We start from the raw sequence: 60,822 nt of genomic DNA on the forward strand, positions 1-60,822 counted from the left end.
TAGGCCGGGCGCGGTGGCTCATGCTTGTAATCCCAGCACTTTGAGAGGCCGAGGCGGGCAGATCACGAGGTCAGGAGATCGAGACCACGGTGAAACCCCGTCTCTACTAAAAATACAAAAAATTAGCCGGGCGTGGTGGCGGGCGCCTGTAGTCCCAGCTACTCGGAGAGGCTGAGGCAGGAGAATGGCGTGAACCCGGGAGGCGGAGCTTGCAGTGAGCCGAGATTGCGCCACTGCACTCCAGCCTGGGCGACAGAGCGAGACTCCGTCTCAAAAAAAAAAAAAAAAAAAAGAATGTAAATGTATAACACCAAGGGTGAGCCCTAATGTAGACTATGGACTTTGGGTGATAATGTGTCAATGCAGGTTCATCAGTTCTAACAGTACCATAATGGTGTGGAATGTTCATACCAGAGGAGGCCATGCACACATGGGGGCAGGGAGTATATGAGAATTAGCTCTACTTTGTGTTCAATTTTTCTGTGAACCTACAATTGCTTTAAAAATTAAAGTTGGGGCCGGGCGTGGTGGCTCACGCCTATAATCTCAGCATTTTGGGAGGCCAAGGTGGGCGAATCACCTGAGGTCAGGAGTTCAAGACCAGCCTGGCCAACATGGTGAAAACCCATCTCTATTAAAAATACAAAATTAGCTGGGTTTGGTGGTGCACACCTGTAATTCCAGCTACTTGGGTGGCTGAGGCAGGAGAATCACTTGATCCTGGAGGCAGAGGATGCAGTGAGCCAAGATCGCGCCATTGCACTCCAGCCTGGGCAAAAGAGGGAAACTCTGTCTCAAAAAAAAAAAAAAAATTAAAGTCAACACGGCGCAGCAGTCTATAATTCCAGCACTTTGGGTGGGATTTCTTGAGACCAAGAGTTCAAGACCAGCCAGGCAACAAGGTAAGACCTCATCTCTATAAGAAATAAAAAAATTAGCCAGGCGGGTTGGCTCGCACCTGTAGTCCCAGCTGCTCGGGAGGTGGAAACTGCGATGTGCTGTGGTCATGCCACTGCATTCCAGCCTGGGCTAGACAGTGAGACCTTGTCTCTAAATAAATAAGAAGGAATGCTTCTAATATTTATATTTTTAAAAAGATAAAAGTATACTTAAGAAGAAAAAATAAAATGGCTATTTAAGAAAAAGGTATTGGCTAGTTCCTATGATCCTGGGTTATCAGAATTTAACATCCACATTCGTGTCACTAAAGTCCCCACTGCTAAATCTGATTGGCTTTAAAAAAATAAAAAGTAAAAAAAAGATGTAAGTTCATACTGACCTTCCTAGTTCTGGCCTTAATCTCTATCTAAAAGAATACTGGCCAATATTTGCACATTATGAGTCTATTGCTCCATAAATAATTTTGATATAATATCATATAACCCAGAAGAATGGGGGACATTCTTTAAACAAAAGAATTTGTTACAAGTATCCAGTTTTGTAAGCACACCTTTCTATTTAGTATGGTTATCTGTTGTCATATCTACATCTCGGATAGGAAAAACAGCCAAACCAGAACTGAGCAGTTCTGTTTAACTGTAAGCTACTTTGCATATTGTTATTAAATGATCACCTATAAATCAGGTTAAGTCCAACTCAGCCCAAAATACAGCATCCTGACAACAAAACGCAGGTAAGAGACTATTCTCCAGAGTGGCCCATGGGGAAGAATAAGAACACGATTTTTAAGAAAATCCCTAGGTACAGTTGATAAATACTGAATTTTGTCAGCTATCGGATTATTCCATTATCTTAAACTACCAATTATTACCCATATAATGGAAGATCCAGGTTTTGCTGGCAATTAAATCATCTAGAAGAGCAAAAGGAGTTTTGATTTGGAAGTCGGGACACTAGGTTCTCCCCTGCTCTGCTACTAGCTTTGTAACCTTAGCAACATATCACAACCTATGAGGAAGTTTTAAGTTTCCTTCCAGCTCTAACATTCCATAATTCAATTATATCGGCAGTTGTAGCTTTTTATTTTTTACATGCTACATATCTCTGAAATTTGAAGCTTTTATGCTCAGCAGACATCCAGAATCTCTTACAATTTTATCATTAAGACCTCATCATTTATTTCCCAGAATCGCTCTAAGGCAGAATCTGAGATTTTCCCAACATAGGTGTGTTTGATAGCTGTGTCTGTTTCTGGAACCATGGAGCCCCAGCACTACCAATCTGTGTTGCTTTCTTTTAAAAACTTATACTCAATTCCTACAAACACATCCAGACCCCACTAGGCTTTCCATCTTGATTCTCCTTGTTGCTGCATTTTATTTCATTTTCTTACTCTGCTGCCTTAAATTTTCTTCTTTGAATAAAAGGTGATCATATTTAAATACTAGTACATTGATTGGTGAACTTACTGGAAATGCTCAACAGAAAAAATTTCTCATCAGTGTGCCTCCAGAGGCACCATGCTCTTTTTTCAAGAATTACGAAAAGTATTGCTAAAACCTAGAAAGTCTTAATTACTTGTGGCATATACAAATTACTCAGATTTCATCTGAATCAAGATTTAGGATATTGTTTAAATGGTCTTTTAGGGTAAAACCATCACCAAAAGAATGATTTTTGTATACTTAGGTTTGATGACATCTGCTTTACTTTTTGGTAGGCTGTTAATTCCCGCTTGTTAACTAAAGGCAACACTATGTCTCCGCTGTTGTCAGAAATGCAGTAATACAGACTCCACACCCATTTGCCACCATTTTGCAGCTTCTGCCATACCCGTTCTTTCTCTCTTACCCTCTAGAATTCCTGGCTTGGGAATTTCCTAACTTGTTTCTCTCAGTAACTTTTTCTTTTTGACAGAATCCTGGCTAGTTTTTAGTTTCCCAGAGATTTTTGTTTTGTTAGTTATCTTAGGTCATTTGGTCAGTAATTTGGAATCTTTAGTTTCCTGTTCCTCGGTTTCGATTTTTAATTGGACCTATCCCACTTATCTCATCCCCCCACCCCGTCCCTTTTAAGAAGAGCTTTTCCTGGCATTGACTTCTTTTCCAGCCTCTTTCACCATGACTTACTATAACCCTTTAACCCTGGCCACTCCTCCCTCCCGACACCCCTGCCCCTGCTGCCATTGCTGTTTCTCTAGTCCCCGACCTTCATACTTGAATTCTGGTCTTAGGGGCTGCTCCTCCCACTACACAGTGCAGCCTGCTGAGTTTTTGCTGTATTCAGGTAGAGAAACAAGTGCCAATATTATCTAATCTTGCCCTAAACATTAGGATTGGGGTGTGTGTGTGTGTGTGTGTGTGTGTGTGTGTGTGTGTGTGTGTGTGTATGTAGTATGCCAAGCACAGATAATAACCCCTCACTCCTAAAGATGCTGAAAAATCAACCTGCTGAGAAATTAACACCGTGTTTCCTTCTTTGATGGAGGCCCACAATTAGACTTCAAGCTGCTTTTCCTTCTCCACTTTAGGTATGTTCCTCATCTCTCAACACGTGTGTTTAGGATAGATCAGTGTTGTGACTCTACAGTGTTAAGGAAAACATAAACCAGTTTTCTATAAGGTGCAGTTTAGAAAGGAACGCTACATAAGGATTCATTCATCTCTAAAGAAAGGAAAGAGGCAAATGTTGGGTGCATTATAGGCACAGTCACCCCTCTATACCTGGGGGGGTCGGGTTTAGGACTCCCCTCAAATACCAAAATCCACAGAGGTCCAACTCCCTTATAGAAAATAATGTAGCACTTGCATGGAACCTACACACACCCTCTCAAATACTTTCAGTCATCTCTGGATTACTTATAATACCTAATACAATGCACATTCTATACAAATAGTTGTTACACTGTATTGTTTAGAGGATAATGACAAGAAAAAATGTCAGTACTTATTTAGTATCCATGCTGCCATCCCTTTTTTCCCCCTGAATATTTTCCACCCATAGTTGGTTGAATACACAGATGAGGAGCTCACCAATATGGAGGGTCAACTGTATTTTTTTCACTTTGTCCTCACAACCACCCTGCAGAATAGTTAGTAGCTCATTTGGACATGGGGAAAGTGAAAGCTCAGAGAGGTTAAGGCACTTTCCTAAGGACACACAGCTAGGAAGGGGTAAGGCCATATTGATACCTGAGGGTGTTATGACTGAGAGAAAAAGCTCTTTCCCCCCCGCCTCCAAGTTAACCAGTTACACTGCAGTGCCTCTGTAAAATCTGTTATTGCTATATGACTACAGTCAAAGGCAAAAAGTAACAGTAGTTTAAAACAGGAGAAGGATACAGACCTATTCACAAAGAAGAAATGCGTTGGTGTGGAACCTCTTGGGTTATACTGCTTCATCCTTGAGTTCAACAGAAACACACACACACAAAAACCAAAAAAACTTAATTATAGGCTGGGTGAAGTGGCTCATGCCTGTCATCCCAGTGCTGTGGGAGGATCTTTTGAAGCTAGGAGGTTTAAAATCAGCCTGGGCATCAAGGCAAGACCCCATCTCTACAAAAAAAAAAAGAAAAAGAAAAGGCCAGGCATGGTGGTACACACCTGCAGTCCTAGCTACTCAGAAGGCTGAGGCAGGAGGATCACTTGAACCCAGCAGTTTGAGGCTGCAGTAAGCCATGATCACATTACTGCACTCCAGCCTGGGTGACAGAACAAGACACTACCTCTAAAAATAAAAATATAAAATAAATAAAAAATTTTAAAAACCTAAACATAGCTACACTTTACTCAATATATTTACAGTTCTACATATGTAAAAACTTGTATATTGACTATGTTTTAAATGTGTAGGGGAAGTTTCTTACCTAAAGGAGTCCCATAGTGAACATTTAAGAGCAAATGATTCCTTTTTTATTTGTATTTTCAGTTTTGCCTCTAGCACATCAGGTATTATTTAAGAAGGCTATGCCTCTGAGGTTGCATGATCATTAACTAATTCATAATTTCCCTTGCATATATTTGAATATTTTGGTGTTTCAGCCTTTCCCACACTATTTTTATTTGCACATGTCTTCACGATCACCATTATATCTTTGTTCCACCTGTACTATTATTTACTCACTCTTTGTCTTTAAATCAAATCACGCGTCTTACTCAAGTAGATTTAGTTTTAAGACAAACCTTATGGCCGGGCGCAGTGGCTCACACCTGTAATCCCAGCACTTTCGGAGGCCAAGGCGGGTGGATCATGAGGTCAGGAGTTTGAGACCAGCCTGGACAACATAATGAAACCCCATCTCTACTAAAAATACAAAAAATTAGCTGGGCATGGTGGCGGGCACCTGTAATCCCAGCTACTTGGGAGGCTGAGGCAGGAGAATCACTTGAACCCGGGGGGCAGAGATTACAGTGAGCCAAGATCGTGCCGCTGCACTCCAGCCCAGGCAACAATGCGAGACTCTGTCTCAAAAAAAAAAAAGGAACTTTATGTCGCTACCATAAATGTGAAATTACTAGAACTCACAATAAACAGAAGTTAGTAAAGACACTGAATTCTAACTAGATGCTATTGCTTGTTGAAGGCTTTGATCTTAGGAGGATTAGAAAGCATTCTAGGCCAGGTGCGGTGGCTCCCTGTGTATAATCCCAGCACTTGGGGAGGCTGAGGCAGGTGGGTTGCTTGAGCTCAGGAGTTTGAGACCAGCCTGGGCAACATGGCAAGACCCTGTCTCTACAAAAACATACAAAACTTAGCCAGGCGTGGTGATGCCCGCCTATGGTCCCAGCTACTCAGGTGGCTGAGACAGGAGGATTGCTTGAACCTGGGAGGTTAAGGCTCTAGTGAGCCATGATCACACCACTGCACTCCAGCCTGGGCGACAGAGCTAGACCCTGTCACAAAGGAAAAAAAAAAAAGAATTCTAGTGGTGCGGTGTGGAAGACACATTCTCAGCAGACTAAGGTTGTATCTTTATAACCACAAGGATTGACAAAGAACGGAAGGAGAATAACTTTCTCATAAGGCGATTCAATGTTATTTAGTGCTGTTTCTGTGTACCACCAAAAATCCTCTTACTACACACAGAATATTATAACACCATCTCATTGTCCACATGAGCTCAGAAATTGGTCATCAAAGCAGAAAAGTCTTTAAAACATTGATCTCCGGGCGGGCATGGTGGCTCACGCCTGTAATCCCAGCACTTTGGGAGGCCGAGACAGGCGGATCATGAGGTCAAGAGATCGAGACCATCCTGGCCAACATGGTGAAACCCCATCTCTACTAAAAATACAAAAATTAGCTGGGTGCAGTGGCAGACGCCTGTAATCCCAGCTACTCGGGAGGCTGAGGCAGGAGAATTGCTTGAACCCAGGAGGCGGAAGTTGCAGTGAGCCAAGATCGCGCCACTGCACTCCAGCCTGGGCGACAGAGCAAGACTCCATCTCTAAAAAGAAAATAAAATAAAATATTGATCTCCAAGAAAGTAGATCATATCTGCTCTCTATCTGACCACATTGATAAACTTGGTTATGTTTGCAGGTTAAAGAGGAAATGATGGACAACAGAGGCAACTCTAGTCTACCTGACAAACTTCCTATCTTCCCTGATTCTGCCCGCTTGCCACTGACCAGGTCTTTCTATCTGGAGCCCATGGTCACTTTCCACATGCACCCGGAGGCCCCGGTGCCATCCCCTTACTCTGAGGAGCTGCCCCTGCTGCCTTTTCCCAGTGACTCCCTTATCCTGGGAAATTACAGTGAACCCTGCCCCTTCTCTTTCCCGATGCCTTATCCAAATTACAAAAGGTGCGAGTACTCCTACGGGCCTGCCTTCATCCGGAAAAGGAATGAGCGAGAAAGGCAGCGAGTGAAATGTGTCAATGAAGGCTACGCCCAGCTCCGCCATCATCTGCCAGAGGAGTATTTGGAGAAGCGACTCAGCAAAGTGGAAACCCTCAGAGCTGCGATCAAGTACATTAACTACCTGCAGTCTCTTCTGTATCCTGATAAAGCTGAGACCAAGAATAACCCTGGAAAAGTTTCCTCCATGATAGCAACCACCAGCCACCATACTGATCCTATGTTCAGAATTGTTTGAGTCGCTGTTTCCAAATAGATATGAATAGTATCACAAAATGGGGTCTCTTACAGCATCATTCAATAGCTTTTCCTAAATGTAATTTCCATGTGGGCAGGAAATAGCTCAAATGCTAACCTATGCTGGGTATTACTCGCCTGGGTTTCAATTGTACTAAACATGATCTCATGTAGGTTGAGGAGCTGCTCTGCTTCTTTCATGAACTCTAGGGGAGCAGGGGGCCCCAGAGTCTCCGCATGTCTCACCCTGCCCTTCTCACATGCTTGGCCAGAGGCCTGGTGGCGGGTGCCTATAGTCTCAGCTACTCGGGAGGCTGAGGCAGGAGAATGGCGTGAATCCGGGAGGCAGAGCTTGCAGTGAGCTGAGATTGCGCCACTGCACTCCAGCCTGGGCGACAGAGCGAGACCAGACCTGTATCTGCAGTATAACTCTGCTACCTCTTCTCTGTGTCTCGGTTCTTCTCCACAAAATGAGAATAACAACAGCAATTCCCATGTGTTTATGATGATGATTAACAGAGCTTGACATGTAATAAGTATTCATCATGATTAAAAACTTTTTTTTGAGATGGAGTCTCGCTCTGTTGCCCAGGCTGGAGTGTAGTGATGCAATCTCGGCTCACTGCAACCTCCGCCTCCTGGGTTCAAGCAATTCTCTGCCTCAGCCTCTCGAGTAGCTGGGATTACAGGCACCCACCACCACACCCAGCTAATTTTTTTTGTATTTTTAGTAGAGACGGGATTTCACTATGTTGGCCAGGCTGGTCTTGAACTCCTGACCTCATGATCCACCCGCCTTGGCCTCCCAAAGTGGTGGGATTACAGGCATGAGACGCCACTCCCAGCCAAAAGCATTTTTTTTAGGGATGGGGTCTTGCTATGTTGCCCAGGCTGGTCTCGAACTCCTAGCCTCAACCAATCCTCCCACCCCTGCCTTCTAAAGTGTTGGGATTACAGGTGTGAGCCACTGTGCCTGGCCATCATTACTGATTATTATTATCATTATCTTGTTTTGTCCATAGCATCACCATTCTCTAGGTTCTCTAAGCTAGAAAACTTGGAGCTGCCAGGCCTTTCCTTCATACCTGGGAAGGACAGTCCCTGCCCCGTATCTTGGGGTCTGCCTTCAAAATGTGTCTATTTCTGCTTCCATGGCCAGCTTCAGCTCTTCCTTCTCCTTTAACTCCCAGGCCCCATCTGTCCCAAGGCCCAGTCAATGACCTATATCACATACTGTCTATCACACTTCTCTCCACTGCTATGCCTCTATGAAGTCTTCTCCAACTTCCTATCCCAGCCGTTACTTGTTCCTTTATTTTGTATAAATATTTCTCTTGTGGTTGCTATCCTGCTATCTTTAGACACTTTACAAACCTATCTCTGTCTTCTTCAGTAGACTGCAAGCTCCTTGAAGATAATTCATCCAGGCTTATTCATCTTCTATTCCTAGTACCCAGCAAAGAGCCTCAAATCAGGAAGGTGTCGGTGAATATCTGTTGTCACTGTTTTCTTATTGCAATCCCGTCACCTGTGTCTGGGTTATTGGTAGCAGTCTCCTGTCTGGCCTCTTGGGCTGCATTCTTAACAGGCTCCACCTCACACTCTCTGAAAGTATTTCATGTCACTTCATCGCTTAAGCTGCCTGATGACTTCCTTCTGAATGCCACCTTGTTTAAATTTATCAGCTTAGTTTTCAAAGCTCCCTACTGCAAAACAAAGCAGAAACATAAGAAGCCGTGTTTTCTCATTTCTCCTTGCCAGCAACATTTCACAAAGCCCCTGACTCTCACCGCGGGCAGCTCTTTCGCTCTTCGGAAAGAAGCTTTGAAGACACGACAGGACAGAGTACACGCCCCTCTCCCTCCTGCACCCCATTGTCTCCTGCCTGAGTCGCTACATTCCTTAAAAGATAAATGACCCGAGTTTTGGCCTTTTCCTATATGTAAGATAACATCTGATGGGGTTAGCGATGATGCCTCTGTAATCTGTAACCAGAATTACTCTCACACCCAAACCCTGATGTGAGTCTGCTTTAATGTGACTCCTAAGCAAGTTCAGTGTGATTTTGCACATGCTGAACCCATTTCCCCCAAACAGAAAATCACAGTCTTGCAAATGTATCCTTCTCTCTTCTCTCTTACTTCCTACCTAAACTGGAATATTCTCCTTTTCCCCTCCTCCACTGGAATCCCACTGTCTCATTCAAGAATCCTTCTTTCACTGCCAGAGACTTCATGGGTACTTTTTAATTTATTTCTTATTTTTTGAGACGGAGTCTCTCTCTGTCACCCAGGCTGGAGTGCAGTGGCGTGATCTTGGCTCACTGCAACCTCTGACTCCCTGGTTCAAGTGATTCTTCTGCCTCAGCCTCCCGAGTAACTGGGATTACAGGCGTGTGCCACCATGCCCAGCTAATTTTTTGTATTTTTAGTAGAGACAGGATTTCACTGTGCTAGCCAGGAGGGTCTCGATCTCCTGACCTCGTGATCTACCTGCCTTGGCCTCCCAAAGTGCTGGGATTACAGGCATGAGCCACCGCTCCCGGCCATGGGTCTCTCTTAGACTCTCTGTATGCCAAATAACTCGGCCTTGGTATATGGTCCTGGGCAGCAGTCATTTTCCTGACTATGAAGTGATGCTCCGGGAGGGCAGTCATCAGTTAAGAGGCTTTTGGTTGCAAGTAAGAAACAGCCCAATCCAGAGTGGCATAATCAATAAGGGGAACTATTGGCTCACACAGCTGAGGCCTAGAGTAGCAGCACTGCCTACAGGCAGGACTCAGTACTGTCACCGAGAACCTATTTTCAGCTGGGCGTGGGGGTGCATGTCTGTAGTCTGAGCTCCTCGGAAGACTGAGGCAAAAGGATCCCTTGAGCCCAGGAGTTTGAGGCCAGCCTGGGCAACCCTGTCTCAAAACAAACAAACCAACCCTCTATTTCCTGAGGTCTATCCTCTCTCTGAGAATAGCTTCAGTGTTCCCAAAAGGCTGTCAGAGGCTCTCAGAACTATCAGCTTTCTTGTTCAGGCATAGGAAGAAAGAGAAAGCCTATGTCCCAGGATTCCCAACCAAAGTCTCCAGATTCCTGCTGATTGGAGAGGTTCAGGAACACGCCCCTGCCTAACCAACCCCTGGGGCCAGACAGGGATGCAAGGGGTGACTGACACCCACTCTACCCCTGGAGGTGGGTACCCCAGCCTCCCTATCCACATGGATCTGCCAACTGAAACAGGACCTGGTAGAAGCAGGGTATGAATGTGGGGGAGACACCTCCAAACGTGCCTGCATACCAGGCACATAACCAGTGCACAGTGACTGTCAGAGGCCTCCAAATACGAGCGCCTCCCACGAGCAGAATCTGGACTTCTGTTCCTTTGTTGCCAGTGTCCACGCCTCTCACTCCAAATGGTCACAACACCTCTGCTCCTCAACAGAGTCCCGCCTGTTATAGACAAACAGGCCCACACCTTTGGTTATTTTGGTTTAGACTAGGGACAAATTCTATCCTAGAGTCCCCAGGCCGTCAGTGGCTCCCCCATCCCTGCCGCTAGTGTGTACAGGCAGGAGGCCCTCAGTTTCTGCGGAGGTGGCTCCTCCCTCACAGAAGTCTCCTGGGATCCGTGAGGGCTTCCCACCACCACTGACTCTTCCAGTAGTGGGGCACCCTGAGCTTTGGAGAACTGAGGCTACACTGGCCTTTTTCCCTTCTTCTTCCTCCTCTTCTCTCCAAAGGGAAACCTGGAGAACACCCCCTCCCCCATCACTTCCTGCCCCACCCCTACCTCCCAAGGCCTCCTGTCCCCCTCTCCGCATGCTCAGTGTACTCACTGGCCACAGAGGAAAGCGTCCCCAGGCTGCACGCATGGTAACCGGCCTGGCAACCAGGAGTCGGTTGGGCTGAGGCCCTGAGCCCCAACTGTCAGAAGGGGCCTGAGGCTGAAGTGGAGGCTGGGAGTTTGGGGCCGTGGGTAAGTCCTTTTGGGGTCAGACCTGTGGACTTGGGCGGGGCGGACCCTCATGGGGCTCTGGTGGGCTGCAGCAGTGCGGCTTGATCTTGGGCCCTGGTGGCAGCTGTCTCCTCTGAACGGGGGTTAGAAAGGTGATGGACGGCCCTGAGATCTCAGCTTGCCTGGGGCCAGAACTAGCCTTGTAGGTGGCCGGGGAGGAGGAAGGAGGAAAAATACTAACATAAGTTGAGCTGCTGAATACGCCAGGTGCTTTCCATGTATTCTATCCTGAGTGTAACTGGAGGGGAGAGGTTAAGTGAGCACACAGCCAGCAGGCTGTAGGGGAGGATTTAAAGCTGGGCTGCTCCAAACTCACAGCACTTGCTCTTCCAGTCCCTTCCCTGTTTCCTAAGTGGAGGTTCCCAAGGCAGGTGACTCAAAGAGGAAACTGTGAGAGTTTGTGGGAGCAGGTGGGGCCGTGCATGGACTCAACTGTCCCCAGAGGCAGCTAACTGCAGAGCTCAGCTCTGCCTCGCCCAGGCAGCCACCACTGGCTTCAAGCTGCAGCTCAGGTAATGGTGGTGCCTGTTCTCAGGTGGATCCTCTGAAGGCCATGGACTCCTCCACGGGGCCCAGGATGCCTTTGCTCAAATACTGCAGCGTGGCCACAAGCCTGAAGGCCCCTGGCTGGGACGGTGCTGCTCCACCCTGGGACCTCTCCTTCACCTACCCCTTTGCCCTCCAAGCGCCCTGGCTCACCGGGCACAAGCCCCTTGCAAGGTACCTGTCTCTGCCCCTCTGGGGGAAGTGGGTGCCCTTTTCTTTTTCCTTCGTTCTTGGCTGTTGGTGGTAGACCTTGGTGGACAGACTTGCTTCCTGAGAAGGCGGAAAGGGGTCTTCATTGTTTGGCCTATGATTGGTGTATCTGTGTGGGGTCTGTCACTCCAGCCTACACTGTGCTCCCAGAGTCCTCCAGGGTTGATCTGGCTTTAGCAGAGTTGCAGATGCTGCAGTTGGCATGAGTGAGAGAAGGCAGTCAGGGATAGCCAGTTACTAGTTTATAGCTCATTTTGCCATCAACGCTGAGACTTGGCTGGGCGCAGTGGCTCACGCCTGTAATCCCAGCAATTTGGAAGGCTGAGGCAAGCGGATCACTTGAGGTCAGGAGTTCGAGACCAGTCTGACCAACATGGCAAAACCCCATCTACTAAAAATACAAAAAAAATTGGCTAGGCATGGTGGCTCATGCCTGTAATCCCAGCACTTTGGGAGGCCAAGGCGGGTGGATTACCCGAGGTCAGGAGTTCGAGACCAGCCTGGCCAAGATGGTGAAACCCTGTCTCTACTAAAAATACAAAAATTAGCCAGGCATGGTGGCGGGTGCCTGTAGTCCCAGCTACTGAGGAGGATGAAACAGAGAATTGCTTGAACTCGGAAGGTGGAAAGGTTGCAGTGAGCCAAGATCACGCCATTGCACTCCAGCCTGGGTGACAGAGACTCTGTCTCAAAGAAAAAAAATAATTAGCTGGGCGTGGTGGCGCATGACTGTATTCCCAGCTACTCAGGAGGCTGAGGCAGGAAAATTGCTTGAACTCGGGAGGCGGAGGTTGCAGTGAGCCGAGACAGTGCCACCGCGCTCAAGCCTAGGGAACAGGGCGAGACTCTGTCTCAAAAACAAAACAAAACCAAAAAAAACAATGAGACTTGCTCGGCCACCATATGAGAAATCAACTAATGTGGGGTCTCCAGGTCCCTCTTCAGCTTCCCTTGGTACCCCTCCTTTGTCCAGGATTTTCCTGAATAGGGTCCTCAGTCCACTTCCTAAAGCATGGATACAAGAGGCCAAAGGCACCACAGCCATATATGCACATGTGGAGCGTGTCATCTCCAGGGACTCGCATTCCTGCTGCCTGATCCATTCTGCCCACATTAGGGGCATGCCAGCTTGAATGATCCTTAATGGCTCCCTTTTGTGATCCACCCGGTGGACCATCCTGTTCAAGGCTAGAGTTAAGCATGGGACTTCAGATGCCAACAAGCACAGGAAGGAGGCTGAGGGGGGCTGAGGACAGCTCAGCATGGGCCTGCAGGAGCTCCTCAGCACGAACAGCCTGGGTGCAGTGACGGCATGTTGATGGCAGCAGGAGGCAGACAGGCCCCCTTTGCATTCAGCCTTGCCCACAAAGTAAAATGGCTTCTTCAAAAACCCAAACCCTGACTCAACAACTCCCCTAGGCCAACTGGCCCTGACCACAAATTTTCTAGAACTAGCATCTCCTTTTTCTGTCCCACAGCCCCTTAGCTCCTCTGGGTTGTCCCTGCCCAAACACTTCCTCATTCCTCTGACCCCACAGCATCAAGTGGCATTACAATTTCACACCCTTGGTATTACTATCCAAGCTTCCACGCCTCATCCTGGAATCCCACACTCCGCCTTAGGATTTACCTTCCTGGCACTTTTTTTTTCAAGACGGAGTCTCACTCTGTCACCAGGCTGGAGTACAGTGGCGCAATCTTGGCTCACTGCAACCTCCGCCTCCTGGGTTCAAGCGATTCTCCTGCCTCAGCCTCCTGAGTAGCTGAGACTACAGGCACCCACCACCACACCCACCTAATTTTTGTATTTTTAGTAGAGGTGGGGTTTCACCGTGTTGTCCAGATAGTCTCCATCTCTTGACCACGTGATCCGCCCATCTCGACCTCCCAAAGTGCTGAGATTACAGGGATGAGCCACCACTCCTGGCCCCTGGCACTATTTTCTTTTCTTTTCTTTGATGGGGGGTCTCACCTTGTCACCCACTGCTGGAGTGCAGTAGTGTCATTTCAGCCCACTGCAACCTCTACCTCCCAGGTCCAAGCAGTCCTCCTACCTCAGCCTCCCAAGTAGCTGGGACCACAGGCTCACACCACCACACCCAGCTAACTTTTTGTATTTTTGGTAGAGATGGGGTTTCACCATGTTGCCCAGGCTGGTCTTGAATTCCTGAGCTCAAGTGATCCATCTGCATCGGCCTCCCAAAGTGCTGGGATTACAGGCTTGAGCCACACTTTTCCAGTCTGTTGTCTAGTGTAGGAATAAGCATTAATTAACTTGAATGTATCAAGGGGAATTACCTTTTGGTTGCCTTGAACCAACTCCCAATCCACCAAGGATGGTTCCCTTCCCTGTCCTCTCCTTCTGCCCCTCCCAGAGGTTTACCTTATCCTTCCGGAAGTCATAGATTGCCACTTCCCATATAGTTTTCTGTTCCACATGCCTCGTGTGCTGTGGTTCACCTCAGATGTACCCGTGAAACATGTTTCTTGATGTGTTTAGGACTTGTTGCTCTCCATCCACTAATTCCATTTGCTTTTTTCCAGGCACGCCTCTTCTTGCCCGTGTCTCCACATTGCCGACCCAGCATGGCAGGGGCCTGGCTGGCTGGGAAGAGCTGGAGATGCTGCCAACACATGGGTCCTAGCAAGAAGGGAAGCAGATGGTTTTTACTACCGGGCTCAAATAAAGGTCGCTCCTGAGGCAAGTCCCTGACCCCCAGTATCTCCCTGGCGTGCTCCTCTGGGTGGCCCTGTCATATCTGACATGCCTTAGCTGTGTGCATCTAGCAGGCTGGTTTCTTGGATAAGCACAGCTCTCCCATGGCCACGTTGTAGAAGTGAACATGTAATACCACTGAGTGTATCAGTTTGCTAGGGCTCCCTAACAAAGTGCAACAAACGGAGTGGCTTAAACCACAGAAATGTGTCATCTCCCATTTCTGGAGGCTGGAAGTCCACGGGTTGGCAAGGTTGGTTCCTTCTGAGAGCTGTGAAGAAGAATCATTCCCATGCCCTGCTTCTGGCTTTTCATGGCTTGCTGGCAGGCTTTGGTGTTCCTCAGCTTATAGAGGCATCACCTTGATCTCTGCCTTTACCTTTACGGGGCTTTCTCCCTGAGTGTGTGTCTGCCCACATTTCCCCCTTTATAGGGACATCAATCACACTGGATTAGGGACCTGCCATATCCAGTCCTCATCTTAATTACATTTGCGATGACCCTATCCCCAAATAAGGTCACATTCTGGGGGCTAGGACTTCAACATATGAATTTGGCAGGGGGCAAGACATGTTGGCTCATGCCTGTAATCCCAGCACTTTGAGAGGTAGTGGTGGGAGGATTGCTTGAGGCCAGGAGTTCAAGACCAGCCTGGGCAACATAGCAAGACCCTGTCTCTACAAAAAATTTAAAAATTAGCCAGGCATGGTGACACATGGCTGTAGTCGCAGCTACTTGGGAGGCTAAGGCAGGAAGATCACTTGAGCCCCAAACTGATGGCACCACTGCACTCCAGCCTGTGGGAGGAGGGTGGAGGTGGGGAATGGGACACAATTCAATGCATAACAGAGAAGAAAATGTACTTTAAAAGTACTTTGTTGAGGCAAATTCAGTGTGTTGAATGAACACTAGCCTAAGGGAAAGGTGGAACGAGATGTGTTTGCTCACATGCACGGGTGTGTGCTGGTACACAGAGAAGCACACTCCCGCCACGCTGGGGGCCAGGCCTGGCCTGTACTTCAGTGGCTACTCATTTCTTTTTTTTTTTCTTTTTTTTTTTCAGAGTCAGACTTACTTTGTGAATGTAGATTCATGAAGGGAAGACTAGTGTAAATTCTTTAAAAATATGAATTTCAGAATTTCCAATCAAAAGTCAGTTTTCAGCTGGGTGCGGTTGCTCACGCCTGTAATAACAGCACTTTGGAAAGCCAAGAAGGGTGGGTTACCTGAGGTCAGAAGTTCAAGACCAGCCTGGCCAACGTGGTGACACCCCATCTCTACTAAATATACAAAAATTAGCCGAGCGAGGTGGTGCGCTCCTGTAGTCTCAGCTGCTTGGGAACCTGAGACAGGAGAATCGCTTAAACCCAGGAGGCAGAGGTTGCAGTGAACCAAGATCACGCCATTGCACTCTAGCCTGGGTGACGAGCAAAACTCTATCTGGAAAAAAAAAAAAAAGTCAATTTTCAAGTAACTAATATGTGAATTAAAATGAAATTCTAGCAAAGCTTTGCTCAAATATAGGTTCTGTCCAGTGATTTGGTAAAAATAATTTATAACCAGAGTTTATTTCTCTTCTAAATCACAGAGTACTTGAAACGGCTTGTACTTTTAAGTAGCTGCAGCACCGTTCTCTCACTTTTGCTATTCATTTGCTTAGCTAACCCTTTCCTCGTCGCCTTGTCGACTGCAAGGGCGGTGCTGAGGCAGCCCTGTGGCCACAATCGCTCCTCGCCTGCATGAGCCTCGCGGGTGAACAACCATCCTGTTGGTCTTGGACACATCCCTGGTTGGTCTTGGACACAGGAGCGACGCTTCTTGCGGGTGCTGGAAGGAAGAGATTGCATTGAGAAAAGGTCCAGGGAGGACCCAGGTTACTCCTGGCAATTGCAGGTCAAAAATTTGGTAGGAGGAAAGAAAACCAGGCAAAGGAAGGGAATGGAAAGAAAGAGGCAGGAAGTGATCCACAAGAGTTGCCCGAGGCAGGAAGAGATTCAGGGAGGCACAACCGCGCCACACAGCCTGCCTGTCTTGGCTTTGACTGGCTTGAAGCAGCATCTGCCCTGTCCCTTCTTTAGGTGCCTGTCACTGTTTGGAAGGCAGCCCCTGGGCCTGGTGTGGGGGCATCGTAGGGAACCTGGGTGCTTCCTACTCTACTTTGTAATGCCAGGTCTTATTCTGAGTGTTTTCTTTCCCACAGCTGGAGAGACAGGGGGTCCTGCTTGTGGAATTCGAGGCTCCTCTTGTCGCAGGCCCAAAGCTGCCAGCCCGGCAGCAGAGAGTGGTCTTAGAAGAGGATGTCATTCCTCTCTCACCATCGGTAGGATACTCACTGAGACCAGGGGACAAGGTGCTGGCAATCTGGAAGCCAGGCCAACAGCAGTATGGCCCTGGCACTGTTCTTTTGGGCTTGGAGATGAGAGATCCCCAGAGAGGTAAGAGAAGCTGCTCTGACCCACCAGTCCCCAGAAGGAGCCAGGCTGTAATCAGGCCACAGGAGAGAGCCAAGGGTGCATCTACAGCTTAGGGGTTTCTAAGGCATTAAGAAGAGAATTTTTCCCCCTTGCTTGCTGCTTAATCTTGAGGCAGCAACAGATGCCTCAAGATGCACATTGTATCTTTCAGATTATATAAAAAAAAATTGTAATCAGGGTAAGTGGCCTAAAACTCTCATATCTATATTGCTTAGCTAAACCATGGTTTAGCTACTCATGACCCAGCCCTCACCAGGTCCTCCAGGGACCAGACAGTCCTCTTCTGCAGGGTCAGTCAGTACCACTGTAATTCAGAGAATGACAGAATGAGGCTTCTACTGAGAATGCATTTTGGTTTTGGCAAGAAAAGTGAGCCCCTGCAGGCCACTGTAGTCCAGGAGGCAGGGAGGCTCAGGCAAGTCCTTGGGAAGTGGAGGTAACTATGGTGCAGGTGAAGGATGTTCCTGGCAGGCTCTCCACGGAGAGGTGCATGTGAGGAGCCAGGCAGCCAGAGCAGAGGGGCCAGGCTGAAGCTCTGCCTTTGCCTGTGTGGATAGGAGAGGCTTTATCCCACTATTAGGAAGTGGAAGCTACTTGGGAGGCTGAGGCAGGAGGATGCCTTGAGCTTGGGAGGTTGAGGCTGCAGTGAGCTATCACTGTGCTACTGTACTCCAGTCTGAGCCAGACCCTGTCTCAAAAAAAAGAAAAAAAAAAGAAAGAGATAATTGGTAATTATAACAAAATGTTGCTGTTTTTTGTTATGTAGCATCAAAGGAAGAAGAAATCACTGTTCATTTCTGGAATGGCAAAGCCGCTAAAGTGCCCCTAGGTGGGGTCCAGTCGGTGTCCCTGGCCATCTGGAAGAAGGCTATGGAGAGGCTGCACAAGTCTTTCACCAGGGAGCACCCCAGGCCCCTTCACTGGGCCCCTTGCTGCTCTCTGCTGGGGCCAATCACTGGGTGCATCACTAACGAGCTTCCTCCGGATGCTCCATTCCTGTGCCCTCTCTGCCACCCTCATGTCTGCTGCCAGCTGCTGTACCAGGGCTGCCTCTGTGGCTGCCCTCCATGTGGCACCACTTGGTGGCCTCTAACCAGGACCTCAGAAGTCACAGCCAGAGAACTTCCAGAGTTGGAGCCCACAGCACAGCTTTTGCCCCTGGAAGGTCCTAAAGAGAAGAAAGTAGCAACGCACGCTCCCCTGGCTGTTTCTTCCTCCTCGTCCTCCTCCTGTGAACAAGATGGTGTGGAGAATGATCTGGAGATGGGCCCTCCCCAGAGACTGATGGTGAACAGTGCAGTCAACACAGATCCCATCCTTCTTGAGATGCCTCTGAGGCAGAGTGGACTCTGCCAGCCTGAGTGGAGGTACTGGAAGAGAAACGGGCCTGAGCCATGCCCTGGGAAGCCAGGTATACCAGGGGAGTGGGCTTGCCTTCTCAGGCAGGGGCTGGGGCCCCGGCTCCCTTCCCTCCCACATGTCCCTTAGGAATTTGATGCACATGTCCACTCTGTTGGGACTGCAGTAATCCTTGGGAGTCTGGTCACCCTGAAGAGGAGGCTGTGGCAAGAGGGAAATAGCAGGTTTCCATTTCAGCTATGAGGCCCAAAGGAGCAGAAGGATGAACTGATCTTTGTGCTAAGGTTGCATCCCTATTTAATACCTGCCTTTTTCTTTCTTCACTAGTCTCTGCTGACAGAGCACTGCCATTGTCTGTTTTTAGTCCCCTCCTTTTTTCTTGGAGGCCTTGGTTTTTCTCTAGATGAACAGTCCAAATGCCTCCAGGTGTTGAAGAGTTGATGCACTGAAGCATAGAAACGGGTCTTAAGCATTGGTCGTGAGGCCCCACTCTCCCGCTGGGTCCCTCAGTAAGTGAGCGGGGAGGACCTGGGCACTGCGATGTGCTTCTTATCCCTCATGGCCAACAGGGAAGCCATGTGCTGTTGCCGCTGGCAGTCTGCAGCCAGTCCCACGCTGCATCGCCTCCAGCTGAGAACTGTGTGGCGGGCCCTGCTAGGTTCGGGGAGCCCATCCTATCTAAATTCCCAACAGAGTCCGGAAAGAGCAGAAGCCTGTCAGAGCTGTGTGAAGGAGGTGGCCTGGATAAGTCTGGCCCTTGACAAGATTCTGGGGGTCCTGGGGTCACTGAGCGTATCTGGGGCAGGGAGGCTGTGAGGTGAAGGAACACCACTGCTAAGGGCTTAGATCTCTAGGTACTGCCCACACTGGGACCCACTGGGGGTCCCTGGTTGAGACCATAGCCCTATTTCTAGGACAGCCACTGAGCCAGAAGGACTGCTCAGCCCATGAGGGTTTTTTTTTTTCTTTTGGGACAGAGTCTCACTCTGTTGCCCAGGCTGGAGTGCAGTGGCATGATTTTGGCTCACTGCAACCTCTGCCTCCCAGGTTCAAGTGATTCTCATGCCTCAGCCTCCCCAGTAGCTGGGATTATAGGTGCATACCACCATGCCTGGCTAACTTTTTGTATTTTTAGTGGAGATGGTGTTTCGCCGTGTTGGCCAGGCAGGTCTCGAACCCCTGGCCTAAGTGATCTGCCCGCCTCGGCCTCCCAAAGTGCTGGGATTATAGGCATGAACCACCAAGCTGGCACCAATGAAGATTTCAATCTTGCCCCAGGGGTAAGGACTTTATTAGTGTTCAGTTCCAGAAAGTTGAGAAATTGTTTGTAATGAGAAGCTTTCCTGGTGACTCCTCTGAACCCCTGGGCTTTGGTTATTTTTCTTTTTTTTTTTTTTTTGGAGACAGAGTCTCGCTCTGTCACCCAGGCTGGAGTGCAGTGGCGCAATCTCGGCTCACTGCAAGCTCCGCCTCCCGGGTTCACGCCATTCTCCTGCCTCAGCCTCCGGAGTAGCTGGGTCTACAGGCGCCCGCCACCACGCCCAGCTAATTTCTTTTGCATTTTTAGTAGAGACGGGGTTTCACCATGTTAGCCAGGATGGTCTCGATCTCCTGACCTCGTGATCCACCCATCTCGGCCTCCCAAAGTGCTGGGATTACAGGCGTGAGCCACTGCGCCCGGCCTACCCCTGGGCTTTGGGAGGGGTGGGGAGGAGTATGTCTGCTGCACTTGGATTTTATATGAGGATTTTCCCCTATCTCTCATAGGCCCAGCTGTGCTCTTCCTCCACTCTCCAGGAGGAAACTTTGTATTGAAAATATAAAATGGGGAGGTGGGTCCTAGGCTTCTGTGAAATGGGTTACTCCAATCTTCAAATGGCAAGCCTTGGCAGCAGCCACTCAGAAATGGTGATTTCGCTGGGCACAGTGGCTCACCCAGCACTTTGGGAGGCCGGGGGGTGGGGGTGGGGGGACAGATCACTTGAGGTCAGGGGTTCGAGACCAGCCTGACCAACAAAGTGAAACCCCGTCTCTACTAAAAATACAAAAATTAATCAGGCATTGTGATGCACGTCTGTAATCCCAGCTAGTTGGGAGGCTGAGGTACGAGAATCGGTTGAACCCAGGAGGCAGAGTGAGCCACTACACTCCAGCCTGGGCGACACAGTGAGACTCTATCTGCAAAAAAAATAAATAAATAAATAAAAAGAAAAGAAAGAAGTGCCGGTTTCTTTCTCCATTTGAAAGAAATGCAGCTATGGAGAATTTAGCATGAAAACTCTAGAGTTTGGCACCATTGTCTTTATATTATCATTTGTAGAGAGGGCATAAAGAAGATGGTACCAAACTCTAGAGTTTTCATGCTAAATTCTCCATAGCTCCCAATGCCTCTTGCTCCAGCACAGCTTGGAGAAAGAAGAGCTGTACCTACTCAACAGAGAGGGGTCTGTGGGGAGCAACTGAGACAGTGCCAAGCCCAGCACAGGGGAGAGGGACAACCAGAGGGGCCACGGAGGCCAGACATACCCTAGGTACCATGTCTGTGTTCCCACTGCTGTGGTTTGCTCCATAGCAAACTCTAGAAGGGTTCCAAACCTGATTAAGTCCAAACAAATTTCCCCTGGCCCTAAGTTTACACAGCTCTTACTGCTACTGCCCAAAGCCACTTACACCTACAGTCTCTCTCCACCACCACATTTAAACAGATCCACTCCAAAGTTATTTTCTCCCCTGAAATAAATTCTAATAATTGACTATAAAGAAGAGAACTATAGTATCTTCAGGTACTTGGCCTGGCTTTCCTGTTAAATACTGGATCTTGTGTTAAGCTCTAGGGAAGGTTCCTGGGGCTGACCCATGAGCATCATCAGCATGTTCCCAAATATATGGAGAGCATGCCCGAGACGGGGTGTGGAGACATGGCCATCCCTCGTCCTCACCACACGACTGCCTGCTCACTAGTGAAGAGAAGCACAGAAAACCAGGGTCAGGGCTGAAACAAGGCAAACACCAGAGCTTTGCTTTTCTCCCCTCCAGGTTTTGTATCTTTTAAAGGAAATATGCTGTTTTGCTTCTCCTAAACATGCTTGATGTTTAATCAGTTCTTTTTTTTTTTTTTTGAGACGGAGTCTCGCTCTGTCGCCCAGGCTGGAGTGCAGTGGCGCAATCTCGGCTCACTGCAAGCTCCGCCTCCCTGGTTCACGCCATTCTCTTGCTTCAGCCTCTCCGAGTAGCTGGGACTACAGGCGCCTGCCACCACGCCCGGCTAATTTTTTTTTTTTTTTTGTATTTTTAGTAGAGACGGGGTTTCACCGTGGTCTCGATCTCCTGACCTTGTGATCCGCCCGTCTCGGCCTCCTAAAGTGCTGGGATTACAAGCGTGAGCCACCGCGCCCCACCAATCAGTTATTGCTATCAGGACTCGACATCCGTTCTGTCGAGTGCTGATGCCCGACACTCAATTTTGAGCTTTGCCTCTCACAAAAGCTCTTGCATAGGTTTCTCTGTCCTCCACACTTTCCCTTACTTTTAGTTACAGGCAGTGAGAGGTTACAATCAGATCCTAATAGTCCTAGGGGGGCCAGATTGTGAGCTGCTGGCAGGGAGGTGCTTTCTGCCTCCTTTGAAACAGGATTCAATCTGTAGTTTTAAAAGAAACGTAAAAAGCGTTCCTTCCCTTTTAGATTGGTCTATTCCTCAGGAAGTCACATCTCCCATTATTTTTGTTTTGCTCCAATATTTTATTTTTAGAGACAGGGTCTCACTATGTCACCCAGGCTGGAGGGCAGTGGCACGATCATAGCTCACTGCAGCCTCAAACTCCTGGGCTCAAGCAATCCTTCCGCCTCAGCCTCCCAAATAGTTGAGACTACAGGTGTGCACCAATGCACCCAGTTCAATTTCTTAAAATTTGTTTTTCTATCAGCTTGTAATCTCTTCTTTGTGGTCTGTGTTATCAGTGATCAGTGAAGGTGTCAAAGCTCCTTTAACTGGTGGCAGTCAGTTACCTTTGCTTGCCCTACTGGCAGTTTAGAAAACACATCCAATAACTTCTTCACAACTCCAAATCTTGGGTATCAGATGATGTTTCCCAAAAGCATAAGGGCCAGAAATGATAACAATTTTTTTCTCTAAATATAGAAAACATTACATGGACACATTGCATGATGGCAAAAGAAAACAGGCCAGGTGTAGTGGCTTATACCTGTAACTGCAACACTTTGGGAGGCTGAGGCTGGAGGATTGCTGGAGCCCAGGAGTTCAAGACCAGCCTGGGCAACATAGTGAGACCCTGTTTCTACAAAAAACTAAACAATTAGCTGAGCATGGTGGTGTGCGCCTGTGGTCCCAGCTACTGGGGGCTGTAGTGAAGAGGGGGTGGCAGGTGGGAGGATGGCTTGAGCCCGGGTGGTCGAGGCTGCAGTGAGCTATGATCATGCCACTGCATTCCAGCCTGGGTGATATAGCAAGACCCTGTCTCAAATACATAATAAATGAAAAGAAAACAATGCTTGAGCTTACAGATACTTCAGTGATCCTTGTTTTAGTTCTACTTATCCCATCAAAATGGTGGCTTATTCAACCTAAGTAATTGACTTTTGGGTTTAGGAACAAGATATTCCAACATCTGCAAAGAAGAAAAGGATCACAAACAGCAGAGAGCACAAACTGTAGTAGTGGGGACTACCAAGGAGCTGGTCTCGAAAGCAATCCACACGAAGCCACCGCAGACCCCGCCAGGGGAAGCTGAACACAGAAAGTGGAGTCAGAGCCTTGCAATACGTCAGTGGAACAAGAATTCCTGTTAGACTAAGAGCCCTGAGGATCTAGGTAAAGCAGAATGGCTGGAAAGGGGCTTCCTAAGGACTCCTCACACGGGTCTTAAGACCTTTTGGGTCACATCCCCTTTAAGAACAGTAAAACCTATGACCCCTTGTCCCAGAAAAATGCACATACCCTCAATTTTGCATGTAATTTCAGAGGCTTATGGAACCCATGAATTTAATCACAGGCTTCTTGGGGGTGCAAGGATCCCCATTTAAATGACCCTCTGTTCTATGGTATTGGGTAGGGGTCTGCTTTATTAGGCCCTCTGAATATGGAGTCTATTCCTCACTAAGAATGATAATATAGCCCTACTTAAAACTTCATTTCCTTCATATAAAATACTGGCACCTTTCCCAAGGAAAGGTTTGTGTTCAAAATAAGAGAATCGCCAGGCAACGAAACTGGGAGATGTCACAGTACTGCTGTGGCAGCTTCAAGACGTTTGGGACACAGCAATGACTTTTTTTTCTGAGACAGGATCTTACTCTGTCACTCAGGCTGGAATGCAGTGGCGTAATCATGGCTCACTACAGCCTTGAACTCTTGGGCTCAAGTGAGCCTCCCACCTGAGCCTCCTGAGTAGCTACGACCTGAGTAGCTAGGCACATGCCACCACACCTGACTAAATTTTTTACTTTTTGTAGAGATAGGGTCTCACTGTGTTGCCCAGGCTGGTGTTGATTACTAGGCTCAAGTGATCTTCCTGCCTTTGTTTCCCAAAATGTTGGGATTACAGGTATGAGCCACCGCACTCAGCCACATCAATGACTTTAAAATCAGTGACTTTTGATTCTTAAAATTGCAGTTGGCATAACAATCTATGGATTTTTTCCCCTTTTATAGGTAAAGAATAAACATGGTAAATACTCAAGGAGAGTTATACAGAGTGGCTGACAAGGCCTTCTTCAACGGAAGGAGGCAGAGGACAGGCCACAGGTAACAGTCAAATAACCATTAGTATCTCCACCCCACGAAGACCTCCCTGCAGATAAGCAGCAGGAAGGCACCTGTTGTGAGGGCTATAGGAGTGTGGGGTCCTGCCCTGGGGCTCCCTGCCAGGGCCCTGGTGAAACTGCTTTAAGATGCCTCTTCCACGGAAGGGGGGTCAGCCTGCTTTGGGCAAATGTGTCCACAGCCACTCTGCCACCTTCCCATAAAGCCTAAAGTTGTACATGAGTGACATTTTGTTTCACCTCTTAATAAAAATGAATTCTCTTCATTTCCAAATCTCTTTATTATCATAATTAACCTTTACTTGGAAAGCAAGCAGTAAAACCTGTTCAGACAGCATCATTATATTACTTTCAGGCAAACAAGCATGGAGGACTTCTACACCCTCAAGTTAAAAAAGGCACTGAGGCTGGGTGCGGTGGCTCACGCCTGTAATCCCAGCACTTTGGGAGGCCAAGGTGGGTGGATCACGAGGTCAAGAGATCAAGACCATTCTGGCCAACATGGTGAAACCCCGTCTCTACTAAAAATACAAAAAAAATAGTCGGGCATGGTGGCGGGCGCCTGTAGTGCCAGCTACTCGGGAGGCTGAGGCAGGAGAATGGTGTGAACCTGGGAGGCGGAGCTTGCAGTGAGCCGAGATTGCGCCACTGCACTCCAGCCTGGGCAACAGAGCAAGACTCTGTCTCCAAAAAAAAAAAAAAAAAAAGCACTGAAAGAGACAGACTCCAGTTCCTGGGAAGGCTGACCCGGTCAGCACTAAAAACAGGATTAATGTATAGCTATTAAGAGAATCATACAGTGGCTTTATTCTTACTACTTCAAAAAAGGTGATGTGATGGCGGTGATGGTCAACATCACACAGGGAAGACCAGGTCCACACTTTGTCCAGAATCAACTGCTACCACATGAGTCTTCTTGGTTAAGTCATTTGAGCCCACAGTGACAGAATAGGTCCCTGGATATACTTCTATGTAGAGGTCCTTAGAGATGTTCTCAGCCTAGAAGGAAAAGAGAATATTAGCAGTTTAGAGATTTTATACCCCAGTGCCACCATGGCCCCCCAGCAGGCTACCTGTCTATGCAGAGGTGTGATGGAATGAAGCGCTAATGTGGGAGACAGAGGTCCTCCTTTCAAGGCTCAGCCTGCTCACATACAACACTGTCATTTTGGTAGGTCTCAGCCTTTCCTTATTTCTAGAACTGTGATAATACCTCACAAATAAGCATGTGAAAACGCTCTGTAAATGCTGAAGTGTTACATGAACATGAAGGATTATAAAAAGAACACTCTACTTGGAGTTAGGCAGAGGGAAAGGCTAGAGGCCACTGTTTTGGGGATCAGAAGTAGACAGTGGCACTTAGCACAGATGAGCAGTAATGACAAGGTACTCGGGAGTGATGAGAGCCCTTCTTTTAAACTGCTTTGCTAAGTTCACTATCAGGAAGATGAGAGGCATTTCTTTTGTCCTAAAGCTCAGAACAATTTGAGTGAATTCCATTTTGTCACTGAAGCAGCAATTCAGCTGGCTGACAAAACTCTCCCTTGGAGGACTGGTTCTCCCAGAGTACAAAACATTGGAAGCTAGAGTTAATGGAAAGATTTTATTTAGAGCCGAACTGAGCACAGTCTTCCAAGGGTAGACTTCACTCATGGCTGGGAGGTTATATCAGGTGTGCAGGCAGAGGATGGGTCTCAGTTCAAATGGCAAAAGGACAAAATCACAAACCAGAAAAGAGCCTGTAATTAAGGGCCAGAGTGACAGCTGGGATGCCATTATATGCTTACTTAATGCTGAGAAGGGGCCACAGGCAGAAGCTGTCGATTCCACTACCACACACAGGAAAAGCCAAACTACTGGCCAGCAAATTGCACTCAGAGGAATAAATGATCATGTTTACATTTTTATGAAATATCCCCTCTTCCTCCTACCTTGCAGATGGATTTGAAGCCAATTTTTTCCAAAGCTGTTTTATGTTGTATTCTTTCATGCCTGTCCAGTTACTGCAAAATTGGAAGTCTACCATCCTTTAACTGATGTAAATGTGTACGACAATGTCATTAACTATTTATTGGTTGTCAACCATGTAAATAAAAGTCACTTTTAGAAAATATGGTTACATCAGAATTGCAGAAAGCCAAGGATGCTTCATTTGCACACAAGGGAACATAGAGATAAGGTTGGCATGTGGCTGTAGAACTCCAACACTGTGGAACATCAGCATTACCAAAAGTCAGCAAGTGTTGAGAGGCGTCTAAGCCTTAACAACTTATATTTGTACTAGAAGCAGAATATTCTTAATTGTTACTAACTCTAGTATACTCCAAATCCTGACTAGTAGCAAACTGTATACAAACAAAAAGTAAGAAATGTATTGCGGCACCATGCTGAATGAAGTTCCTTTCCTCAGAATTCTAGCCTTCCAAGTTCCAAAAAGGATCCCCTGGCTTCATGAACTAATGAGTACTTTATCCTAAAAATGAAAAACTCATTATATGTTTTTACAGAGAAACATTTGTGGAAAAGAATAAATGCCTTCAAATGTTTTGGAACCTGATCTCACCAAATGTGTATGTTTCGGAATTTCAGCAATGGTTTTCACTTTGTTAGCAGGAGGATCGTGCCCCTCCTGCTGCTTGAACAGATGGTGGAATTCCAGCAGGACCCAGTGCCAGCCCAGCTGAGCTGTAGGAACTGAGAGGCGAATACTTCACATTCTTTCCAACCACAACTGTGAGTTCAGGCACAAAGAGTATCCCTGAAGCTTAGAGTGAAGGAAGAATACCAAGAAAACCTAATTTTACACTGAACCAAGATTTTGTGTGCCCTTCTTAAGTGTAAGAACATCTCAACTTAAAAATACTATAGACTCAATTCAAATAGCCCTCTAAGAACCATGTCAACTGGTTCATGGAGTTGCAAGGGTGGTGAAACCCAGTCCGTAAGCAGTTCCGTACTCACAGGTTGGGATGCCTCTGGAGCATGCTCTGATATCTGATAGATGCCTCCAGGACCAAGGGATGTCTTTTTTCTGTCTTTTCTCTGAAGAGACAAGTAGAACACTGATTTGTGCCCAAGCTTTCACTTTTGGATTGTAAAGAGAAGTTTTCTTCTACCTTATTAGGAGTTAGTAATTGTTCTGTCAGCTTTTTCTAAGTTGTCATCTAAGTCATTAAGGCATTTTTAAGTGAATTCTGTGAGGTATTTTTAGTCAGGTGTTTACTATAATTTTCATCCTTACATGGGCTTCGGAATCAGACACACCTGAGTTTAAGTCCTATCTCTGCTATTTACTAAGAGAGATTAACTTCTCTTGAGCCTTGGTTTTCCAGTCTGTAACATGGCACTCTTGGATTGCAGGGAAAATTTAAAATGCAAAAGTGACACTTAGGCTCTCAATACATTCTCTTCTGTGCTTCTTCTAGGAGTGGGGGTGGTCCTAGAAGGGAACAGGCTGACTGATAAAGCCAATTTCCCTTAGAAGGAACTTACATTTTAAAGGGAGGGATGGGAACGACTCTTCCCCACATGTACCTAAGTGCACCCTTTAGGGTCAGGTGCACTTAGGTAAGAGTTCAGGCTAGGCCAGAAAAGGGGACTCAGGACTCAAGCTCTGGCACCACTACTCACCTCCCAGGCCAGGGGAGGCGTGTGGGAGGTGCTTCGAGTGTGCACTCAGCCCTTGCTCATGTCCCTGTGCCCACTCTCCCATCCTTTTCCTAAACTTCCTCCCTCTAACACCCCAAAATGGCTGACAGACCAAAGAAGTCAAGAATCCAACTTAGACTCCGGAATAGACTCTGGACTTCAGTTTGCTATCTTTGAGTACAAGTAGGGTAGTTTAAAACAAAAGCAAAAACCTAGTCTCTTCAGAAACCACCACCATCACCTCCTCCTTTGAATGAGTTCAATAAGCAGAATCTTTGGCTTCCCCAGAATGACATGTGGTAAAAGGTAAGTTTGCAGGGAGAGGCCCGTAATTATTACCTTTACAAAAAGTATTTTCTTAAAAGAGACCCCCGTCCCCACACTTCCCTTGTACTTTCTTTTTAAAAATTATGAAAGACATGGGCCAGGCATGGTGGCTCATGCCTGTAATCTCAGCACTTTGGGAGGCTGAGGCAGGCAGATCACCTGAGGTCAGGAGTTCAAGACCAGCCTGGCCAACACGGTGAAACTCTGTCTCTATTAAAAAATGCAAAAATGGGCCAGGCATGGTGGCTCACGCCTGTAATTCCAGCACTTTGGGAGGCCAAGGCAGGCAGATCACGAGGTCAGGAGATCGAGACCATCCTGGCTAACACAATGAAACCCCGTCTCCACTAAAAATACAAAAAATTAGCCGGGCGTGGTGGCGGGCGCCTGTAGTCCCAGCTACTTGGGAGGCTGAGGCAGGAGAATGGCGTGAACCAGGGAGGTGGAGCTTGCAGTGAGCTGAGATCGCGCCACTGCACTCCAGCCTGGGCAACAGAGCAAGACTGTGTCTCAACAAAAAAAAAAAAAAGAAAGAAAGAAAGAAAGAAAAATACAAAAATTAGCTGGGCCTGGTGGTGTGCGCATGTAGTCCCAGCTACTTGGGAGGCTGAGGCAGGAGAATTGTCTGAACCTGGGAGCAGAGGTTGCAGTGAGCCGCGATCGCACCACTGCACTCCACCTTGGGTGACAGAGTGAGACTCCCTCTCAAAAAAAAAAAAAAAAAAATTACCAAAGACATGACAGTTATCACCTTACAGTAAAAAATGTAATTATTAAAAATCTTCCCCCAGCCTGGGCAACATGGCAAAACCCCATCTCTATTAAAAACATTAAAAATTAGCTGGGTGTGGTGGCATGCGCCTGTAGTCCCAGCTACTCGGGAGACTCAGGTGGGAGGATCACCTGCCCAGGAAGTCAAGGCTGCAGTAAGCCGTGATTGCTCCACTGCACTCTAGCCTGGGTGACAGAGTAAGACCCTGTCTCAAAAAAAAAAAAAAAAAAGAAAAAGAAAAACAATTCCTATTCCTAGATGTAGAAGAGGATATTTGGAGCTCTTTTTAAAAAAAAATAGAGAAAGGGTCTACGTTGCCCAGGATAGAGTGCAGGGGATAGTCACAGGGGCGATCATTGCATGCACCACATTCCAGGCTTGGAAGCTCTTTTCTTTAAACCTGCCTGAGAATCCCATGGCCCAGGACTGCAAGTTCAACTAAAGATCCTACGGTGGCATCAATCTTATATTTTTGACAACCTCCTATTTCATGTTCATTGCTGTAAGTTCTCTAAGGCTATGAATTTACAGATTTCTGTTAAGCACTGTAATGCCAAGTTACACAGGCATCCAGTGACACACAGTCTAGCAGGGGCTCTTGAATATAGGGTGTCATAACTTGGTAGACTGAAGGCATGGTGCAGGACAGTTAAGTACACTTACCTGACCATTCCCTAGGTCCGAGCACATGTGCAGCTTCGACTCGCCTCTGTGGTAACGATAGACATGGGTTGCCCCTCCTTCCTCTGGCACAGATGAATAATATTTCTAGAGACGTAATGTCAAAGACGTTAGCTAACCGAATTGTCTTGTCAAATTTTCAAAAAACCCTGATATTTGGGCAAAGTACAGTTAAGGAGGGAGGCAAGAGAGCAAAGGTGAATTACCTGCCCTCTTGACAGGCCTCTGAAGTCATGCAACGAACCTTAGCCCACCCAAAGTGGCTGCAGAGAAAGAAATGCATTTGGCATCCCCATGCTGCCACCTGCTGCCTCTGTAGGGCAAGAACACTGGCTAACTAAAGGTGGGCAGGACCATGCTCTCTGCCAGGTTAAACAAATTTCACATCTTTGCCCCCATGTTCAATGCACATATCCTTTCATTTCCTCCCCTAAAAAATGTGGATGAACAGTTCCATGTTTATTGTCTAAGTCTCAAGACAAGGACACAGTAAGAGAGGGGTACATTTTCTTGAGATTTAGAAACACAGCAGGAAATGAAACATAAACCCAAGAGCTCTGCAGCCCTTTTCTCTGTGCTTCCTGTGCACGGGGGAGTGGAGGGAGAAGTCTCTAATTTAAGAAGAATCTTCCAAAAGATCGGAAAACAGTTACATTTCTCTTGTGTGCTTCCTTCCTCCCCCTCAAAGTTAGCCTTAGACTTGCCCTTGATAATGACTAATGATGAGGACATCACAGCCCTGCTTGTTTTGAACACATGGTAGGGACACTGTCTAAAAAACATGTGACCAGAGGAATGAGAAGCTGGGGAAAGCACTTGAGGACACAGACCTAAAGATGTGTTTTAGTGGCTGCTTCAAACTGTGGAGGCAAACCCAGTACACAATTCTTAATTCTATCTCTAGAAAGCCAAGGGGTTGTGAGGCTCCATTTCCTAACAGAGACTTGAACTGTAGCATGAACTGAAAACCAAAATGAAGAACAGCAATTTGCTAAACCTCAAACCAAAGACAAATATTATTCCTTTTACTGAACCATGAACTAAGGGTTTAATCACTTTAGAGTTGAAGCTATTGATTTTTCTAAAACCACTGAACAATACAAATAAGATAAAAATATTCCCTGAACTATTCCTCTTTGGTTGGAATCCTATTCTTGGAGTCAGGGATTCTTATAAAAGACGTAGAAAGATTAGAGTTTTTTGAGATCTTAACATATGAAACTGAAAAGCAGGGCAGAAACAACGTATTCTCTTCCATCTCCCTTGTGGATCAGCCTCCTTACAACCATGTAGGACTCACGAAGTGTTAAGGCTGCAAGAGGCCAGAGTCTGCTGTAATTCCTAGAAGACAGCGCCTTCCATGCAGGTAATTTCCTTGAATGTTTTTTGGCCTGCCTTCAACATTCCCTAAGTATCGAAAGATGACTTGGCTGGGTATGGTGGCTCACGCCTGTAATCCCAGCACTTTGGGAGGCCGAGGCGGGTGGATCACAAGGTCAGGAGATCGAGACCATCCTAACACAGTGAAACCCCATCTCTACTAAAAATACAAAAAATTAGCTGGGCGTGGTGGTGGGTGCCTGTAGTCCCAGCTACTAGGGAGGCTGAGGCAGGAGAACGGTGTGAACCCGGGAGGGAGAGCTTGCAGTGAGCCGAGATCGCGCCACTGCACTCTAGCCTGGGCGACAGAGCAAGACTCTGTCTCAATTAAAAAAAAAAAAAAAGTTAAAAAAGCCCCCTAATATTTAACTTATTTGCTATGGAATTTGGCAAATAAACTATTTTTCCTCCTACTAGACTGAAAGATCACTGAGGGCAGAAGACCTTTTCTGACTTTTCATTGCTATATTGTCAGCTACAGAGTTAGGCATTCAATAAACATTTATTGGGTGAATTCTAACTTGGATTTACCCCCTGGTTTAAGTCCTTGGCTGATTACAATCTGACCATGAAGGCTGGGCAGGAGAAATAGGTAGTCTCCAGATTTTCCCTAAATTCCAGAAAGATCCAAATGTGGTCCATCAGCAGGTGATGGGGCATAGCTTTGGTTCACACCAACTTACCTCACACTGACTTGAAGTATAGTCCATGAATTCAGCCATTGTTCTGAAGGAAGCACTAAGGGTTGGGGGTCTCTCTTCTCTCTATTTGAATAAACGGCACGTCACAGGTTAGCTCTAGGATTCCCTGCTGGAGAATGAAGCCATTTTGGAAATAGTCTACTTTTTACTTTTGGAAAGGCTCTGCAAGTTTATGTCAGAAAGAACGATGTTATTGAGAAAGAATTCCAACTCTAAAAGATAGACATGCAATTTATTCAGGATCTAAGAGATATGTTTGCAGGCTTTCCTCTATTATCAGATGATAGCTGTAAGATTTTTTTTTTTTTTTTGAGACGGAGGTTTCGCTCTTGTTGCCCAAGCTGGAGAGCAATGGCGCGATCTCGCCTCACCGCAACCTCCGCCTCCCGGGTTCAAGCGATTCTCCTGCCTCAGCCTCCCTAGCACCTGGGATTAAAGACATGCGCCACCACGCCCGGCTAATTTTGTATTTTTGGTAGAGACGGGATTTCTCCATGTTGGTCAGGCTGCTTTCGAACTCCCGACCTCAGGTGATCCGCCCGCCTCGGCCTCCCAAAGTGCTGGGATTACAGGCATGAGCCACCGCGCCCGGCTAATTTTTTTTTTTTTAAAGTAACCAACCAGGGCTGAACACTACCGTTATTCTACAGCTACCCAACAAGAATCTGTCAAATGTAAAGCGTTTTCAAAGGACTTTTCCATTCATTGTCCTGATCCTTTCCAGCTTCCGCTAAGGAGAGGTTTCCTCAGCTGCTTCTGCGCTGCGCACCCCTGGCTCCCAGCGGGCTACCGCGGCGCGAAGGACTGGGGCGGTCCCCGGCACAGCGACCCTCACCTCTCCCGGGAGAACGCGCTGCTGGCCGGCTGCCGGCTGTTTCTCTAGGTGGGGCGCCTCCCGGGCAAGGACTCCTATGCAGCCTTTGGGACGCTCCAGGGCATGCCAGTCCACCGCCCTCCTCTTGGCCCTCTCCAGCACTTCTAGAGCCAGCCTTGCTGAACGCTGCAGGGAACGTCGGTCCACCCCATTCAGCGCTGCGGCCGCCAAACAGTTGTCCATGGCTCCCTGAGTGGGCACATAACGTACAAACGCCGGCAGGTCAGCTGGGCCGCGGCGACCCTGCTCCAAATCCGGATGGGAGCCCCAGCCTCGACCTCCCCGTAGACCACCGCTCCTGGTCCGCCCCCAACGCACACTCCAGCGGGAGCCCAGCCAGGACGAGGGCTAGCGCGCCCGCCCCTTCCATTTCCATCTCCCCCTTCCGCTACCTAGGAAGCCCCCTCACCCGGCTCACTCGTCAAGGCGCATGCGCGCAGCGCTATCCCAGGAAGAGGGCCCAGGCCTGGCGCTCCCGGCGGCGCGGGCGCAGCTGGGCCATTGGCGGAAGGCGGGAGAGGCGGGAGAGGCGGGAGAGGCGGGAGAGGCGGGAGAGAGGCGGGAGAGGCGGGAGAGGCGGGAGAGGCGGGAGAGGCGGGAGAGGCGGGGCGGCCAAACACGCCTTCTGCGTCCCGGCCGTGGCGTCTGCGCGCGGGTTGCCTGGCTAACTGCTGAGCGCTGGAGGCGGGGCGCCGGGCGCTGGGGGCCGGGGGTCGGGGGCTGGGGGCTGAGGACTGAGTCGAGCCAGCCGCCCAGGACATTTGTCCGCGCTGTCGGAGGAACCTCTGGCGTGGGGCTGGCCCTTAGAGGGCTACTGCGCTGCTTAACTTGATGGACCTGGGGTATAAAGGCAGGTCTCCTGTTGAGCTAAAAAATTATGGGTACCAGCATAGCGAGAAACCGTGTCTACACACACACACACACACACACACACAACTAGCCAGGAGTGGTTATGGGGTACCAGCTAGGTAGGCAACATAGCGACAACCCGTGTCCACACACACACACAAACAGTAGGAGGAGTGGTGGCGCGCATCTGTAGTCCCAGCTACTCGGGAGGGTCGAGGTGGGAGGATCGCTTGAACCCGGGAAGCGGAGGTTGCAGTGAGACGAGATCGCGCCACTGCACTCCAGCCTGGGCGACAGAGGAAGACTTCGTCTCAAAACAAAAACATCATGGGGAATAAGGCAAGTGCCTCCAGCGCCTCTTTCTGCTTGGTCTACATTTTGGGGTGTCGCTACTCTTGTTTGAGGAGGTGATTAGGCCAAACTGTGTGGCTGCCAAGGTGGCCTTTGGAGAAGGTAACAGCTCGGGATGGAGGCGAGACGGAGGCGGGGCTGTCTGCAGATGTTCCTGGCCCCCGGGGCAGGGGGCGCCTGAGGAGTTGTAGGGTCTCTCATAATCCCTCAGCGCAGCTCTCTCGCCCCTCCAGTGGGAAGTACGGATTCACACATTTTTGGAGACGTGTTCTCTTGGGGTCTGACTCCATCTTTCAGGAAGACTGCACCATGTTTAAGTAAGGAACTGTGAATGCTTAAACTATGTTTAAGTAAGGACCTGTCACTCCACTCCGCTGGTTATTTGGTAGGAGATACAGCCCAAGCTCTCATTGCTAGTTAGTGACTCAACCGCACCACCCAGCACATAGCAAAGCGCTGATGCTTAGGAAGGTCCCCTTTGAGGGACACGCTCAGTGGGGGTCACTTTAAGGAACACAAAGAAATCCTCCTTTAAGTCTCTTCTGTGGTTCATGAAAAAGGAAAGAAACTCTCCATCCTCACCTTTAAGTCTCAACAGATGGCTTGATGAGCAATTATCAGGTACCAGGTGAGTAGTAGGAGACCAATACGACCTCCTTCTATACTATTTAACTTTTGCAAATTTCCTGCTTTCCCCTCATAAAAAAGAATAACAGGAGTGAAATCCTACATTATCCTTGAGCTGATTTTTTTTCATTTTATTGGTATTCCAAAACATTTCCTTCAATAAGGGTTTATCAAGTGCCTCCTTTAGAACATAGTGGTTATACGTGCATGGGGTCCTGTATATCCACTCCCGAGAGCTGGTTTGAATTCTGGCTCTGCCATCTTTTTTTTTTTTTTTTTTTTCCATTTCTTCTCCTTCTCCTTCTCCTTCTCCTTCCTCCTCCTCCTCCTCTTCTCCTCCTCCTCCTCCTCCTTCTCCTTCCTCTTCCTCTTCTTCGTCTTCTTCTTCCTTCTTCTTTTTTTTTAATAAAGAAACGAGGGTATCACTCTGGCAGCCAGGCTGAAGTGCAGTGGCACGATCTCGGCTCACTGCAGCCTCGACCTGGGCTCAAGCGATCCTCCTGCCTCAGCCACCACGCCCCGCAAATTTTTTAAATGTTTTGTAGAGACAGGGTCTCCCTATGTTGCCCAGGCTCTCTGCCACTTTTTTGCTCTGTGGTTCTGGGCAAACATATTACTTCTTTGAGCCACACTTTTCCTCATCTCTGTATCTGGGGATTCCAATAGTACTAACTTCTTTAGACTGAGCTTCTTGAGGGCAGGGACTGTATCTGTAGTGTTTACTGAGTTTAAGGTGCATCTAGTATTTACTATTTTGTCTGTCACAGTAAGGACTAAAAATAGCTCTTGAATGTGTGAATTGGGTTGCCATAAGGATTCTGTGAGATAATTCCTGTAAAATGCTTAGCACAGTGCCCTGCAAAGATAAGTGCTCCATAGACTTAGCTAGCATCAGTATGTGCCAGGCACTGCCCTAGGAGTTGTGGAGAACAGAATGTGGATCAGACTAAAGGAGAATAAAAAAGAGGAAAGAATGCACATAAAATCTATAATACCAGGAACAAAATATTAGGACATGCCATAAGATTGACACAGATAAAATGCTATCAAGCTTAGGAGACTATGTTCAGCTGGGAGGATCAAGAAAGGTTTTGCAGAGAATGTAGTTTTCAAGCTAGGCCTTGAAGGATGGCCTAGGAATTAGTGAGAGAAGAGGTAGGTAAGATACCTGTTAACTGCTTTCACAATAAGTGTGGTTGGAGTGGGACAGAATTTGGTCCTCTTTATTTTTTATGGATTTCAAGGTTTTAGCACATTCCTCATAGGGTTATTGTGAGTATCAAGTAAGTTAATATCTATAAAGTGCATTTATAGTACTTGGTACATAGTAGTTGCTCAATAAATATTAGCTAGTATTATTATCTTAAGCTTCAGCCTGGTCTCCCAAAATATGCTCTCACTTACCCAGTATCATAGCCACACCTCATCTCATTTGTCTCTCTTCCCCATTCTATTTTAGTCATTCCAGTTGAAGCACTACTTTCTTTTTGTCAGGTCAGCTCTTTGAAACCTTTCCCAGTGGTTCCCAGTTGCCACCTCTGTTGCCATAGCCTTAAAAAAATGTTTTTTGTATACTTTTCCAATCTAATTTAAATTATGTGTAGTTACGGTTTCTTTTCTCCCAATAGCCTTTCAACTCCTTGAAGGCAGAAACTGTTCTTATTTGTCCCTAAACATTCCAGGGCCTGTTAAGTAGGGGGTGTTCAATAGACATTTGTTGAAATTACTCTGATTTAATTTTTAAGTTAAATAGATTTCTATTAGCCCAGATAAAGAGGTGGCTTTGTGGTGGCTCACACCTGTAATCCCAGAAGTTCAGGAGGTTGAGGTGGAAGGATTACTTGAGGCCAGGAGTTTGACAGCAGCCTGGGCAACATAGTGAGACCCCTGTCTCTATTTTTTTTTAATTAAAAAATTAGCCTGGTATGGTGGCTCATACCTGTAATCCCAGCTACTCAGGAGGTTGAGATGGGAGGATTGCTTGAGCCCAGGATGTTGAGGCTGCAGTGAGCTATGATCGTGCCACTGCCCTCCAGCTGGGACAACAGAGTAAGACCCTATCTTAAGAAAAAAAAAAGAGTTGGCTTTTCTATTAAAAAAAACCTACCTACATGAACTTTAATGAATGTAATAAATATTCAGTTGTAACTACATTTTCTCAGAATTTAATGTTTAGAAATTTATGGGAAAGAAGATGCTTGAAATGAAACTGAAACCAAAAGACTCTAAATTAAATCTGCATTTGTGTTTATTTTTCTATTTGTAAATATATTTTTATATGTGTATATTTATAATTTTAAAGATTCATTCTGTAAACCACAGATTGAGATACTTGAGAGATTCCTTTTTATCTTTTTTAAGATTGGCTGGGAATAATGATAGAACATGACCTACCATCAGGCCTCCTGTGGATCAAATACAGCCCACGCCAAATGAAAGCCACTGGTGAGAACTGAAAATGGAATTGTAAATGGAGAGAGGGCAACTAGGAATGTGCCTGGTCAACAGGGAAATGGACTGTCAGTATTGACAGAAAAATAAACTATTGGCATGAGTTTTTAATGACTTCTATCTTCACAAGGGTAAATTCACTATGGAGAACAGATGAAAGTTAGTTGTCAGGGTTCTATGTTTTGGAGGAGATGCGTTGGAAGAGGTTTTTAATTGTGAAATGGGGAAAGAGACTGGTGCTGTATTTGGGACTTTTTGAGGAGAAAAAACAAGTCCAGTGAAGAGCAATGTAAATTCCTTTTCTTTACGTGAAGGGGGCCAAAAAGGGTTAAAAACCCAGGATGCAAAAGTGGGTACTGTGCCAGAGTTAGACAGTGATTTATACTGTACATACCAGAAACTGTATAAATCATTTTATTTGACAAATGGTATTGTTATTTCTCCAGCACACTTAAGAGCTTTGGAATCATCACAGCTTTGTAAGGTAGTATTACAGACTGAGTCATTAGATCATTCATTTTGCCTGATTACGTCAACTCACTGGGTTATTGGGGGAATGAAAGAAACTCATTATCAAAATTGTCATCTTGATGATGTAGATTAAAGAAAATGAATCAAACTTCTGAGAATTAACTTTCACAATCTGTTTAAAATTGACTGGGAGTTAAAAAATTGGTTGCAGAGCGGCAATGATTAAAATCTTGTCATTTTTAAAAGTCAGAGATTAAAGGAATAGTATTTGGAAGATATTTAATATAAACAGTTGAAATTTATGTAGAGTTTTTTTTTTTTTTTTAAAGACTTCTTGGCTGGGCGCGGTGGCTCACGCCTGTAATCCCAGCACTTTGGGAGGCCGAGATGGGTGGATCACGAGGTCAGGAGATCGAGACCATCCTGGCTAACATGGTGAAACCCCGTCTCTACTAAAAATACAAAAATTAGTTGGGTGTGGTGGCAGGAGCCCGTAGTCCCAGGGGAGGCTGAGGCAGGAGAATGGCATGAACCTGAGAGGCGGAGCTTGCAGTGAGCCAAGATCGCGCCACTGCACTCCAGCCTGGGTGACAGAGCGAGACTCCATCTCAAAAAAAAAAAAAAAAGAAAAAGAAAAGACTTCTTTATTGAGGTATAATGTACATATGATAAAATTTACCTGTTTTAAGTGTATATTTCAGTATTTTCTGTAAATTTACAGAGTTGTCAGCATCACCAAAATGCAGTTTTGGAACATTGTCATTACCTGAGAAAAATCCCTAGTGTACACCATATGCAGTCAGTTCTCAGCTCCTGCCTCTGGGCCTAGGTAACCACTCTTCTGCTTGCTGTCTCTATGAATTTGCCTTTTCTGGACAATTCATATAGATGGAATCTGATAATATGTGACCTTTTTTTGCCTGGCTTCTTTTAATTAACATAATGTTTTTGAGGCTCACACATGTCGTAGCGTGTATCAGTACTTCATTCTTTTTTATGACTGAATACTATCCCGTTATATGAATATATTACATTTTGTTTATCCATTTACCAGTTGATGGTCATCTGAAATGTTTCTGGTTTGGGGCTATTTTGACTGATAATGCATAGTAAGACTTTGTGTGGACACATGTTTTCATTTCTCTTGGGAATACAGACTTGAGCCGCTGCACCCAGACCAGATGTATGATTCATAAGTATTTTCTCCCAGGCTGTGTCATGTATTTCATTTTCTTAATGGTGTAATTTGAAGTACAAACATTTAAAGTTTTGATAAACTCTAACTTATTAATTTTTTTCCTTTATAAATTGTGCTTTTGGTGTTATATCTAAGAAATCTTTGCCTAACCTAAGGTCATGAAAATTTTTTTTGAAGATTTTTTCTATGTTTCCTTCTAATAGTTGTATATTTTAGTTTTTACATTTAACTCTATGCCATTTTGTATTAATTTTTATGTGCGTTATGAGGTAAGGGTCTAGATTCATTTCTTTTCATGCAGATGTTCAATTTTCTCAGTACCATTTGTGTAAAAGACTATCCTTTTCTCATTAAATTCCCTTGGCAACTTTGTCAAAAATCAATTCACCATAAATGTAAGAGTTAGCTTTTAGACTTTAAATTATGTTCTGTTAATCTATATGTCTGTCCTTATGCCATATCATACTGTATTGGTTATTGTAGTTTTGTAGTTAAGTTTGGAAATTGGGAAGTATATCAACTATGTTCTTCAATTTCAAAATTATTTTTATATTTTACTACAGTCATATTTCCATAAAATTTAAATTCAGTTTGTCAACTTCTGTGTAACAACTGTTGATGTTTTGATAGAGATTATATTGAATTCACAGATTAATTGAGGAAGAATTGCAATCTTAACAATATTGGGTTTTTGAATTTATGAACATGGAATGTCTGTCCATTTATTTCAGTTTTCTTTATTTTTTTTACTAATGTTGTGTAGTGATTAGTGTACATATTGCACTTCTTTTAACAAATTTATTAAGTATTTTTATGCTGTTGTGAATGAAATTGTTTTCTCAATTTCATTTTCAGATGAAATTATTGCTAGTGTATAGAAATATAGTTGACTTTTTCATATTGATATTGTATCCTGTAACCTTGTTAAACTCATTTACTTGTTCTAAGAATTTTTTTGTGGATTCTTTAGGATTTTCTATATACTGGATCAGATCTTCTGTGAATAAAGAAAGGCTAACTTTTTTCTTTTCAATCAGGATTTCTTTTTCTTGCCTAATTGCACTGGCTAGAACCTCTAGTACAATGTTGAATAGAAATGGCAAGGGGAACATCTTTGCCTTGTTCCCAATTTTAGAGGCAGAACATTCAGCCTTTTACCATTAAGTAGGATATTTGTTTTTTTGTACATTTTATTAGGTTAAGGAAGTTCTCATCTATTTTAAAAAATTATTTTTAATTAGCTTCTTTAGGTTGAGAAGAAGTTTCCTTCTATTCCTAGTTTAGTGAAAGTTTTTATCATGAATGTTGAAGTTTGTCAGATGTTTTTTGTACATCCATTGATGTGATCATGTGGTTTTTATTTTTTATTCTATTAATATGTGTTGAATGAATTGATTTTTGGATATTAAGCCAATCTTTCATTGTTGAATTTGGTTTGCTAGTATTTTACTGAGGATTTTTCTGTGTATATTCATGAGGGATATTGATCTCTAGTTTTCTTGTTTGTGGTCTTTGTCTTTTTTGGTATTAGGATAATATTGGCCTCATAGAATGATTTAGGAATGTTCTATTTCTTGGAAGAGTGTGTAGAATTGGTATTATTCTTAAGCATTTGATTAAAACCATCTGGGCCTGGGCTTTACTTTGTGGGAAGATTTTTAATTACTAATTCAACTTTTTTCCTTGTTTTAGGTCTACTTATATTTTCTATTCCTTCTTTTTTTTTTTTTTTTTTTTTTTTTTTTTTTTTTTTTTTTTTTTTTTTGAGACAAGGTCTTACTCCTGTTGCCCAGGCTGGAGTACTGTGGCATAATCACAGCTCACTACAGCCTCAACTCCCTGGGCTCAGGTGATTCTCCCACGTTAGCCTCTCGAGTAGCTGGCACTACAGGCGTGCATCACCACCAGGCCCACCTAATTTTTTTGGTACTTTTTTTAGTAGAGATGGGGTTTTGCCATGTTGCCCAGGCTGGTCTTGAACTCCTGAACTCAAGCAATCTTCTATTCCATCTTGAGTCAGTTTCAATACTTGGTGTCTAAGAATTTGCCCATTCACTTGTCTAATTTGTTGACAAAAAGCTATTGATAATATTCCCTCACAATCTTTTTTATTTCTTTAAGATCTGATTATGGTAATCTGTGCCTTCTCTTTCCTGCTTTTTTTTTTTTTTTTTAACATCTTGGTCAGTCTAGTTAAAGTTTTGTCAACTTTTAATATCCTTTTTTTTTTCTTTTGAGACAGTCTCACTCTGTCACCCAGGCTGGAATGCAGTGGTGCAATCTCACCTCACTACAATCTCTGCCTCCCAGGTTCAAGTGATTGATTCTCCTGCCTAATCCACCCAAGTAACAGGGATTACAGGTGCATGCCACCACACCTGACTAATTTTTGTATATTTAGTAGAGACAGGGTTTCACCATGTTGGCCTATGCTGGAGTGAAACTCTGTCTCAAAAAATAAATAAATAAATAAAACTTTAAAAAATACAGATGGCCAGGCATGGTGGCTCATGCCTGTAATCCCAGCACTTTGGGAAGCCAAGGTGGGCGGATCATGAGGTCAAGAGATCGAGACCATCCTGGCCAATATGGTGAAGCCCCGTCTCTACTAAAAATACAAAAATTAGCTGGGTGTGGTGGCACACGCCTGTAGTCCCAGCTACTCAGGAGGCTGAGGCAGGAGAATTGCTTGAACCTGGGAGCTGGAGGTTGCAGTGAGCCGAGATCACACCACTGCGATCAAATGTAAATTCAACCATCTCGATAATAGTGTTAAATGTGAATGGTTTCAACAGCCCATTCTATAAGTAGAGATTGTCAGACTGGCTTAGATCCAACTGTGTGTCTACAAGAAACACAACTTATAGTCAAACACATGAATAAGTTGAAAGTTAAAGGTTAGAAAAAGATATACCATGTAAACTATAAGCGTAATATTGCTGGAATAAAGAAACAGAATCCTGCAGATACCTTGACTGTAGTCCAGTGAAAACCCTTTCAGACATCTGACCTCCAGAACCTTAAGATAATAAACTTGTGTTGCTTTAAGCATCTCCCCTTGCCAAAAAAAGATTGCTGAGGTAAATGTATTAACATCAGACAAAATAGACTTGAAGACAAGAAATATCACTAGACAAAGTGGGGCATATCAGAATCATAAAAATGACAAATCATTACATCTGGAAGATATAGCACTTGCAAATGTACATGACCTTAACAACACAGCCTCAAAATACCAAAGCAAAAACTGACAAAATTCAAGCAAGAAATAGACAATTCAACGGTCGTAGTTGGAGACTTCAACTCCTCACTCTTTTTTTTTTTTTTGAGATGGAGTCTCACTCTGTCACCTACATTGGAGTGCAGTGGTGTGATCTCAGCTCACTGCAACCTCTGCCTCCTGGGTTCAAGTGATTCTCCTGCCTCAGCCTCCTGAGTAGCTGGGATTACAGGCATGTGCCACCACACCCAGCTACTTTTTGTATTTTTAATAGAGATAGGGTTTCACCATGTTGGTCAGGCTGGTCTTGAACTCCTGACCTCATGATTCGCCTGCCTCAGCCTCCCAAAGTGCTGGGATTACAGGCATGAGCCACTGTGCCCAGCCCAATCCTCAGTCTTAATAACTGATAGAACAAACAGAAAATCAGCAAAGATATAGAAGGCTAAATGATACTGTCAGCCACCTTGACACCTATAGGAAACTCCATCCAACAATAGCACAATACACATTCTTGTCAAATACTCCCAGAACATTCTCCAAAACAGACCATTTTTAGGTCATAAAACAAGTCTTAATGAATTTAAAAGGACTGAAATCATACCAGGTATGTTCTCTACCCACAATAGAATTAAATTAGAAATCAACAATAGAAAATTTGGGGAATCTACAAATATTTGCAAATTAAACAACAGATAGGTAAATAATCCATGAGTCATAGACTAAATCACAAGGGAAACTAGGAAATGTTTTGAACTGAATGGAAACAAAGATATGATATATCAAAATGTATGAAGGCAGCTAAAACTGTGATTAGAGGGAAGTGCCAAGCTTTAGATGTCTATATTAGGAAAGAATATAGGTCAAATCAATAACCTAAGTTTCTACCTTAAGAAACTAGGAGCCGGGCATGGTGGCTCATGCTTGTAATCCCAGCACTTTGGGAGGCTGAAGTGGGCAGATCAGTTGAGGTCAGGAGTTCGAGATCAGCCTGGCCAAGATGGTGATACCCCGTCTCTACTAAAAATACAAAAATTAGCCAGATGTGATGGCACGCACCTGTAATCCCAGCTACTCGGGAGGCTGAGGCAGGAGAATCGCTTGAACCTGGGAGGTGTAGGTTGCAGTGAGCCAAGATTGCACCACTGCACTCCAGCCTGGGCAATAGAGCAAGACTCCATCTCAAAAAAAAAAAAAAAAAAAGAAAAGGAAAGAAAGAAAAAGAAAAACTAGGAAAAGAAGAACAAACTAAACCCAAAGGAAGCAGGAGGAAGGGTATAATGATGATTAGGTAGAAATCAATAAAATACAAAGTAGAAAAATAGAGAAACATCAATGAAACCAACAGTTGGTTCTTTGAAAAGATATTAAAAATTGGGCCAGGTACGGTGGCTCACGCCTGTAATCCCAGCACTTTGGGAGGCCAAGGTGGCTGGATCAGTTAAGGTCAGGAGTTCAAGACCAAGGTTTCACTCTTGTTGCCTAGGCTGGAGTGCAATGGCATGATCTCAGCTCACTGCAACCTCTGCCTCCCAGATTCAAGTGATTCTCTTGCCTCAGCTGCTCGAGTAGCTGGGGTTACAGGTGCCCACCACCATACCCGGCTAATTTTTTTGTATTTTTAGTAGAGATAGGGTTTCACCATATTGGCCAGGCTGGTCTTGAACTCCTGACCTCAGGTGATCTATCCACCTCGGCCTCCCAAAGTGCTGGGATTACAGGTATGAGCCGCCGCACCTGGCCTTTAAACAAAATTTTTTAGTGATTGTTCTAGGAATTAGAATATGCATCTTTATTTGTCGCAATCTACTTCTTTCTTCTTCTTTTTTTTTTTGTTTTTGAGACAGGGTCTTGCTCTGTCACCCAGCCTGGACTGCAATGGCGCAAGTGTGGTTCACTGTTGCCTCCACCTCCTGGGCTCAAGTGATCCCCCTAACTCAACCTCCTGAGTAGCTGCGACCACAGGCACATGCCAACACGCCTGGCTAATTTTTTTTTTTTTGAGATGGAGTCTCACTCTGTCGCCCAGGCTGGAGTGCAGTGGCATGATCTTGGGCACTGCAAGCTCCACCTCCTGGGTTCGTGTCATTCTCCTGCCTCAGCCTCCTGAGTAGTTGGGACTACAGGCACCACCACCACGCCCAGCTAATTTTTTTTTTTTTTGTATTTTTAGTAGATACGGGGTTTCACTGTGTTAGCCAGGACGGTCTCGAACTCCTGACCTTGTGATCCACCTGCCTCGGCCTCCCAAAGTGTTGGGACTACAGGTGTGAGCCACCGTGCCGGGCCAATTTTTATATTTTTTATAGTGATGGTGTCTCACCATGTTGCCCAGGCTGGCCTCTAACTCCTAGGCTCAAACAATCCACCCACCTTGGCCTCCTAAAGTGCTGAGATTACAGGTGTGAGCCACCATGCCTGGCCACAATCTACTGATTGATATAAACTTAATTTAGATGAAATATAGACAGTTCTCTCCAATATAACTCCATATCCCCCCTTCTCATGCTGTTATATTACATTCATATATGTTACAGATCCAATAAGACAGTGTTATAATTATTGCTTTATATGCTTTTATGGCTTTTAAAGAAGTTACGAGAAAAAATGAGAAACATATATACAGAGTCCTTTATATTAACCAACATATTTACTATTTCTGATGTTCTACATTCCTCTCTGTAGATTTGAGTAACTCTGAAATCACTTTCCATCAGCCTGAAAAACTTCCTTCAATATTTATTGTAAGGCAAGCTGGCAACAACAAATTTTTTCAGTCTTTGTTTATCAACTGTCTTTATTTCACCTTCACATTTAAAGGCTATAAGGCTATTTTTGCTGGATATAAAATTTTTAGTTGGCAGATTTTTTTCCTTTAAACACTTTGATCCCTGCTTTCTTAGTCTTTATTGTTTCCGATAAAAAGTCATCTGTTAATTTGATTGTGATTTCTTTGTAAATGATGATCCACTTTTCTCTGCTGCTTACAAGATTTTCTCTTTGTGTTTGCCTTTCAACAGTTTAACCTTGGTGTTTCTAGGTATGGACCTCTTTGTGTTTATGGTACTTGGAGTTCTTTTGATCTTCTTGGATGTGTAGATTTGTTTTTCCTCAAATTTATAAAGTTTTCGTCCATTTTTTTTCTTTAATATTTTTTTCTGTCCTTTCTCTTTCTCTTCTTTTTCTGGGACTCTCCTTATACATATGTTTGTATGTTTGGTGGTATCTCTCAAATCTCTGAGGCTTGTTCATTTTTCTTCATTCTTTTTCTTTTCTTTTCTTCAAATTGTATAATCTCTATTGATCTATCTTCCAGTTTACTGGTTCTTTTTCTGTAATCTGAAATTTGCTCTTGAGCCCCTCTAGTGAATTTTCATTTCAATTATTTTCTTTTCACTCCATAATTTCTGTTTGTTTTGTTTTATAATTTATTTTTATTGATACTCTATATTGTCACTGTTGCCATACTTTCCTTTAATTTTTAAAATTTGATTTTCTTTAGTTCTTTGAACATATTTACAACAGCTGCCTTGAAGTCCGTCTGCTAAATCTAACATTTGGGCCCCTACAGAAAAAGTTTCCATTAACTGCACCTTTTTCTGTATATGGGCCCCACTTTTTGTTTGTTTGTATGTCTTGCAATTTTTTGTTGAAAACTGAACATTTTAGATCAGAGGTCAACAATTTATTTCTATAAATGACTGGATAGAAAATATTTTAGGCTTTGTAGTCAATGTGGTCTCTACTGTAATGTGAAAGTAGCCATAGACAATATGTAAATGAATGAAAGTAGATGTCTTCCAATAAACCTTTATTTAAAAAACAAGCAGTAGGCCATAATTGGGCCATGGGCTGTAGTTTGCTGATCACTGTTTTAAATAATGTATGATGGCAACTCCAGATTTTGATTTCCACCCCTACTTAAGGATTGTTGATATTGCTGCTGTTTGTTGGTTTGTTTAGTGAGTTAACTGGGCTGATTCTGTAGTCTTTCTTTCCTGTAGTGTGTTGCTACTGACATCTCTCCTTAATTTTTTCCTTTCTAATTCTTGTTTTTATTTTATTTTACTTTTTTTTTTTTTTTTATGAGATGGGGTCTCACTATGTTGTGCAGGCTGGACTCGAATTCCTGCACTGAAGCAGTTGTCCCTCCTCAGCCTCTTGAGTAGCTGGGACTACAGATGTGTGCTGCTGTGCCCAATTTGGTTTTATTTTTAAGTCTCTTTCCTAGGAATTGCCCCTGGGTCAACATAGCTAGTGGTCAGCTAATAACTGGGAAGAGATTGTACTTAAACATCTTGAGCCTAGTAAGGCTCTACTGTTTGCTAATTATTCTGTGTGTAGTTTGGGGAACACATTTAAAGTTCAGTCAAGGCCATGTGGCTATGGCTTATGCCTAAAGCCCAGTGCTTTAGGAGGCTGTGACAGGAAGACTGTATGAGACTGACAGCTTGAGGCCAGTCCAGGTAACACAGCAAGGCCCTGTCTTTGCAAGAAATTTTTAAAAAATTAGCTGGGCATGGTGATGCATGCCTGTAGTCCTAACTGTGAGAGGATTGCTGGAGCCTGGGAGTTCAAGGTTATAGTGAGCTGTAATTGTGCCACTGTGCTCCAGCCTGAGCAACCGTGTGAGACCCTATCTCTAAAAAAACAAGAACAAAGAAATAGAGTTCGGTCAAATCTACCCCAATTTTATTTCTATGTATGCAAGGCTTCACATTCAGCCATTGAAATCTGTAGCCCACTGTGGTCTCTCCTGGGCACGTGCATAACCATGCACTTGTACGCAGCCTTCCAGACCACCAAGGGTATCAGGTTCCACTATGACTGTCTTTTTCCCTAGATCTGCCTATTAAATTTCTGGCTGGTCTGTTACTTTTCCCAACCAAAACTACAGTTTCAACCAGCAATGATACTGACTTTCCCTGATCATTTACTACCAAGATCACGTGTTTCTGACGATGTCCTAAGTACTAAATTACATTGCAGAGCTGCTGATTTTCATGGATTTTACTGTACTGATAGAACTACTATGTTGGAGTTGGGGGTAGGGAGTATAGGGATTGGAAAAACTCAAAATACCATGGATTCATATTTTTCTTACCAAGGTTCAATAGTTTGATTTTTTTCCTTTGTAAATGCTTTTTAATTTGTCATGTGCCTCTGGTTAGTTAGTTAGTTTTTTTGTTTGTTTGAGATGGAGTCGTGCTCTGTTGCCCAGGCTGGAGTGCAGTGGCAAATCTCTGCTCACTGTAACCTCTGCCTCCCGAGATCTAGTGATTCTCCTGTCTCAGCCTCCAGAGTAGCTGGGACTACAGGCATGCACCACCACACCTGGCTAGTTTTTTTTTTTTTTTTAAGTTTTTTTTTGTATTTTTTGTAGAGATGGGCTTCGCCATGTTGGCCAGGCTGGTCTTGAACTGCTGACCTCAGGTGATCCACCCGCCTCGGCCTCCCAAAGTGCTGGGATTACAGGCATGAGCCACCGAGCCCAGTCTCAGTTTTCAAAATCCTGAAATGATTGTTTTAACAGTGTTGTACAGATGCTCCTTGACTTAGGAAGGAGTTACATCCTGATAAACTCATTTTAAGTTGAAAATATTGTAAGTCAAAAATGCATTTAATACACCTATCTGCAAACATCGTATCTTAGCATAGCCTACCTTAAACATGTTCAGAATGCTCACATTAGCCTAAAGTTGGGCAAAATCATCTAACACAAAGCCTATTTTATAATAAAGTGTTGAATATCTCATGTAATTTATTGAATGCTGTACTGAAAGTGAAAAACAGAATGGTTGTGTGGGTATTCAACATATGGTTTCCACTGAATGTATATTACTTTTGCACCATCATAAAGTTGAAAAAACTGAAGTCAAATCTTTATAAGTCAGAGACTACCTGTACAGTTTTATTGTGGCTTTATGTTAAACGATTTGCCAGCCTCCTCACTCTGCCATTCTGGAAGTGTTCCTTGTGTAGAGTTTTAGTGTCCTAAAAAAGGTCACAGTATTTCCCGACAGATCTAGCAGTTTTGAAAAATTAATATATTCCAATTCCTGTTCCCTTCCAATTTTATATTTCTCCTAAACTTTTTGTGATATAATTCTGGACTCTCTTAAGGCTTACTTTTATATATTATTTTAGGATAAAGCTTATATTTATTCCTTCCATCAATATTTATTTATTTGTTCTGTGGACATTTATTAAACCTCTGCTGTGCATTGATACCGGAATGTATTTCGACTCCAGGAAGCTCTAACAAGTACAGTAGGTAGCCAAATCTCCAGGGTTAGTATTATACCAGTTCTAGAGAAAAGTTTATATCTCCTAGCTTATACTAAGTTTACCTAATTATAATTATAAGTATGCTCTATTTAAGAAATGTAAGTTATACTGTGATTATATTACTGTTTGCATTCAAGTATTTATATCCCTCAGTTTTGTGACTTCTTTTTCCAGTCATATACCATGCCCTCCACATTTTTTTCCCAATTTCTAAAATTGTGGTAAAATACACATAAAATAGGCCGGTCATGGTGGTTCATACCTGTAATTCGAGCACTTTGGGAGCCCGAGATGGGAGGATCTCTTGAGGCCAGAAGTTCAAGACCAGCCTGGTCAACATAGCGAGACCCCATCTCCAAAAGAATAAATCTTTCTTTAACAAAAAATAAAAATAAAAAACAAAAAAGCACACAAAATAAAATATAGTTTTCTAAGCATTTTTAAGTGTATACTTCAGTGGTATTAAATATATTCAAAATGTTGTGCAACTGTCACCACCATCCATCTCTATACTTCTTTTCATCTTGTAAAACTGAAACTCTGTAGTCATTAAACAATGATTTTCTATTCTTCCCTACTCCCAGCCCCTGGAAGCCACCAATCTGTCTTCTGTCTCTATGATTTTGACTACTATAAGTATCTCATATAAGTGGATTCATACTGTATTTTTCTTCTCGTGACTGGCTTATTTCACTTAGTATAATGTCGTAAAGTTTCATCCATGTTGTAGTATATCGCGGAATGTCCATCCATTTTTAAAAAAAATTTTTTTATACTTTAAGTTCTAGGGTACATGTGCACAACGTGCAGGTTTGTTACATATGTATACATGTGCCATGTTGGTGTGCTGCACCCATTAACTCGTCATTTGCATTAGGTCTATCTCCTAATGCTATCCCTCCCCCCTCCTCCTACCCCACAACAGGCCCTGGTGTGTGATGTTCCCCTTCCTGTGTCCAAGTGTTCTCATTGTTCAATTCCCACCTATGAGTGAGAACATGTTTGGTTTTTTGTCCTTGTGATAGTTTGCTGAGAATGATGGTTTCCAGCTTCATCCATGTCCCTACAAAAGACATGAACTCATCCTTTTTTATGGCTGCATAGTATTCCATGGTGTATATGTGTCACATTTTCTTAATCCAGTCTATCATTGATGGACATTTGGGTTGGTTCCAAGTCTTTGCTATTGTGAATAGTGCTGCAATAAACATACGTGTGCATGTGTCTTTATAGCAGCATGATTTATAATCCTTTGGGTATATACCCAGTAATGGGATCACTGGGTCAAATGGTATTTCTAGTTCTAGATCCTTGAGGAATCACCACACTGTCTTCCACGATGGTTGAACAAGTTTACAGTCCCACCAACAGTGTAAAAGTGTTCCTATTTCTCCACATCCTCTCCAGCACCTGTTGTTTCCTGACTTTTTAATGATGGTCATTCTAACTGGTGTGAGATGGTATCTCATTGTGGTTTTGATTTGCATTTCTCTGATGGCCAGTGGTGATGAGCATTTTTTGATGTGTCTTTTGGCTGCATAAATGTCTTCTTTTGAGAAGTGTCTGTTCATATCCTTCGCCCACTTTTTGATGGGGTTGTTTGTTTTTTTCTTGTAAATTTGTTGAGTTCTTTGAAGATTCTGGATATTAGCCCTTTGTCAGATAAGTAGATTGCAAAATTTTTCTCCCATTCTGTAGGTTGCCTGTTCACTCTGATGGTAGTTTCTTTTGCTGTGCAGAAGCTCTTTAGTTTAATGAGATCCCATTTGTCAATTTTGGCTTTTGTTGCCATTGCTTTTGGTGTTTTAGATATGAAATCCTTGCCCATGCCTATGTCCTGAATGGTATTGCCTAAATTTTCTTCTAGGGTTTTTATGGTTTTAGGTCTAACATTTAAGTCTTTAATCCATCTTGAATTAATTTTTGTGTAAGGTGTAAGGAAGAGATCCAGTTTCAACTTTCTACATATGGCTAGCAAGTTTTCCCAGCACCATTTATTAAATAGGGAATCGTTTCCCCATTTCTTGTTTTTGTCAGGTTCGTCAAAGATCAGATGGTTGTAGATGTGTGGTATTATTTCTGAGGGCTCTGTTCTGTTCCATTGGTCTATATCTCTGTTTTGGTACCAGTACCATGCTGTTTTGGTTACTGTAGCCTTGTAGTATAGTTTGAAGTCAGGTAGCGTGATGCCTCCAGCTTTGTTCTTTTGGCTTAGGATTGACTTGGCAATGCAGGCTCTTTTTTGATTCCGTATGAACTTTAAAGTAGTTTTTTCCAATTCTACGAAGAAAGTCATTGGTAGCTTGATGGGGATGGCATTGAATCTATAAATTACCTTGGGCAGTATGGCCATTTTCACAATATTGATTCTTCCTATCCATGAGCATGGAATGTTCTTCCATTTGTTTGTGTCCTCTTTTATTTCATTGAGCAATGGTTTGTAGTTCTCCTTGAAGAGGTCCTTCACATCCCTTGTAAGTTGGATTCCTAGGTATTTTATTCTCTTTGAAGCAATTGTGAATGGGAGTTCACTCATGATTTGGCTCTCTGTTTGTCTGTTACTGGTGTATAAGAATGCTTGTGATTTTTGCACATTGATTTTGTATCCTAAGACTTTGCTGAAGTTGCCTATCAGCTTAAGGAGATTTTGGGTTGAGACAATGGGGTTTTCTAAACATACAATCATGTCATCTGCAAACAGGGACAATTTGACTTCTTCTTTTCCTAATTGAATACCATTTCTTTCTTTCTCCTGCCTGATTGCCCTGGCCAGAACTTCCAACACTATGTTGAATATGTTGAATAGGAGTGATGAGAGAGGACATCCCTGTCTTGTGCCAGTTTTCAAAGGGAATGCTTCCAGTTTTTGCCCATTCAGTATGATACTGGCTGTGGGTTTGTCATAAGTAGCTCTTATTATTTTGAGATATGTCCCATCAATACCTAATTTATTGAGAGTTTTTAGCATGAAGGGCTGTTGAATTTTGTCAAAGGCCTTTTCTGCATCTATTGAGATAATCGTGTGGTTTTTGTCTTTGGTTCTGTTTATATGCTGGATTACGTTTACTGATTTGCATACGTTGAACCAACTTTGCATCCCAGGGATGAAGCCCACTTGATCATGGTGGATAAGCTTTTCGATGTGCTGCTGGATTTGGTTTGCCAGTATTTTATTGAGGATTTTTGCATTGATGTTCACTAGGGATATTGGTCTAAAATTCTCTTCTTTTGTTGTGTCTCTGCCAGGCTTTGGTATCAGGATGATGCTGGCCTCATAAAATGAGTTAGGGAGGATTCCCTCTTTTTCTATTGATTGGAATAGTTTCAGAAGGAATGGTACCAGCTCCTCCTTGTACCTCTGGTAGAATTCGACTGTGAATCCATCTGGTCCTGGACTTTTTTTGGTTGGTAACCTATTGATTATTGCCTCAATTTCAGAGCCTGTTCTTGGTATATTCAGGGATTCAACTTCTTCCGGGTTTAGTCTTGGGAGGGTGTATGTGTCCAGGAATTTATCCATTTCTTCAGATTTTCTAGTTTATTTGCGTAGAGGTGTTTATAGTATTCTCTGATGGTAGTTTGTATTTCTGTGGGATCGGTGGTGATATCCCCTTTGTAATTTTTTATTGCTTCTATTTGATTCTTCTCTGTTTTCTTTTTTATTAGTCTTGCTAGCAGTCTATCAATTTTGTTGATCTTTTCAAAAAACCAGCTCCTGGATTCATTGATTTTTTGGAGGGCTTTTTGTGTCTCTATCTCCTTCAGTTCTGCTGTCATCTTAGTTATTTCTTGCCTTCTGCTAGCTTTTGAATGTGTTTGCTCTTGCTTCTCTAGTTCTTTTAATTATGATGTTAGTGTGTCAATTTTAGATCTTTCCTGCTTTCTCTTGTGGGCATTTAGTGCTATAAGTTTCCCTCTGCACACTGCTTTAAATGTGTCCCAGAGATTCTGGTATGTTGTGTCTTTGTTCTCACTGGTTTCAAAGAACATCTTTATTTCTGCCTTCATTTCGTTATGTACCCAGTAGTCATTCAGGAGCAGGTTGTTCAGTTTCTATGTAGTTGAGCAGTTTTGAGTGAGTTTCTTAATCCTGAGTTCTAGTTTGATTGCTCTGTGGTCTGAGAGACAGTTTGTTATAATTTCTGTTCTTTTACATTTACTGAGGAGTGCTTTGCTTCCAACTATGTGGTCAATTTTGGAATAGGTGTGGTGTGGTGCTGAGAAGAATGTATATTCTGTTGATTTGGGGTGGTGAGTTCTGTAGATGTCTGTTAGGTCTGCTTGGTGCAGAGCTGAGTTCAATTCCTGGATATCCTTGTTAACTTTCTGTCTCGTTGATCTGTCTAATGTTGACAGTGGGGTATTAAATTCTCCCATTATTATTGTGTGGGAGTCTAAGTGTCTTTGTAGGTCTCTAAGGACTTGCTTTATGAATCTGGGTGCTCCTGTATTGGGTGCATATGTATTTAGGATAGTTAGCTCTTCTTGTTGAATTCATCCCTTTACCATTATGTAATGGCCTTCTTTGTCTCTTTTGATCTTTGTTGGTTTAAAGTCTGTTTTATCAGAGACTAGGATTGCAACCCCTACCTTTTTTGTTTTCCATTTGCTTGGTAGATCTTCCTCCATCCCTTTATTTTGAGCCTATGTGTGTCTCTGCACGTGAGATGGGTCTCCTGAATACAGCGCACTGATGGGTCTTGACTCTTTATCCAGTTTACCAGTCTGTGTCTTTTAATTGGAGCATTTAGCCCATTTACATTTAAAGTTAATATTGTTATGTGTGAATTTGATCCTGTCATTATGATGTTAGCTGGTTATTTTGCCTGTTAGTTGATGCAGTTTTTTCCTAGCATTGATGGTCTTTACAATTTGGCATGTTTTTGCAGTGGCTGGTACCAGTTGTTCCTTTCCATGTTTATTGCTTCCTTCAGGAGGTCTTGTAGGGCAGGCCTGGTGGTGACAAAATCTCTCAGCATTTGCTTGTCTGTAAAGGATTTTATTTCTCCTTCACTTATGAAGCTTAGTTTGGCTGGATATGAAATTCTGGGTTGAAAATTATTTTCTTTAAGAATGTTGAATATTGGCCCCCACTCTTTTCTGGCTTGTAGAGTTTCTGCCAAGAGATCCGCTGTTAGTCTAATGGGCTTCCCTTTGTGGGTAACCCGACCTTTCTCTCTGGCTGCCCTTAACATTTTTTCCTTCAACTTTGGTGAATCTGACAATTATGTGTCTTGGAGTTGCTCTTCTCGAGGAGTATCTTTGTGGCGTTCTCTGTATTTCCTGAATTTGAATGTTGGCCTGCCTTGCTAGGTTAGGGAAGTTCTCCTGGATAATATCCTGCAGAGTGTTTTCCAACTTGGTTTCATTCTCCCCATCACTTTCAGGTACACCAATTAGATGTAGATTTGGTCTTTTCACATAGTCTTATATTTCTTGAAGGCTTTGTTCATTTCTTTTTACTCTTTTTTCTCTAATCTTCTCTTCTCACTTCATTTCATTCATTTGATCTTCAATCACTGATACCCTTTCTTCCAGTTGATCGAATTGGCTACTGAAGCTTGTGCATTCGTCACATAGTTCTCATGCCATGGTTTTCAGCTCCATCAGGTCATTTAAGGACTTCTGTACACTGGTTATTCTAGTTAGCCATTCGTCTAATCTTTTTTCAAGGTTTTTAGCTTCTTCTCGATGGGTTCAAACTTCCTCTAGCTCAGAGAAGTTTGATCATCTGAAGCCTTCTTCTCTCAACTCGTCAAAGTCATTCTCCGTCCAGCTTTGTTCTGTTGCTGGTGAGGAGCTGCGTTCCTTTGGAGGGGGAGAGGCACTCTGATTTTTAGAATTTTCACCTTTTCTGCTCTGTTTTTTCCCCATCTTTGTGGTTTTATCTACCTTTGGTCTTTGATGATGGTGATGTACAGATGGGATTGGTGTGGATGTCCTTTCTGTTTGTTAGTTTTCCTTCTAACAGTCAGGACCCTCAGCTGCAGGTCTGTTGGAGTTTGCTGGAGGTCCACTCCAGACCCTGTTTGCCTGGGTATCAGCAGTGGAGGCTGCAGAACAGCGAATATTGCTGAACCGCAAATGTTGCTGCCTGATCGTTCCTCTGGAAGTTTTGTCTCAGAGGGGTACCCGGCCATGTGAGGTGTCAGTCTGCCCCTACTGGGGGATGCCTCCCAGTTAGGCTACTCGGGGGTCAGGGACCCACTTGAGGAGGCAGTCTGTCCATTGTCAGATCTCAAATTCCGTGCTAGGAGAACCACTACTCTCTTCAAAGCTGCCAGACAGGGATGTTTAAGTCTGCAGAGGTTTCTGCTGCTTTTTGTTTGGCTATGCCCTGGCCTCAGAGTTGGGAGTCTACAGAGGCAGGCAGGCCTCCTTGAGCTGCGGTGGACTCCACCCTGTTTGAGCTTCCTGGCCACTTTGTTTACCTACTCAAGCCTCAGCAATGGCAGGCGCCCCTCCCTGAGCCTCACTGCCGCCTTGCAGTTCAATCTCAGACTGCTGTGCTAGCAATGAGCGAGGCTCCATCGGCGTGGGACCCTCCGAGCCAGGCGCGGGATATAATCTCCTGTTGTGCCGTTTGCTAAGGCCGTTGGAAAAGTGCAGTATTAGGGTGGGAGTGACCTGATTTTCCAGGTGCTGTCTGTCACAGCTTCCCTTGGCTAGGTAATTCCTTATCTTATTTTGAGAAATGTCTATTCAAGTTCTCTGCCCATTTTTGAATTATGTTGTTTGTTTTTTGTTGTCGAGTTTTAGGAGTTCTCTACATATTCTGGATGTAATCCCTTATCAGATATATGATTTGGAAATATCTCTCATTCTTTGGGTTGCAATTTTACTCTGTTGACAGTTTCCTTTGGTGCCGCCAAATTTTTAATTTTAATGCAGTCCAATATATCTATTTTTTCTTTTACTGCCTGTGCCTTTGTGTCATATCCCAGAAATGATTGCCAATTCAACGTTTTGAAGCTTTGGCCTTATGTTTTCTTCTAAGAATTTTATTGTTTTAGGTCTTGCATTTAAGCCTTTGATTCATTTTGAGTTAATTTTTGTATAGGCGTTAGGTAAGGGTCCAAGTTCATTCTTGCAACAATGGCCACCTGCCTCTTACTCTGCACATCTATGATCAGAAACAGCATCAGCAGACAGAGCACAGATCACTGACATTTGAAGGACAAGATCCTTTTTGCCCATCCTGGCTCCAGCAAGCTGTTTCAGGAAATGTGTACAGCTGCCTGCCATGGGGGTGGGGCATGGGTAGCGTCTACTACACTAAGAGCTGAAATTGACCAAAATTAACGACAATTTAGGTCCAAGACTTTTCCTGGAAGTCACAAACCTTCAATAGACTCCAGAGAGGGCCAAAATAATTACATCAGACAGATGCTGCTGTGCAAATGTTGTCTAGCTGGGGAGAGACATTCCTGCGGCTTCCTACTCCACCAGAATGTTCTCTCCTTCTCCACATTTTGTGCAGAGAACATAACTGGCCTCCACACAAAGTTTATTTTTTTCTCCCCATCCCCAGTAGTAACGAAGGCTAAGATGTTCCATTTGGGAGGGAGGGACAGATTGGGTGTATACTGGAAGTCACAGATAGTGGTTGTGGATCATGGGGAGGGACCTCAGGGTTGAGGTGGCTCAAATTGTTATCTGAGGTGCCTTGGCTAAAGGATATAGCAGGTAGAGAGGTGTGTCACCTTTTATATTACTTTTTTCCTTTGATTAGGGAAGTTTTGCTCCCCTTTGTGACCAGGCAAGACTGGGCATAAGGTATGTGGGGCAGAGGATGCTTCTAGTATGAGAAAGAAGAAAGAGAAGGTGGGTGGTTAGGATTGGAGCTGAATAGAACATGTGGCTGGTGGAGAGAGAAAAGGTACGGAAGGGCTGAGTAGACTTTATGCAAGACAGATTTATTTGGTTGACAGTAGGTATTCTCAGGTAACACATAGATTATCATCCTTTTTGCAGTTAAGTACAGTAAAATAAGGTGAGATAAGGGGATTATTTTAGTAAAGATAGTAGTGGGATTTTCAAATCTATTTTCTGTTATATAGTGGGAACAGAGGGAAAATACTAGCAAATGTTTCAGGCAAATTGATTCTAAACCTGGTTCTGACTGACTTAATCTTTGACTACAACCAAATTGTTTAACCTGCCTAAGCATTATTGCTAGCACTTATGAAATGAGATGTTAGAAAAAAATGAAGATAATGCAAAATATTTTGAAAAATTATTGCTATATAAATGTAAGAAAGCCTTATCATTCTATAATACCAAAATATTAAGAGCTGCTGCAAAATGAAATTTATTGTAAGATAAATCTTCACAGGCCAGGCGTGGTGGTTCACGCCTGTAATCCCAGCACTTTGGGAGGCCGAGGTAGGTGGATCACCTGAGGTTGGGAGTTCAAAACCAGCCTGACCAACATGGAGAAACCCCATCTCTACTAAAATTACAAAATTAGCCGGGCGTGGTGGCACATGCCTGTAGTCCCAGCTACTTGGGAGGCTGAGGTAGGAGAATCGCTTGAACCTGGTAGGCAGAGGTTGCAGTGAGCCAAGATTGCACCATTGCACTCCAGCCTGGGCAACAAGAGTGAAACTCTCCACCCCTGCCAAAAAAAAGATAAATCTTCACCAAAATCCTGATGAAAATTAATGGAACGATAAGATTTAATTTACAGCAAAAATCCAACAGACATGTATTGAGTACATGTTTGTTGAGCCGTGATGTTCATGTATGTTAAAAGTGACGGACAGACCACTTATTTGTCATAAATCCTACAGGTACTACCATTTAAAATTTCTTGGTGCCCTTTTCTGCTTATTGTGTCTATGATGCTAGTTTAACTCAGTACATTTGCTTTATAAAAAGCCAGAGAAAGATGATAGTCTGTTTATCTAGGTCCTCCAAAGCATTTCCTGCCAGGCAGTTGACATGTAGCCTTGGCACAATTTCAGGATACTGTTTGCTTCTGTTTACCCTTTCCAGATACAGCATCTCCTAAGAATTGAGGTGAGGAATCTCCTTTAACTTTTTTACATTTTAGAAGTATACTTTATTCTAACACTTTAGAATGCTTTTCATGTAAGAGCAATGAAAATCTTTGTGTCTTTAAATTAAAAGGAAAATGGATATGTTTTAGTGCTTCACTAGTAGAAAAGGCAAAGCCTTAAAGCGAGTTCACCTAATAAAATATACTCAGAAGAATATTTCTAGGCTGGGCGTGGTGGCTCATGCCTGTAATCCCAGCACTTTGGGAGGCTGAGGTGGGAGGATTGCTTGACCCCAGGAGTTTGACACCAGCCTGGACAACATGGTGAGACCTTGTCTCTACAAAAAAATTTTAAAAATTAGCCTGGTGTGGACCTGTAGTCTCAGCTACATGGGAGACTGTGGCAGGAGGATCACTTGAACCTGGGAGGTCGAGGCTGCAATGAACCGTGATTGTACCACTGCACTTCAGCCCGGGTGACAGAGCTGAAACTCTGTTCTCCCCCCCAAAAAAAGTTAGAAAAAAAAGAATATTCCTTTCCTATAATATTGTTCACATTAGTCTCTCTTTCAGAAAACTCAATGTAATTATAGCTGAACATACAAAACTTATTAATTATGGGATAGTTGTCAACATTTCCAAAATCCTTCTTTACCATGAAAAAGAACCCACCACTGAATTTCTTCAGAATAGTATGCTTTTCTTGATTCAGTTATAATATTTTTCTTTTTATGTAACATTTCAGAAATATTCAGTTAAGTGGCATAGATATTATATTTGAAAAATAAGTTACTTAACATATTTATTCCTTATTGGGAGCCAATTTGTTTCTAAATGTTTTAAATACTCATTACGTAGTTAGAAATGCAGGAATGTATTATAGCTTTATTGCACTCCCAGAGTACATGTTAATTAAGTATGCATAAATATATCTTTGAAAGAATATGGTGGCAAATGTATTAATTTAGAGATTGAAAGCTTGAGGTGTGGAAAGATATAATAACGATGTACATACTACAGTTAATTGTGAGCAAATTTATATCCTTTCTGCATATTGTTGTCACATAAACTAATCATCTCTTAATTACTTTGTCCTTCCAGAATGAATTTAAAAAGATTCTATGATTTTGGCCAGCACTAGAACTATAGGCAGCTGTGGGTGGGGAAGCAGGTCGAGAAACTGTGATGAGACTGACATGCATGGCATGGGACAGGTGGCAAGAGAATAATTTAGTTTGTGATCAGGCCTAGGCTGGGGGTCAGGAACCAGATAAGCATTTCAGATTGGTAGCATATCTGTGACCCAAGGTTAGAACAAGGCCATGGATCAGAGCCAAATGGCCTCTGAATGGCAAGGATCACGGCAAGCAACAGGTCAGAGACAAAGCGGAGGAGGTTGTCACACAGGTACCAATGGGATTGGTAGATGGGGAAGAATGAGCAAATATCCGGAGTTGGGAGTCTCGAATTTAAGCTCTGCCATTAGAAAATGGCCCCTTAGTACTTCTGGACAACATAGATCTCTTACTTCCCACCTTCCTTTCCTCTCTTTAGAAGGTTTCAGACTTAGTTGGAAGACACGACTCTGGCTTTAACACACTGATATTGAAGACTTATGGGCTAAGATGAATGGCTCCCTGTTTAAGAGAATCAGAAGTCAACATAGCTTGCAGAGTGAGGTCCTGAGAGTTCTGCCTTAAAGGGTAGAGTTATAAGACCAAAGGATTCAGCAAACCAAGGGTCATCATTGGTACCATGCATGAAGAGTTATCTTCATCTTGTGAAATTGGTGACTTTGCTCCATTCTGTGACTTATCTCTGTTGACTCCTAGACTGCCTGGTCCTGTAACCATCGATCCCTGAATGACTGCCTTAACCCAATCCTGTAAACCTACCACAACTTAATTCTTAGAATTTCTAGCTGAATATACTAGATGAAATAAAGAATAGGAAATCTAAATCAGATGTGGTGGCTCGTGCCTATAATCTCAGCTACTTGGGAGGCAGAGGTGGGAAGATCGCTTGAGCCCAGGAGTTTGAGGCTGCAGTGGGCTACACTTGCACCACTGAACTCCAGCTTGGACGACAAATCCTGTCTCAAACAAAAGGAAGTCCAAAGAGTTAGGGTGAAACAACAGAATTACTAGATGGGTGTGATTTTTTTTTTTTTTCTGTTAGTAAACTAGTATTAGTATCCTTTTAGGGACTGACCTCATCCCCACCTTCACTGAATTGCCTGTCATGGAGAAAGCCATTAATAAATGTTGGTTGAATCATGAATTAGAGGGTCTGCAAGTGATCAAAGTAACTGAATGAAAGGAGTGAGAGAGCAACTTCTGACACAGGCATAGAGCCTGAATGCATTTTGAAGATGTGAGAGAGATGGAACTGTATCTCTATACAGGAAAATCTGAGAAGTCAACTAAGATACAAAGAAATTACTGACCTAGCCAAGGCTGTGGAACCATTGAGGGCAGTACTGGAAAGAATCGGGTGTCTTCATTCCTAGATTTTATGCTGTGCACACTAAACAAATGGTTTGTAAAGATTCAAAACATCACTTAAGTCAGCCAAAAATGTTTTTCTATTAATCTAAAGTTTGAGTAAGTGAAATTTTGAAGATGATGGAATCTAATTGATAACTTCCTTACTCCTTAACCTGTAGATAATCTCCCTTTTTAAAGTGCTCATTACAGTAGTGATTATGTAGAGAAAAAGCCTCTGATGAGAATGTGGTATAAAATTGTATTCTTTGTTCAGCAAGTTAAAACAAGCTGGTCTGTAAGCAATTATTATCTTCATCAAAATTCCTAGCTCTAATGTTTTGGCTTCATAGGCCCAGCACGTATGCCTTCTCGAACAATTGGATGGTTTTAAAACACTTAGAGATGTTTGTGCTTATATCTTAACATAGCATCAGTTCAACAGGAAAAAGAAAAAAAAATGTAAGATTTGGCATTAGGGCTTAGTTTGAAAAAGAAAATCAAACCAAACTAAAGTAAACAAAAAGCCCCTAATGACACTTAATCCCTGCATAGGAATGAACATTCTTCATTCAGCTTCATAATGCCCTTAGTAGCAGTGCTCTAGTTAAGAGTTCAGAAGTGTCTTTTCTTCACTCTTTGATCACTTGACATTTCTGGAAAAAAAATTATCAGAATGCTTGTGGGCTAACCACTATCAATATTTTTATATGGGTCATATATTCTAAAGAGATCTCTTTTTGCCTTTTCTTTGGTTTTATTTGTAGTTATCCCAAATGAAAACAACAACAAAATGTGTTCTGTATTCTAAGAGCTGTTCAGGTACCCATCTGGGTGAGCAGATGATTTAAAACTGAATTAGCTTTTTGAATTCTGTGCAAGTAACTCTGTGCAAGTGACTATAAAGAATGCGCCTTTGTATAAGCTTGGGAATGTTTATTTTAAAAATAATCTTTAAAAATTGTTTGATTGATTGAGACAGACTCTCACTCTCTCGTCCAGGCTGGAGTGCAGTGGTGCAATCACAGCTTACTACAGTCTCAACCTTCTAGGCTCAAGAGATCCTCCCACCTCAGCCTCCCAAGTAGCTGGGACCACAGGCATGCACCACTATTCCTGGCTAATTTTTGTATTTTTTCTAGAGACAGGGCCCTGCTGTGTTGCCTAGGCTGATCTCCAACTCCTGGGCTCAAGCAGTCCACTCACCTTGGCCTCTCAAAGTGCTGGGATCACAGGCATGAACCACAGTGCCCAACCAAAAAATGATAATCTTTTAAAATTAAAAATAACCATAGATGCATTTTGAAACTTACGTAATATTTTTCTAGTGGGTTAGGTTTCTGGTTACATTCTATGATTAATTAATGATTACATAGTCAAATATTTATACTGTATGTTCACCTGAAATT

General features: G+C 43.9%; 3 protein-coding genes across 10 annotated transcripts; 2 read left to right on the plus strand and 1 right to left on the minus strand.

Annotated features, from left to right (window-relative positions):
• Positions 1-1,602: 1,602 nt before the first annotated feature.
• Positions 1,603-7,040, plus strand: ASCL3 (achaete-scute family bHLH transcription factor 3). The gene is made up of 2 exons (XM_032168124.2): positions 1,603-1,633; positions 6,445-7,040. The coding sequence occupies exon 2, from the start codon at positions 6,457-6,459 to the stop codon at positions 7,000-7,002; it is 546 nt and encodes a 181-aa protein (XP_032024015.1). The 5' UTR covers positions 1,603-1,633; positions 6,445-6,456; the 3' UTR covers positions 7,003-7,040.
• A 3,880-nt stretch (positions 7,041-10,920) lies between these two features.
• CUNH11orf16 (chromosome unknown C11orf16 homolog) lies at positions 10,921-24,357 on the plus strand. Of its 4 annotated transcripts, none has more exons than XM_032166657.2 (7): positions 10,921-10,967; positions 11,542-11,726; positions 14,307-14,463; positions 16,679-16,913; positions 17,719-18,363; positions 22,920-23,141; positions 23,982-24,357. In XM_032166657.2, the coding sequence occupies exons 2-6, from the start codon at positions 11,560-11,562 to the stop codon at positions 23,117-23,119; spliced, it is 1,404 nt and encodes a 467-aa protein (XP_032022548.1). In that variant the 5' UTR covers positions 10,921-10,967; positions 11,542-11,559; the 3' UTR covers positions 23,120-23,141; positions 23,982-24,357. The 4 variants fall into 4 exon arrangements, 3 of the variants coding, with proteins under 3 accessions (XP_032022548.1, XP_058302918.1, XP_058302917.1); XM_058446935.1 differs by lacking the exon at positions 10,921-10,967 and adding an exon at positions 11,058-11,098; XR_009215729.1 differs by lacking the exon at positions 10,921-10,967 and adding an exon at positions 11,173-11,213 and having other exon boundaries at positions 17,719-18,319.
• A 517-nt stretch (positions 24,358-24,874) lies between these two features.
• Positions 24,875-33,002, minus strand: AKIP1 (A-kinase interacting protein 1). 5 transcript variants are annotated; one of them, XM_032166659.3, is made up of 6 exons: positions 32,884-33,002; positions 32,436-32,663; positions 31,583-31,663; positions 29,502-29,606; positions 27,053-27,133; positions 24,875-25,090 (listed from the first exon to the last, which is right to left on the minus strand). In XM_032166659.3, the coding sequence occupies exons 2-6, from the start codon at positions 32,655-32,657 to the stop codon at positions 24,947-24,949; spliced, it is 633 nt and encodes a 210-aa protein (XP_032022550.1). In that variant the 5' UTR covers positions 32,658-32,663; positions 32,884-33,002; the 3' UTR covers positions 24,875-24,946. The 5 variants fall into 5 exon arrangements, with proteins under 5 accessions (XP_032022550.1, XP_032022553.1, XP_032022554.1 ...); XM_032166662.3 differs by having other exon boundaries at positions 32,893-32,969; XM_032166663.3 differs by lacking the exon at positions 27,053-27,133.
• Positions 33,003-60,822: the final 27,820 nt, after the last annotated feature.

This window comes from Hylobates moloch, unplaced genomic scaffold (assembly GCF_009828535.3).
Source record: "Hylobates moloch isolate HMO894 unplaced genomic scaffold, HMol_V3 SCAFFOLD_11, whole genome shotgun sequence".
In the NCBI taxonomy this organism is placed as follows: Eukaryota; Metazoa; Chordata; class Mammalia; order Primates; family Hylobatidae; genus Hylobates; species Hylobates moloch.

What these genes read in the sequence shown, in the direction of transcription:
- AKIP1 (XM_032166659.3), bottom strand. Translation starts at nt 32,657, where the DNA reads ATGGACAACTGTTTGGCGGCCGCAGCGCTGAATGGGGTGGACCGACGT. An exon ending in ATACTTCAAGTCAGTGTGAG is followed by an intron (nt 29,607 to 31,582) that starts GTAAGTTGGTGT and finishes TTACGTCTCTAG; the next exon opens with AAATATTATTCATCTGTGCC. An exon ending in CGGACCTAGGGAATGGTCAG is followed by an intron (nt 27,134 to 29,501) that starts GTAAGTGTACTT and finishes TTGTCTCTTCAG; the next exon opens with AGAAAAGACAGAAAAAAGAC.
- CUNH11orf16 (XM_032166657.2), top strand. Translation starts at nt 11,560, where the DNA reads ATGGACTCCTCCACGGGGCCCAGGATGCCTTTGCTCAAATACTGCAGC. An exon ending in GGGCACAAGCCCCTTGCAAG is followed by an intron (nt 11,727 to 14,306) that starts GTACCTGTCTCT and finishes GCTTTTTTCCAG; the next exon opens with GCACGCCTCTTCTTGCCCGT. An exon ending in GATGAGAGATCCCCAGAGAG is followed by an intron (nt 16,914 to 17,718) that starts GTAAGAGAAGCT and finishes TTTGTTATGTAG; the next exon opens with CATCAAAGGAAGAAGAAATC.
- ASCL3 (XM_032168124.2), top strand. Translation starts at nt 6,457, where the DNA reads ATGATGGACAACAGAGGCAACTCTAGTCTACCTGACAAACTTCCTATC.